General features: G+C 40.4%; 2 protein-coding genes and 1 pseudogene across 10 annotated transcripts; 1 reads left to right on the plus strand and 2 right to left on the minus strand.

Moving 5' to 3' along the window:
* Nucleotides 1–1,017: 1,017 nt before the first annotated feature.
* ZNF182 (zinc finger protein 182) lies at nt 1,018–32,282 on the minus strand. Of its 9 annotated transcripts, none has more exons than XM_058712577.1 (6): nt 32,077–32,282; nt 31,653–31,735; nt 30,715–30,773; nt 8,834–8,960; nt 8,427–8,522; nt 1,018–3,947 (listed from the first exon to the last, which is right to left on the minus strand). In XM_058712577.1, the coding sequence occupies exons 3-6, from the start codon at nt 30,727–30,729 to the stop codon at nt 2,317–2,319; spliced, it is 1,869 nt and encodes a 622-aa protein (XP_058568560.1). In that variant the 5' UTR covers nt 30,730–30,773; nt 31,653–31,735; nt 32,077–32,282; the 3' UTR covers nt 1,018–2,316. The 9 variants fall into 9 exon arrangements, with proteins under 9 accessions (XP_058568560.1, XP_058568565.1, XP_058568556.1 ...); XM_058712582.1 differs by having other exon boundaries at nt 8,427–8,519; nt 31,653–31,740; XM_058712573.1 differs by having other exon boundaries at nt 31,653–31,740.
* Nucleotides 32,283–37,896: 5,614 nt separating this feature from the next.
* On the plus strand, nt 37,897–40,516 carry LOC131502584 (sperm acrosome-associated protein 5-like). The gene is made up of 4 exons (XM_058713418.1): nt 37,897–38,078; nt 38,498–38,656; nt 40,126–40,204; nt 40,308–40,516. Exons 1-4 carry the CDS (start codon nt 37,934–37,936, stop codon nt 40,405–40,407), a joined length of 483 nt encoding a protein of 160 aa, XP_058569401.1. The 5' UTR covers nt 37,897–37,933; the 3' UTR covers nt 40,408–40,516.
* Nucleotides 40,517–51,313: 10,797 nt separating this feature from the next.
* LOC131502057 (putative ribosomal protein eL39-like 5) lies at nt 51,314–52,882 on the minus strand (annotated as a pseudogene).
* Nucleotides 52,883–72,089: the final 19,207 nt, after the last annotated feature.

The raw sequence follows: 72,089 nt of genomic DNA on the forward strand, positions 1-72,089 counted from the left end.
ACAAGGCCTGGAAGGGCACAGGCATGGTCCCAGAGGTCTGATTCATTCACCTGTTTTGTTAAATCCAAACACTGACCATGCCCAGTTTTACATAGCTTGGGTTACCCAGTTCCACCAGAGATAGCCCCAGTGAAAAGCCACAGAATCATGAGGGCCACAAATATGGTCACACAGTTGGACCTCTTCTTCTGGAGCAGACATACTGTTACCTGGTCTTTGGCTGTGTCCATTCAGACCATGGTTCTCAGTATGTCACCAGCGGCAGTCTGACCTAGGGGGCAAGCTACCCAATTTCCTTGTGTACTCATGATTTTATCACTTATAATACAAATATGCAAACACAAATGAAATCTATATCATTGTGGTAAGATATGGAAAGACAATGGTGGGCTTTGTTACAGAATATTTTCAGATGTCTCTGTGCACACTAAATAAGAACGTATTCCAGTCTTGGGGTGCCAGAGTGGCTCAGTCAGTTGCATGTCCGACAACTGACTTCGGCTCAGGTCATGATCTCATGGTTTATGAGTTCAAGCCCCACACCGGGCTCTGTGCTGACAGCACGGAGCCTGCTTAGGATTTCAGTCTCAATTATTTCAGGTTTACATGATGTGGTCCCAGCTGACCTAAGAATCACCTTATTGGACCCCCTCAGGAAAGTAATGCCTGTGTACCTTTGGAACTGGCTAGATATCGGTTTTTGTGGCAGATTATTCACTCAAAAAATGTAACTCCACATTGAACATATATGTATTAAATGCTATGAAATCCTGGGGTGCTTGGGTGGCTCAGCTAGTTGAATGTCCAACTTCGGCTCAGGTCATGATCTCATGGTTTGTGAGCTCGAGCCCCACATAGGGCTTGCTGCTGTCAGCACAGAACCCGCTTCAGATCTTCTGCCCACCCCCGGCCCCTTCCTCGTTGGTTCTCTCTCAAAATAAATAAACTTCTTTAAAAAATGTTATGAAATCCTATATTTAGAATATAACTTCATTATCACAGCTGTGGAACAAAATATGCATTTTAAAAAGTTTTATTTATTGAAAAGGTAGTACATCCACATAGCACGATTTTCAAAAATTATGAAAGGACATACACAGTTGTCTCCCTCCCAACTCCATTCCCCCAGCCACCCATTTCCCCTTCCCTTTCCCAGAGGTAATAGGGTTCCCAGCTTCTCATGTATCTTCCCAGAGATAGTTTATGCATATATGCTCAATTATGTACTTGCCATTTGTTCTTTTTATGTATGAATGGTAGCATATTATATTCACTGTCTTGCACCCTGCTTTTTGCACCTAATGATGTATGTTGGAGATCTTCCACATCACTGCCCAAATGATGCCCAGGTTCTCTTTCTACATTTATTCATTTTGTCTACCTGGGAGTTTGTTATATAAGCATGCTGAGATTCCAGGATCCAGACCCGTCATCTGGACAGCTTCCAACCTCTTGTTTTCACAAACAGTGCACCAGCGAGTATCTGTTGTGTTCATCATTTTGTACATGCATGAGTATATACATTCCTAGAAGTGGAACTGCTGGCTCAAAGCCATTGCATTTGTGGTTTTCATTACTTTGGAATCATTTTTGTTTGAATAAGAGTTTCTCCTGGACGTGCTGTGTGATAAGAAGCCAGGGCCACGTTCTAGGCAGGTAAGAGTTTTTCTTACAATTGGGATGATTTTTTTTTTCTCCATTTGCTATTTCTTTTAGAGTTGATTTCTCCAGTCAGTAAACAGGTGCAGCTGAAGGGTTCTTCACAAGGAACACTCCCTTCTCTTGCCCCAGCCCCTGCCAAGTGCTCCTCTCAGGAGTACAGACTACTTTCTACAAATATGGCTTGTCTGAGCGATTCCTTGTCGAGGCCTCTGTCTCTCCTCAGACCCCAAGTGGGTCTAGGAAACATCCTATCTCCCACCTGCCCATGCCCTCTGCTACTCTTGTGGATGTATGTGGTCTTACACTCAGAGTATATCCTAAACCTCAACTAAGAGTCCTTCCCAGTGCTGTCTCACATCTGCAGCCTTGAGTGTTCTCTCTAAAATCTGCTGCACCACCGCTTGCTTCCCTCTGCCTCTGGCAGCACTCCCATCAAGGTTTTAGCTATCTCCTCATTTTGTTAGATACAGAGATTATACTTCTGCTTTTTATCCTGGTAGTTTCTGGGTGAAGAATGAGATGAAAAAAAGAGAGGCTGGCTTTATTCCCCATATTTAAACCAGAAGTCCAAACATACTTTTAAAATGTTAACTAAATTGACAAAAACTTCCTTCAGTGAACATTAACATTTAACAGGCACCACTGATATACTCTCTAATGTGTAATGAGCTTTGACTTCCGGCTGTGGCCTTTTCCGTGGGCTTTCTTTCCCGTATGTGTTCTCTGATGTACGATAAGGTTTGATTTTTGGGTAAAGGCTTTCCCACATTCTGTACACTTGTAGGGTTTCTCTCCAGTATGAGTTCGCTGGTGTACAGTGAATGTGGATTTTTCTCTGAAGGCTTTGCCACACTCAGAACATGCATAGGGTTTCTCTCCTGTGTGTGTTCGCTGATGTATTATGAGCTGTGACTTTTGACTAAAAGCTTTCCAACATACGGGACATTCGTAAGGTTTCTCTCCTGTATGAATTCTCTGATGTATAATGAGCTTGGACTTTTCTCGGAAGGCTTTGCCACATTCATTACATTTATATGGTTTTTCTTCTGTATGAGTTCTTTGATGTATAATGAGGTATGATTTCTGGGAAAATGCTTTTTCACATTCACTGCATTCATAGGGCTTCTCTCCTGTGTGACCCCTCTGGTGTAGCATAAGATAGGATTTCTGAGAGAATGCTTTCTCACATTCATTACATTCAAAAGGTTTCTCTCCTGAATGGGTTCTCTGATGTACACCAAGGTTTGATTTTTGGGTGAAGGTTTTCCCACACACATCACACTCATAGGGTTTTTCTCCTGTATGAGTTCTCTGATGCACGATGAGGGTTGACTTCTCATTGAAAGACTTCCCACATTCAGTACATTTATGAGGTTTCTCTCCTGTATGAGTTCTTTGATGTATAATGAGAGTTGATTTATCACTGAAAGTTTTCTTACACTCATTACATTCATGTGGTTTCTTTCCTGTATGAGTACTATGATGTATAATTAGATCAAGCTTCTGTATGAAAGACTCCCCACATTTAGTGCATTCATAAGTTTTCTCTCCTGTATGGGTTTTCTGATGGACAATGAGGTTTGACTTCTGTGTGAAGGCTTTTCCACATTCGTTACATTCATAAGGCTTCTCTCCTGTATGAGTCCTGTAATGTATGATGACAGTTGACTTTTCTCTGAAGGCTTTTCCACATTCTGGACACTCAAAGGGTCGCTCTCCTGTATGACTTCTCAAATGTATAATGAGCTGAGATTTTTGGCTAAAGGCTTTTCCACATTCAGTACATCCAAAGGGTTTCTCTCCTGTATGAGTTCTCCAATGTACAATGAGGTGTGACTTCTTGCTGAATGTTTTCCTACATGCAGTGCATTCAAAGGGTTTCTCTCCATTTTTAATTCTCTCTTGTAGACTAAGACCTTTCTTTCGCCTCAGGGCCTTCCCACATTCTTTATATCCATGGGGTTTTACTCCAGGAGTTGTTTTCTCATACTCAGTGTGGAAGAATAATTTTGCACATCCATTATCATGTTTCTTTCCTACAGAACTTCTGGTAAATAGGTCTAAATTATCTACCATATTATTTCCAAATGACTCATGTTTATGGGATCTTTGTATTGAAGCCACAAAGTTTGTACTAAGATGAAGTACATTTCCAAATTCATTATAGTCAGGGCCAGTCCTGGTGATAATTGTTGTCTTGTCAGGGAATCCAATTTGCATCAACAAATACCTATCTTGGTCATCCTGGTGCTGTCTCTCAATCTGTTCATCAACTTGATAGGCTTCTAGAAGGAAGTACAATAAACCATTTTTGTAACTTAACATTATGTAATGGAACTTCTTTAAAAATCCCCTACCAGGGGCGCCTGGGTGGCGCAGTCGGTTAAGCGTCCGACTTCAGCCAGGTCACGATCTCGCGGTCTGTGAGTTCGAGCCCCGCGTCAGGCTCTGGGCTGATGGCTCAGAGCCTGGAGCCTGTTTCCGATTCTGTGTCTCCCTCTCTCTCTGCCCCTCCCCCGTTCATGCTCTGTCTCTCTCTGTCCCAAAAATAAATAAAAAACGTTGAAAAAAAAAATCCCCTACCATATAAAAGCCAATACTATTTTTGTTTGGGTGCAAAAACGGGATTTTATTAAAGCATGGGGAGAGCTGGTATAATTATCTCATTTTATGAGTTCCTAGAGAGAATTTTGATGGTCAAATCCTGTTCTTTTACTAAACTCCCACCTCCTAGTCTTTTTGTTACCAAAAACAATCTTACCTTGATATCTCAATCTTTCTTACCTCTACTTTTACATCATCTCTGATTTCCATCAATTCTGGGGACTTTATCACCCTTCATTTATCATATGAACTCTTAACTGTACCGACTTACACTATTTCTAACTAGGTAGAAATACAACAGTGTGATTAGTGGACTCAAATTTTACAATCCTGAATCCACATTCTTAGTGAATAGGATAAAGATCTAGAAAGATTAGCCTTACAAAAACAAAGATCACCTTAAAGATCTCTGCCCAATCTGGAGTCATCCAAGCTTGCAGTTTGTCAACACCACCTTCTGCTCCTATCTACATTCTTTTCACTAAAAACCCTTCCTCATGTTCTATCACTCACATAGCCCAGTCTTCCATATTTTGCTATGATCAGAATATCGATAACTTTCAAGGAGCAATTCAGTCTTTTCACAAAAGCTTACTCTGATCTTCCTATATAATTTTTGTTAATTTCTAAAGTAGTCATCTGTACCACTCATTTAGACAGTTAAAGTTGCAAAGCCTTGCCTTAAATATACCATGTTTCACCAATTGCAAGATGCATATTATTTCACATTTTAACATCTCTGAATCCAGATGTACCTTATAATCAATGACATCTCATAAATTAATTGGTGGCAATTTTTCTTAGTGGTATGTATTAAATTTAATTGGATCTTGGGGCACCTGGGTGGCTCAGTCAGTTGAGTGGCTGGCCAACCCTTGATGTGGGCTCAGGTCATGATCCCAGGGTTGTGGGATCAAGCCTCGTGTTGGGCTCTGCACTGAGCATGGAGCCCACTCAAGATTCTCTCCCTCCCTCTGCCCCTCTCCCTCACTCACACTCTCTAAAATTAAATTTAAAAAAATCAACTGGATCTTGAAGTCAATAAAATATGCTAAATACTTTTTGCATACATACTGAATTTTAATCATTTTTGTAGTTTAATTTTTTCCTACCTTCTCCTAAAATTCTGTATGAAAATTATCAAATGTACAAAAAAGATGAAAGAGTAAAAAAAGACTCATTACCATTTAGATTTAACAATGATAACACTTACAATAGTAATATTGAAGTTTAAAATGGATCATGTTCCTATGACATCCTTAATTATATTAGCAAAGCACTAGTTCTTAACCAGGCATGAACATCAGAATCACAGGAAAAGCTTTTACAAAATACATCTGATGGGACCCAAGCTCCACCAAGCATCTACTGAATCTGGACCTCATTAGGTGGTAAGAAGCAGCATAGTTAGGGTCTTAAGCTCTCTAGCCCAGGATCAAATCCTGGCTCAACCATTCACTTGCTCTGTGACCTGAGCAACTTACCTAATCTATTTGTATTTTATTTCCCATCTGGAAACAGGAGTTGTAATAGTGCTTACTCAAATGTTGATAGGATTAACCTGCTTATAACAGGGCATGCATGGCACATAGGAAGTACTTTCAACTGTTTGCTAGAACAACTGATGCTACTACTACAATAACAACTACTATTATGATTAAGAGCCACTATACTCCTATAAGAAGAAATAAGCAATATGTCAATATATTCAACATGTTCTTGACCATTAAGTGAAAAAAAGGTGAATAAAACTGTACATAATAGGCTACCATTTTTCTAAAGAAAGAAATATATAAATATATATTTATATGGGCTCATCATATAAACAATGGAAGACTATACCTTTAAATTTTAATAAATGATTACTTCTAGGAAAAAGGAAGGAAGAGAATGAGATGGAGGGAAAGCAGCTGAACTTCTTTAAATATACCTTGTTTTCTAGATTTGACTTTGGAACCAAGGCAATATTTTATATAATCATAAGCAAAACTGAATTTAAAAGGCTTCCATAATAGTAATTATACCCTCATCTGTATTTCCAAACAACCATGCTGAAAAGTCTTGATTCTTAATGGCACCAACATGATTACCTCAATTAATTGAAACCACTATAATAGACATTTAGCAGTTTCAGAATAATACTAACAATATTACCATCAGATGTTAAGATTAACAAAGTAAAAACCTTTAAGCAGAGAATTTGATTTGGAAATACCAATTTGAACAGATGATATACTTTCTCTTTAAAATCTTTTTTTTTAAAACATAGTTCCTAGCTTTGTCAATAAAAAGGCCTAGAAACAATTCCATAATGTCTAAATTGTGGTCTGAAAACACTATTTACCCCTAAAAAACCAGGGATCCTTAGAGAAATGGCTGATTCCAGGCCGGAGATGGAAAATATATAAAATGAGCTTGGAACATCTTGTAACAGAAAGCAAGGAAGCAAAGACTCAGGAGCCAACTTGAAAGGGTTTCCACTGGCCAGAGACAGGGCAGTTTGATTCACAGTAAGAATAAGGCAGTGGATTAAAAAATAAAATATGGATCCTCAAAAAGGACATATTAGTCACCTTTTGAATGATTCTACAAAACCAACTCCTTATTTTTTAAAACTGGTAAATATATGGAAAAACATATGCAACTCATATGGAACTCATGGAACTAACATGTAACCAAATAATAGATGAAGGGCAATCCTCTTTATAGAAATATTCCAGCTAATCAACAAAGAAGGAATGATAGAATATCACCACTTTGCAAACATTAATGAATTAATAGATCTGAGCAATAATCACCGATAACGCATCATTACAATAGACAACCATGCCTCCTGATGGAAGGATGTTATACCAGCTAGGAAGTAAACTTGCTAAAAGAAAACATAAAACCCTGAATCTGATCAAATTTCAAAATCTAACCACCAATTTACAAGAAAAACAAGGGACAGAGGAGTATGTTAAATACCACCATAGGGGACTTAGCAAAGTCCAGAATGTGGGAAACTAAAAGACAACCAGTTACTTTATAAAAATAAAAGAGGAGGGGCGCCTGAGGTGGCTCAATTGGTTAAGCATCCAACTCTTGGTTTTGGCTCAAGTCATGATCTCATGGTTCATGGGATCAAGCCTCACATCATGCTGTGCGCTGATAGCACAGAGCCTGCTCGGGATTCATTCATATTCTTTCTTTCTCAGTTCACACTGTACTTTCCCTGTTTCAGACCTAGAATCAGCAGCTTCTCCAAGGATGTTCGATTCCTTTTTAGTGGGGAATGGTACTGAGAAATCAGAATCTAGGTGCTGGGTGTGCTTATAGCTACTTGGATTCTTGTTTCTTATAACCTACAAATGATTCCTGTCCATCTTTTTTTCCCTTTTATTTCTTTAAAGTTTACTTATTTACTTTTGAGGTATAGAAGAGATAGTGCGCCACATTTTGTATGGTTCCATTTATATGAAATTTCCAGAATAGGAAAAACCATAGAGGCAGAAAGTAGATCAGTAAGTGCCAGGGGCTGGGGGAAGGAAGAAATGGAGACTGACTGATAAGGGGTAAGGGTTTCTTTTTGGGGTGATGATAATGTTCTAGAATTAGATAGTGGTGATAGTCTCATAACTGGGTGAATATCCTAAAAATCACTGAATCTGCAGACTTCAAAAGAGTGAATTTTATGGTCTGTGCATTATATCTCAATAAAGCTATTTTTTAAAAAAGATAATCAAGATTTTCTAGGAGAGCAAATGTGATAGGAATATCTAAAATGAATGGAATCAGGTAATCCAATATGGAATTAGAGCCTTTGTTCCTAGGCCTGTGACTAATGTGGGTCCGGCTTTAGATAAGGCAGCAAGGGAAATGAGAATGGGAGAAGTGGCAGGGCTTAGGGGCAGGGCCATGCAGCTAAGACACTTCCATGCCGGGAAAAGGAGCTGTGCAGAAATCTGTGGGTGAGCACCAACTTAAGGGGAGTGGTCTGATGAGTATGGGACAGGGGTGAGGATGTCAGTCTTATGTCTGAGATATTCATGTCCCTAACTAACAACATCAAATGGTCACAACCTTTCTCAAGACATTCCTGAAAGCCCTTTCAGAGGTCCTTACTCCTGGGTGACAAGGTGGCACTTAGTGTCACCATCGTCTGAGTCAATCCCGCTTACCTGGAAAGTCCCAAATTGAGATTTTTGTCTCTGCCAGGCATGGCTCTTCTACCTCCAATTTGAGGATGAGGTCTGGTTTGGTAACCTGCTGCCCTGCTAATGAGAAATGACAGTGACACCTCCTTGGTCTTCAGAGCCTCTGAGAAAGAAGAAGGTGGAGTGTGGGGCAGCACAAGAGACCTATCAATTGACATAATGGTCAAGTCAAACCACTTCACCTGGGTTTTGAGTTCACAAACACCCTGTCAGGAAAGCAAAGGGGGGAAAAGGAACTTTGATCCCCAGAATTCAATGTCAAACTTTTCAAGCAGTTCAGAGGTCTTACAAGATTTCAAAATTGAGAAAGGATACATCCTCTGTCAGAGACAATCACAAACAGCAAAGTTACCTGAGGAAGCCATTCTTACCCACAGAGACCAGGTTGCTATAGGTCTCTAGCATCACTTCTCTGTACAGAGACTTCTGTGAAGGGTTCAGGTACTGCCACTCCTCGTGGGTGAAATCCACAGCCACATCCTCAAATGTCACGAGTCCCTGTAATTGTACATTCCTTTTATTCTAAAATAGTGACCACCGGGTGAGGAGGATGAAAGGAACTTCTGATTGGGTTCCCAGTTCATGATGATGACTTAATACAAGAGGCCTACATTGTTGGAAAATCACAAATCATGGTAGAAAAACTACTCCATCAAATATATGGAATATTCTCTAAGTATATAGAATATACAAAAGAGAATGTGGTATTCGCACAAGGATAGACAAATAGTCCAGTAGAACTAAAAATAGAATCCAGGGGCACCTGGGTGGCTCAGTCGGTTAAGCGTCCAACTTTGGCTCAGGTCATGATCTCATGGTTCTTGAGTTCGAGCCCGATTCAAGTTCTATGCTGACAGCTCAGAGCCTGGAACCTGCTTCAGGTTCTTTGTCTCCTCTCTCTCTGTCCGCCCCCCTCCAAAATAAATAAACATTAAAGAATTTTTAAAGAATCCAAATGTGTATGGATACCTGAGTTATGAAAAAGTTGGCCCTACAGAGCAGTGGGGAGAGGATGAGCTTTTCAAATAAATGTGGATGGATTACTGGATTATCTACATGGGGGGAAAAAAACCACACTTAGCCACTAACTCACTATACACAAAAATCAACTACAGATAAATTGTAAATCTAATGTGAAAGATAATACAATAAGGTGGCTAGAAAACAATAAAGGAAAATGTTTTCATAGTCCTGGGGTAGGGAAAGAATTCTAAAACAAGATGTGAAAAGAGCTACTCATAAAGAAAAGCCTTTAAAATGTTACAAGATTAATAGCACCGCAGTCAGGGAAATACAAATCAAAACCACAATGAGATATCACCTCACGCCTGTCAGAATGGCTAAAATTAACAACACAAGAAACAACAGGTGTTGGCAAGGATATGGGGCAAGGGTGGTAGGAATGTAAACTGGTGCAGCCACTCTGGAAAACAGTAGGGAGGGTCCTCAAAAAGCTAAAAATAGAACTACTCTATGATCCAGCAATTGCACTACTAGGTATTTACCCAAACAATACAAAAATACTAACTGGAAAGGGATACATGCACCTCAATGTTTATACCAGGATTATTTACAATAGCCAAATTATGGAAAGAGCCCAAATGTCCACTGACTCATGAATGGATAAGGAAGAAGTGGTATATATATATGACAGAATATCACTCAGCCATAAAAAAGGATGAAATCTTGTCATTTACAACATGGATGGAACTAGAATTATGCTAAGTGAAATAAGTCAGAGAAAGATAAATACCATATGATTTTACTCATACATGGAATTTAGAAAACAAAATGAATGAGGAAAGGAGAAAACAAAAGAGGGAAAGAGGCAAGCCAAGAAAGACTTTTGACTATAGAGACCAAACTGACGGTTATCAGAGGGGAGGTGGGTGCAGGGATGGATGAAATGGGTGATGGGGATTTAAGGAGTGCACTTGTGATGAGCACTGGATGTTGTATCTAAGTGTTGAATCACTAAATTGTACACCTGAAACTAATATTACACTGTATGTTACCTAACTGGAATTTACATTTTAAAAAGGTACAGGGCACCTGGGTGGCTCAGTTGGTTAAGCATCCGACTTTGATTCAAGTCATGATCTCATGGTTTGTGGGTTCGAGCCCTGCATCGGGCTCTGTGCTGATATCTCAGAACCTGGAGCCTGTTTCAGATTCTGTCTCCCTCTCTCTCTGCCCCTCCCCTGCTTGCACTCTCTCTCTCAAAAATAAAGAAACATTAAAAAAAATGTTTTTTAAGTACAAAAGTAAAAAGGCAAGCTTTAAATGGGAAGACCATCTGCTACACTCAAAAGTGATAAAGGGGGCGCCTGGGTGGCTCAGTCAGTTAAGCATCCGACTTCAGCTTAGGTCATGATCTCACGGTTCATGAGTTTGAGCCCCACGTCGGGCTCTGTGCTGACAGCTCAGAGCCTGGAGCCCACTTGGATTCTATGTCTCCCCCTCCCTCTCTGTCCCTCCCACACTCTCTGTCTCTCACTCAAAAATAAATAAACATTAAAAAGTGATAAAGGGATCTTATCTGGAACATAACAAAAGTCCTACAAATCAATAAGAAACACACAACACAAAAAACCAGAGAAGAGATGTGAATATGTACTTCACTAAAAAGAAAACCTCAATGACCTATGAACATAAGAAAACGTACTCAACCCCATTAGCACTCAGGCAACCACTTAAATGTACTCAATGCAATTAGCATCCACATAAATGATGTTTTAAGCCATGCTGAGACACTACTATGCCCCCACTAGAAAGGTTATAATTAGGGGCACCTGGGTGGCTCAGTCAGTTAAGCGTCCGACTTCGGCTCAGGTCATGATCTCGCGGTTTGTGAGTTCAAGCCCTGTGTCGGGCTCTGTGCTGACCGCTCAGAGCCTGGAGCCTATTTCAGATTCTGTGTCTCCCTCTCTCTCTCTAGACCCTCCCCCATCCATGCTCTGTCTCTCTCTGTCTCAAAAATAAATAAACGTTAAAAAAAAAATTTTTTTTTAAAAAGAAAGGTTATAATTAAGCAGACTAAAATATTGTAAGATTGTGTTGAAATGAGAACTCTCACATACTTAGTAGGAATATAAACTGGCAGAGTTGCTTGGGGAAACAGTTTGACACTGTTTACTAAAGTTAACGATTTCCATATGTTATGACCCAGCAATAGAATTTACTTCTAGGTACACGGCTTAAAGAAATTCATGCACATATGCTCTAGAAAACAAGTACAGGGATGTTCACACAAGCACTACTTCTAAAACGAAAACTGTGGAAAAAAATCAAATGTCCCTCAATACACAACGGGTAAATTGTGGCACAGTCACTTAACGGGATCCTGGGTGGTAATGAAAATAAATGAACTACAACTACACATCCAACACAGATGAATCTTGCAGATGTACTGATGAACAAAAGAATCCAGACACAAGAGTACATGCTGCATGATTCTATTTAAAAATAGTAAGAGAACATGGGGCGCCTGGGTGGCGCAGTCGGTTAAGCGTCCGACTTCAGCCAGGTCACGATCTCGCGGTCCGTGAGTTCGAGCCCCGCGTCAGGCTCTGGGCTGATGGCTCGGAGCCTGGAGCCTGTTTCCGATTCTGTGTCTCCCTCTCTCTCTGCCCCTCCCCCGTTCATGCTCTGTCTCTCTCTGTCCCAAAAATAAATAAAAAACGTTGAAAAAAAAATTAAAAAAAAAAAATAAATAAAAATAAAAATAAAAATAGTAAGAGAACAGGCAGGGCCAATCCATGATGCTAAAAATCAGGAGTGACTGATTATCTTTGTGGGTGGTACTGATTGGGAGAAGGCATGAGTGTGGATTGAGGTCCTCGTTATGTTCTAATCTTGACCTGGAGGGTGACTACACGGTGTGTTCACTTTGTGTAATGCATCAAGTTGTTCACATATAAACTGCATTTCACATATAATTAAATGTACTTTATCTCTTTATACTTAAACATTATTTTTGACAAAAGTGCAAAGGTAGGGGCGTCTGGGTGGCTCAGTCAGTTGAGTGTCCAACTCCTGATTTCGGCTCAGGTCATGATCGCACAGTTTGAGGGTTTGAGCCCTTCCCTGGATTCCATGCTGACAGTGCAGAGCCTATTTAGGATCCTCTCTCTCCCTCTCTCCCTGCCCCTCCCCAGTTCCCGTTCTCCCTCTCTCTCAAAAATAAATAAATAAACTTTAGAAAAAGTGCAAAGGCAATTCAATGGAAAATGGGAGTTCCCATTTCAACAAATGGTGCTGGAACAATTGGATATAAATACGCAGAAAAAACCTCCAGTAAGTACCTCCAATTATATATAAAACTTAGACTCAAAATAGATCACAGACCTAATGCAAAATCTAAACCCATAAAATTTCGAGAAGAAAATATAGGAGAAAACCTTTTTAACATTAGGGTAGCCAAATATTTCTTAGGTGGGACAGTAAAATTCAAAGACACTGTTAAGAGAAGAAAAAGCCACAGAATGAAACAAAATATTTACAAATCACATTCTGGCCAAAAAAAAAAAAAAAAAAAAGTTATATTGAGAATACATAAAGAACTCTCAAAACTAAAAAAACGCAAAAGATATTAAGCCAAAACAGATATGCAAATTACAAATAAGTACATATAAAGATACTTAACATCAGGAAACTGCAAAATAAAACCACAATGAGAGAGGAGTTCAAGATGGCCCTGTGGGAAGACCATGAAATCACCTCCTCCCATGGACACAACAAACTTCCAGCTATATGTGGAATAATTTTCCTCTAAAAAGGACCTGAGAACTAGATGAACAGCACATCCATAACAAAAGACAAGGAGACACACTGAGAAGGGCAGGAGAGGCAATGACAGAGCCTTGCCTGGGAACCCACCCACCCCAGACGTGGTGACCCCACAATCAGAAGGGATCCCAAAAATATGGAACTCTACTCAAAGAGTAAAGGGATTGTGCCCCACTTCAGCAACCCCCAACCCTGGGGGCCAGCATCAGAAAAATAAGACCCCAACATGTCTAGTTTTGAAAAACAATGGGGATTAAGATCAGGCGAATCACAGAACTACAGGGAACATATAGATCCCACTCAAAGCAGCTGTCACAGAGGCAGGAACTTATAAGGACTTTATCTGGGGATGGAAGCACTGGACAATGGCATTTTAGCAATCTCATCCTAATCTGATGGTGATGAAACCAACAGGCATCATTTTTGGTGCTTACTAGCACCAGAGGCCATGCTCTGCCCACCCCATGCCATAACTGGGCTGGATTAGCACCCCACGCACCCTGCATAGTGCCCAACCCACAACAGGGCTGGGCTAGCACCCCAAGCACCATGCAACCTTCGCAGAGACCAAGCCACAGGAATGACAGGTGAAGCATCCCAAGCCCCATTCTCCCTGCTCAGTGGCCAAGATGCAAACAGGCCAGGTCAGTGACCCATCCCCACCTTCCCACATAGTGGCTAAGCTGTGAATGGATAGGGTGAGTGCCATGAGCCCTGCCCTCCCCATGCAGAGACCAAGCCACAATGGATGGGCTAACAGCTTGAATCCCACTCTCCCCATGAAGCAGTCCAGTCACAACAAAGCCAGGCAAGTGCCCTGAGTCCTGACCTCCCCACACAGCAGCTATGGCCGACCCTATCAGAGCCAGCATGCACATGCAGCCCACACAAGAGACACCCACAGAGTGCCAGACTCTGGTGGCCAAGGGAGAATTCTGGGCCACATGGAACATTTCCTACACAAGACTGCTCCTTCAAGACTGAGGGGAGTAGCTGTTTTACCTAGTATATACAGACAAACGCAGAGAGACATGCAAAACGAGGAGACAGAGGAATATGTTCCAAACCAAAGAAGAAGGCAAATCCTCAGAAAAAGACCTTAATGAAATAGAGATTAGCAACCTACCCAATAAAGAATTCTAAGTGATGGTCGTAAAGATACTCACTGATCTCAGGAGAAGAATGGATGAACACAGTAAGAACTTCAACAAAAAGAAAAAAATATATATAAGTACCAAACAGAAGTTATAACTAAACTGAAAAATACACTAGAGGGGTTCAAAAGTTGAATGAATGAAATGGAAGCACAAATCAGAGGACCATAAGACAAAGCAATGGAAAACAGTCAGAAAGAGCAGCAAGGTAAAAAAAGAACTAAAAGTAAGGATATCTTAAAGGACCACAGGCACAACATTAAGCAGAATAATATTTGCATTGTAAGAGTTCCAGAAGGAGAAGAGAAAAAGGATCGTAAAATTTCTTGAAGAAATACTGGCTGAAAACTTCCCTAACCTGGGGAAGGATACAGACATTCAAGTTCAAGAAGCCCAGAGAGTTCAAATTAAGATGAACCCAAAGAAAAACACACCAGGACACATTATAATTATAATGGTAGAAGCTAAGGATAGTGAGAAAATATTTTTTTTAGGTTTATTTATTTAGAGAGAGAGAGAGTGCATGCGTGTGCACGAGCCAGGAAGGGGCAGAGAGAGAAGGAGAAAGAGAGAATCCCAAGCAGGCTCTACACTGTCAGCACAGAGCCCGATGTGGGGCTCAAACCCACAAACCATGAGATCATGACCCAAGCCGAAACAAGAGTCAAAGACTCAACCGACTGAGCCACCCAGGCACCCCAAGGATAACAAGAAAATCTTAAAAGCAGTAAGAGAAAAGCAACAATACTATGTACAAAGGAGACCCCATAAGGTTTTTAGACTTTTCAGCAGAAACTTTGCAAACCAAAAAGGAGTAGGGTGACATATTTAAAGTACTAAAAGGGGAAAAAGTGCCAACCAGGAATTCTCTACCCATCAAGGTTATCATTCAGAATTGAAGGAGAGATTAAGAGTTTTCCAGATAAGCAAAATCTAAGAGTTCATCACCACTAAACTGGCCTTACAAGAAATGTTAAAGGGACTTCTCTAAGCTAAGAAGAAAAGGCACTAATTAATTTTAAAATACATACGAAAGTGAAAATAGAAAAGGTAGGTAAAAATGAAAGGTAGTAGATCAACCACTTATAAAGCAAGTATGAAGGGTAAAAGACAGAAGTAGTAAAATTAATTGAAAATAAAACAGTTAAGGGATACATAAAATAAAAAGTAAACTGTATCATCAAAAATCTAAAATGTAGGAGGGAGGAGTAAAAATTTAAAGCTTTGGAATGTGTTCAAAATTAATTTACTGTCAATTCAAAAATGAGTTACATACATGTTATATGTGAACCGAACAGTAACCACAAAGAAAAAAATTACAGTAAATACACAGAAAGGAATCTAAACATAACACTATAGAAGACAAACCAGAAGGGAAGAAAGAGAAGAAGAAACAGAGAGGAACTACAACAGCCAGAAAACAACAAAATGGCAATAAGTACGTATCTATCAATAATTAAATGTAAATGGACTAAATGCTCCAATCAAAAAACAAAGGGTGGATGGATGGGAAAAAAGCCCTTTTATAGGCTACGCACAAGAGACTCACTTCAAACCTAAGGACACACACAGACTAAAAGTAGAGGGGCACCTGGGTGGCTCAGTTGGTTAAGCTTCAGACTTCGGCCCAAGTCATGATCTCGCAGTTCATGAGTTCAAGCCCCGTGTGAGGCTCCGTACTGACAACTCAGAGCCTGGAGCCTGCTTCAGATTCTATGTATCCCCCTCTCTCTCTGCCCCTACCCTGTTCGTGCTCGCTTGCTCTCTCTCTCTCTCAAAAATAAACATTAAAATTAAAAAAAAAAGAAAGTAAAGGGATAGAAAAGGATATATCATGTAAGTGGAAATGAAAAGAGAGCTGGGATAGGAATACTTGTATCAGAAAAATTAGACTTTAAAACAAAGACCATAACAAAAGACAAAGAAGGGTACTACATAATGATAAAGGGGTTGATCTAACAAGATGATATGACATTTGTAAATATGTATGAACTGAATATAGGAGCACCTAAATATATAAAGCAAATATTAACAGCAATAAAGAAATAAATAGACAGCAATACAATAATAGTAGGGGATTTTAACACCTCACTTAAATCAATGGATAGATCATCCAGACAAAAAAATCAAAAAGAAAACATTGGCCTTAAACAACACACTAGACCAGAGGGACCTAATAGATATATACAGAACACCCCATCCAAAAACAGGAGATGGGACGCCTGGGTGGCTCAGTTGGTTACGCATCCTACTTCAGCTCAGGTCATAATCTCACAGTTCGTGGTTTCAAGCCCCACGTCAGGCTCTGTGCTGACAGTTCAGAGACTCAAGCCTGCTTCGGATCCATCCTGTGTTCATTCTCTTTCTCTCTCTCTCTCTCTTTCTGTCTCTCTCTCAAAAATAAATAAACATTAAAAAAACAGGAGAATACACATTTTTCTTGAGTGTACAGGGAACATTCTCCAGGATGGACTACGTGTTAGATCACAAAACAAGTCAATACATTTAACAAGACTGAAATCATATCAAGCATCTTTTCCACAACTGTATGAAACTAAAAATTACAAGAAACAACTGGAAAAACACAAACATGGAGACTAAACAACATGCTATTAACCAATGAATGACTCAAAAAGAAATAAAAAGAGGGGCGCCTGGGTGGCGCAGTCGGTTAAGCGTCCGACTTCAGCCAGGTCACGATCTCGCGGTCCGTGAGTTCGAGCCCCGCGTCAGGCTCTGGGCTGATGGCTCGGAGCCTGGAGCCTGTTTCCGATTCTGTGTCTCCCTCTCTCTCTGCCCCTCCCCCGTTCATGCTCTGTCTCTCTCTGTCCCAAAAATAAAAAAATAAAAAATGTTAAAAAAAAAAAAAAAGAAATAAAAAGATAACATGAGACAAATGAAAATGGAAACACAATGTTCCAAAATCTTTGGGACACAGCAAAAGCAGTTCTGAGAGAAGTTCATAGCAATACAGGTCTACCTCAGGAAACAAGAAAAACATCAAATAAACAATCTGTCTTAACACTTAAGGAAATAAAGAAAGAACAAAGCCCAAAGTTAGTATTAGAAAGGAAAGAATAAAGATCAGAATGGAAATAAATGAAATAGACACTAAAAAAAAAAAACAATAGAAAGGATGAATGAAAGTAAGAGATGGTTCTTTGAAAAGGTAAACAAAATGAACAAACTTTTAGCCAGACTCAAGAAAAGAGCGCCCAAATAATAAAATCAGAAACAAATGAGAAACTAAAACTGATACCACAGAAATACAAAGGAAAAGAGAACACAATAAACAGTTATATACTACCAATTAGACAACCTAGAAAAAATGGACAAATTCCTAGAAACATATAATCTTCTAAGACTAAATCATGAAGAAATAGAAAATCTCAATAGACCAATTATTAACAATGAAATTGAATCAGTAATCAAAAACTCCCAATAAACAAAAGTCCAGGTCAAGTTGGCTTCCTCAAATTATTCCAATTCTTGAAGAGGAAGGAACACTTTCAAACTCACTTTACAAGGCCAGCATTACCCTGATACCAAAACCAAAGACACTACAAAAAAATTACAGGCCAATATCCCTGCTGAACATAGATGCAAAAGTCCTCAACTAAATATTAGCAAACCGAATTCAATGTCAATAACATGTAAAGGATCACACCCCATGACCAAGTGGGATTCATTCCAGGCATACAAGAATGGTTCAACATCCAAAAATCAATGAGATACACCAAAAAAAGCATTTGACAAATTTCAACATCCATTTATGATAAAAACCCCCAACAAAGTGGATATGCAGAGAAGGTATCTCAACACAATAAAGGCCATATATGACAAGCCCACACCTAATTTCATACTCAACAGTGAAAAGCTGAAAGCCTTTACTCTAAGATCAGAAACAACCCAAGGATGTCTACTCACCACTTTTATTCAAAAGAATACTGGAAGGCCTAGCCACAGTAATTACACAGAAAAAAAAAAGAAATAAAAGGCATCTAAATAGGAAGAAGTAAAACTGTCACTATTTGTAAATGACATGCTATTACATTAAAAACCCTAAAGACACCACCAAATAACTACTCAAATAAATTCAGTAAAGTTGTAGGACACAAAATTAATAATCAGAAATCTGTTGTGTTTCTATACACTAAAAACAAACTATCAGAAAGCCATATTAAGAAAACCAGATTTACAAGTGCATCAAAAGGAACAAAATACCTAGGAATAAACAAGGTAAGGCCATGGCCAGAGATTTAAGCAAAACAGATATAAGCAACATGCCTGATGGATAATTTAAAGAACAATCAGATGGGGGCACCTGGGTGGCTTGGCTGGTTAGGCGTCTGACTTCAGCTCAGGTCATGATCTCACGGTCTGTGAGTTCGAGCCCCACGTCAGGCTCTGTGCTGACAGCTCAGAGCCTGGAGCCTGTTTCAGATTCTGTGTCTCCCTCTCTCTCTGCCCCTCTCCTGTTCATGCTCTGTCTCTCTCTGTCTCAAAAATAAATAAACGTTAAAAAAAAAAATAAAAAAAATAAAAAGAACAATCATATGGATACTCACTGGGCTTGAGAAAAAAATAGAAGACATCAGTGAGATGCTTACCAAAGAGATAAAAGAGTGAAAAACAAATCAATCAGAGATGAAGAATGCAATAAATGAGATCAGAAACACGCCTGGTGCAATGAACAGCAGGTTAGAAGAAACAGAAAAACAAATTAGTGACCTAGAGGACAAACTAATGGAAAATAAGAGAGCTGAAGAAAAGAAAGAGAAGAATTATGCAACACGAGAAATAGACTTAGGGATCTCGGTGACTCCATCAAACATAACATTCGTATTATAGGAGTCCCAGAAGAGGAAGAAAGAGAAAAGGGGGCAGAAAACTTATTTGAAGAAATAAGAGCCGAAAACTTCCCTAACCTGGGGAAGGAAACAGACATCCAGATCCACAATGAACAGAGATCTCCGATCAAAATCAATAAAGGTGGGCCAACAGCAAGACATATTGTAATTAAATGTGCAAAATATAGTGATGAAGAAAAAAATCTTAAAAGCGGCAAGACAAAGTCTTAAGGGGTGCCTGGCTGGCTCAGTCAGTACAGCATGTGACTCTTGATCTTGGGGTTGTGGGTTTGAGCCCCAGGTTGGGTGTAGAGATTAGTCAAGAAATAAAATCATAAAAAAATAGTCCTTAACTTATAAGGGAAGACCCATAAGGCTACCTGCAGATTTATCAACAGAAACTTGGCAAGCCAGGAGGGAGTGGCATAATATATTCAAATTGCTGAATGGAAAAATCTGTTGCCAAGAATACTCTATCCAGCAAGGCTATCCTTCAGAATAGAGAGAAAAAGAATTTCCTGAACAAACAAAAACTAAAGGAGCATGTGACCACTAAACCAGCCCTGCAAGAAATATTGAGGGGGAGTCTTTGAGTGGAAAGGAGAGACAAAAGTGACAGTACAGGGGTGCCTCGGTGGCTCAGTTAATCATTTGACTTTTTAATGTTTTTATTTATTTTTTAGAAAGACAAATCGTGAGCGGGGGAGGGGCAGAGACAGAGGGAGACACAGAATCCAAAGGAGGCTCCAGGCTCTGAGCTGTCAGCACAGAACCTGACATGGGGCTCAAACTCACGAACCATGAGATCATGACCTGAGCCGAAGTTGGCCGCCTAACTGACTGAGCCACCCAGGCGCCCCAATCATCTGACTCTTGATTTCAGCTCAGGTCATGCATGATCTTGCAGTTCCTGAGATTGAGCCCCATGTCAGGCTCTGCGCTGACAGCACAGAGCCTGCTTTAGATTCTCTCTCTCCCTCTCTGTCTCCCCCTTCCCGGTGCATGCGCTCACTTTCTCTCAAAATAAATTAAAAAAAAAAAAACTTAAAAGGGGTGCCTGGGTGGCTCAGTCAGTTAAGTGTCCAACTTCAGCTCAGGTCATGATCTCACTGTTCATGAGTTTAAGTGCCACGTCTGGCTCTGTGCTGATGGCTCAGAGCTTGGAGCCTGCATCAGATTCTGTGTCTTCCTCTCTCTTTGCCCCTTGCCCACTCACGCGTGGACTCTCTCTCAAAAATAAACAAACATTAACAAAATTAAATAAACAAAAAAATTCAAAAGTGACAGTATAAAGGCAGGAAATACAAAAGCAGTAAAAAATATTTCTGCATATTTCTGCAAAATCAGATCATTTCTGTAAAAATCAGTGAAGGAACTCAGACAAAAAAAGGATATAAAATATAATAACATACCTAAAATTTGGGGAGGAGAAAAGAATGGGTTCAAACTGGAATGACCATCAATATATATTGCTATTTACAGAAGATGTTATACACAAACCTAATGGTGACCATCTATCAAAAACCACTAATAACCATGAAAAGAATAAAAAGAAATCCAAATATATCACTAAAAGACAATGAGCAAAATGGGGGGCCTGGGTGCCTCAGTTGGTTAAGCATCCAACTTCAGCTCAGGTCATGATCTCACGGCTCGTGAGTTTGAGCCCTGCTTTGGGCTCTGTGCTGACAGCTCAGAGCCTGGAGCCCACTTCAGATTCTCTATCTCTCTCTCTGCCCCTCCCCTCCTCACACTCTGTCTCTCTCTCCTTCAAAATAAATAAACATTAAAAACAATTTTAAAGAAAATTAGCAAAACATGAGAGAAAGACAAGAAAGGACCAGAGAAAATCTCCAGAAACAACCACAAAACAAGTAATACAAATAAAATACATATCTACCAATAATTACTCTGAATGTAAATGGACCAGAAGGGAGTGGCATGATATATTCACAGTGCTGAATGGGAAAAATCTGCAGCCAAGAATATACTCTATCCAGCAAAGCTATCATTCAGAACAGAAGGAGAGATAAAGAGTTTTCCAGACAAACAAATATTAAAGAGTTTGTGACCAGTAAACATGCCCTGCAAGAAATACTAAAGGAGACACTTTGAGTGGAATGGAAAGGCCAAAAGTGACAAAGACCAGAAAGGACAGAGAAAATCTCCAGAAATGATGACAAAACAAGAAATAAAATGGCAACAAATACACATCTATTAATAATTGCTCTGAATGTAAATGGACTAAAAACTCCAATCACAAAAATAGGGTGTCAGAATGGATAAAAAAACAAGACCATCTATATGTTGCCTACAAGAGACTCATTTTATTTTTCACTTTTTGAAGATTTTATTTTCTCAGTAATCTCTACATCCAATGTGGGGCTTTAACTCACAACCCCAAGATCAAGAGTCACATGCTCTACCCACTGAGCCATCCAGGCACCCAATACAAGAGACTCATTTTATTTATTTTTTTAATCTTATTTTTGAGAGACAGAAAGACAGAGTGCAAGCAGGGGAGGAACAGAGGGAGAGGGAGACACAGAATCCGAAGCAGGCTCCAGGCTCTGAGCTGTCAGCACAAAGCCCAACATGGGGCTCAAACTCATGAACCGCGAGATCATGACCTGAGCCAAAGTCGGATGCTTAACCAACTGCTTACAGGAATTAATTGATAATACAAAATAGTAGGGAACTTTACCATCCCACTTACATCAAGGGACAGATCATCTAAATGGAAAATAAATAAGGAAACAATGGCTTTGAATGACACACTGGACCAGATGGACTTAATGGATATACTCAGAACATACTATTCTAAAACAGCAGAATACACATTACTTTCAAGGGCACATGGGACATTCTCCAGAATAGATCACATATTAGGTCACAACACAGACCTCAACAAATACAAAAAGACTGAAATCATACCATTCATACTATGTGGTTCTCTGAACCACAACACAATGAAACTTGAAGTTAACCACAAGAAAAAATCTGGAAAGACCATAAATATATGGAGGTTAAACAATATGCTACCAAACAATGAATGGGTCAACAAGAAAATCAAAGAAAAAATTAAAAAATACATAAAACAAATGAAAATTAAAACACACTTCTCCTGGGGCGCCTGGGTGGCGCAGTCGGTTAAGCGTCCGACTTCAGCCAGGTCACGATCTCGCGGTCCGTGAGTTTGAGCCCCGCGTCAGGCTCTGGGCTGATGGCTCAGAGCCTGGAGCCTGTTTCCGCTTCTGTGCCTCCCTCTCTCTCTGCCCCTCCCCCGTTCATGCTCTGTCTCTCTCTGTCCCAAAAATAAATAAAAAACGTTGAAAAAAAAAAATTTAAAAAAAAAAAAAAAAAAAAAAAAAACACACTTCTCCAAAGCCTTTGGGATGCAGCAAAAGCTGTCCTAAGAAGAAAGTATGCAGAAATACAGGCCTACCTCAAGAAGCAAGAAAACTCTCAAATAAACAACCTACCCTTATACATAAAGGAGCTAGAAAAAGAACAAATGAAGCCTATAACCAGCAGAGGGAAGGAAATAATAGAGATTAGAACAGAAATAAATGATACAGAAACTTAAAAAATAATAGAACAGGGGAACCTGGGCAACTCAGTCAGTTAAGCATCCAACATTGGCTCAGGTCGTGGTCTCAGTTTGTGAGTTCAAGCCCTGAGTTGGTCTCTGTGCTAACAGCTCAAAGCCTAGAGTCTGCTTCAGATTCTGTGTCTCCCTCTCTCTGCCCCTCCCCTGCTCACACTGTCTCTCTCTCCTTCAAAAATAAATAAACATTAAAAAAAATTTATCCATGGGATACAGGTATGCTGTTTTGAAGGGGCACATGCACCCCAATGTTTATAGCAGCACTATCAACAATAGCCAAAGTATGGAAAGAGCCCAAATGTCCACTGATGGATGAATGGATAAAGAAGATGTGGTGTATATATATACAATGGAGTATTACTCGGCAATCAAAAAGAATGAAATCTTGCCGTTTGCAACTACGTGGATGGAACTGAAGGGTATTATGCTGAGTGAAATTAGAGAAAGACAAAAATCATATGACTTCACTCATATGAGGACTTTAAGAGACAAAACAGATGAACACAAGGGAAGGGAAACAAAAATAATATAAAAACAGGGAGGGGGACAAAACAGAAGAGACTCATAAATATGAACAAACTGAGGGTTACTGGAGGGGTTGTGTGAGGGAGGATGGGCTAAATGGGTAAAGGGGAACTAAGGAATCTACAGCTGAAATCAGTGTTGTAGTATATGCTAACTAATTTGGATATAAATTTTAAAAAATAAATAATTAAATTAAAAAAAAAACAGAACAAATCACTGAAACCAGGAACTATTTCTTTGAAAAAAATTAATAAAATTGATAAACCTCTAGACAGACTTACCAAAAAGAAAACAGAAAGGACACAAATAAATAAAATCACAAATGAGAGACAACACAGAACAACCAACATCACAGAAATACAAGTAATTATAAGAGAGTACTATGAAAAACTATATGCCAACTAACTGGACATCCTGGAAGAAACAGATAAATTCCTACAAACATATAAGCTACCAAAACCAAAACAGGAAGAAATAGAAAACTTGAACAGACTGATAACCAGCAAACAAACTGAATCAGTAATCAAAAAACTCCCAACAAACAAAAGTCCAGGGCCAGACAGCTTCATAGGCTAATTCTACCAAATATTTAGAGGCTTTTTAAAAAATTAATTGCCTAATTAAAGTTTATTTATTTATTTACTTATTTGGAGAAATGGAGAGAGAGCGAGCGAGAGAAAGCACAAGTGGCGGAGGGACAGAGAGCAAGGGGGAGAGAGAGAATCCCAAGCAGGCTCCACACTATCAGTGTGCAGCCAGACACAGGGCTTGAACTCATGAACCATGAGATCATGACCTGAGCCAAAATCAAGAGTAAGATGCTTAAATGACTGAGCCACCCAGGCTCCCCTATTTCCACCAAACATTTAAAGAAGGGTTTATACCTATTCTTCTCAAACTATTCCAAAAAACAGAAAAGGAAGGAAACTTCCAAATTCATTCTATGAAGCCAGCATTACCCTGACACCAAAACCAGATAAGACACCACTAAAAAAGAACTACAGGCCAGGGGTACCTGGGTGGTTCAGTCGGTTAAGCATCTGACTGCGGCTCAGGTCATGATCTCACAGTTTGTGAGTTCAAGCCTTGCATCGGGTTCTGTGCTGACAGTTCAGGGCCTGGAGCCTGCTTCAGATTCTGTGTCTCCCTCTCTCTCCCCCTCCCCTGCTCATTCTCCCTCTCTCTCTCAAAAATAAATAAACATAAAGAAAAAAATGTAAAAATAAAATGAAATAAAAAATAAAAATAAATAAAAAAGAGTACAGGCCAACATTCCTGATGAACATGGAGGCAAAAATTATCAATAAAATCCTACCAAACCAAATCTAAAAATACATGAAAAATATCATTCACCACAATCAAGTGGAATTTATTCCTGAGTTGCAATATTTGCAAATCAATCTACATGTTACAGCACATTAAGAAAAGAAAGGTTAAGGGGCATCTGGGTGGCTCAGTTGGTTAAGTGTCTGACTTCATCTCAGGTCATGATCTTGCAGTTCGTGGGTTTGGGCCACACGTCTGGCTCTGTGATGACGGCTTGGAGTCTGGAGCCTGCTTTGGATTCTGTGTCTCCCTCTCTCTCTGCCCCTCCCCCAACTCATGCTCTCTCAAAAATAAATGTTAAACATTTTTTAAAGAAAAGAAAAGAAAGGTTAAGAACCATATGATCATTTCAATAGATGCAGAAAGAGCATTTGACAAAATACAACATCCATTCATGATGAAAACTCTCAGGAAAGTAGGTTTAGAGGGAACATACCTCAACATTATAAAGGTCATATATGAAAACCCCAAAGCTAACATCATACTCAATGGGGAAAAACTGAGACCTTTTCCTCTACAGTCAGGAACAAGACAGGGATGTCCACTCTCACCACTTTTATTCAACACAGTACTGGAAGTCCTAGCCACAGTAATCAGACAACAAAAAGAAATAAAAGGCATTCAGGGGCGCCTGGGTGGCTCAGTTAGTTGAGCGTCCAACTTCAGCTCAGGTCACGATCTCGCGGTCCGCGAGTTCGAGCCCCGCGTCGGGCTCTGGGCTGATGGCTCAGAGCCTGGAGCCTGCTTCCGATTCTGTGTCTCCCTCTCTCTCTGCCCCTCCCCCGTTCATGCTGTGTCTCTCTCTGGCTCAAAAATAAATAAATGTTAAAAAAAATTTTCTTTAAAAAAAGAAATAAAAGGCATCCAAATCAGCAAGGAAGAAGTAAAATGTTCACTGTTTGCAGATGACAATATACTATACATAGAAAACCCAAAAGACTCCACCAAAAAATTGCTGGAACTGATAAGCAAGTTTAGTAAAGTTGCAGGATATAAAATCAACATACAGAAATCTGTTGCATTTATATATTCCAATAATGAAGCAGAACAGAAATTGAGCAATCAGTCCCATGTACAACTGCACCGAAAACAATAAGATATTTAGGAATAAACCTAACCAAAGAGGTGAAATATCTGTACTCTGAAAACTATAAACACTGATAAACTAAAGATGACACAAAGAAATGGAAAGACAATCTGTACTCACAGATTGGAAGAACAAATATTGTTAAAATGTCTCTATTATCCAAAGGACAATCTACACGTTTAATGCAATCTGTATCAAAATACTAACGGCATTTTTCACAGAGCTAGAACAAACAATCCTAACATTTGTATGAAACCACAAAAGCCCCTAAACAGCCAAAGCAACCTTGAAAAAGAAAAGCAAAGCTGGAGGCGTCACAATTCCAGACTTCAAGTTATATTACAAAGTGATCAAAACTGTGTGGTACTGGCACAAAAACAGACACACAGATCAATAGAACAGAATAGAACCCACAACTATATGGTCAATTAATCCTGGAGAAAGCAGGAAAGAATATCCAATAGGAAAAATAGTATCTCTTCAACAAATGGTGTTGGGAAAACTGGACAGCAATATGCAGAGGAATGACACCGGACCATTTTCTTATACCATACACAAAAATAAATTCAAAATGGATAAAAGACCAACTATAAGACCTGAAACCATATAAATCCTAGAAGTGAACACAGGCAGTAACTTCTCTGACATCTGCCACAGCAACTTCTTGCTAGATATGTCTCTGTGCCCAGAGAACAAAAGCAAAAATAAGCCCCTGGGACTATACCAATATAAAAAGCTTCTGCACAGCAAAGAAAACAATCAACAAAACTAAGAGGCAACCTAGAGAATGGAAGAAGATATTTGCAAATGACATATCCAATAAAGGGTTATTGTCCAAAACATATAAAGAACTTATAAAACTCAACATCCAAAAACCAAATAATCCAATTAAAAATGGGCAGAAGAAATGAATAGACATTTTTCCAAAGAAGACATCCTGATGGCAAACAGACACATGAAAAGAGGCTCAACATCACTCCTCAAATCAAAACTACAATGAGGTTTCACCTCACACCTGCCATTATGGCTAAAATCAACAACACACGAAACAACAGGTGTTAGCCAGGAAGTGGAGAGAGGGGAACCCTCTTGCACTATTGGTGGGAATGCAAACAGGTGCAGCCACTTTGGAAAACAGCTATGGAGGCTCCTCAAAAGTTAAAAATAAAACTACCCTATGATCCAGCAATCGCACTATTAGGTATTTACGCAAAGAATGCAAAAATACTAATTTAAAAGGAAACATGCACCCTGATGTTTATAGCAGCATTACCTGCAAAAGCCAAATGATGGAAGCAGCTCAAGTGTCCATCAACTGATTAATAGAAAATGTGGTGTATACAATGGAGTACTACGTGGCAATGAGAAAGAATGAAATATGGCCCTTTGTAGCAACATGGATGGAACTGGAGAGTGTTATGCTAAGTGAAATAAGCCATACAGTGAAAGACAGATACCACATGGTTTTACTCTTATGTGGATCCTGAGAAACTTAACAGAAACCCATGGGGGAGGGGAAGGGAAAAAAAAAAAAGAGGTTAGAGTGGAAGAGAGCCAAAGCATAAGAGACTCTTAAAAACTGAGAACAAACTGAGGGTTGATGGGGGGTGGGAGGCAGGGGAGGGTGGGTGATGGGTATTGAGGAGGGCACCTTTTGGGATGAGCACTGGGTGTTATATGGAAACCAATTTGACAATAAACTTCATAAAAAATAAATAAATAAATAAATAAAAACTTAAAAAAAAAAAAAAAAGAAAATGGGGTGTATATATATACAATGGAATTTTACCCAGCCATTTAAAAGAATGAAATCTTGCCATTTGCAACGACATGGATGGAGCTAGAGAGTATTATGCTAAGTGAAGTAAGTCAGAGAAAGACAAATACCATATGATTTCACTTATGTGGAATTTAAAACACAAAACAAACCAGCAAAGGGGAAAAAGAGAGAGTCAAGTCAAGAAACAGACTCTGAACTATTGAGAACAAACTGATGGTTACCAGATGGGAGGTGGGTGGGGGGACGGGTTAAACAGGTGATGGAGATTAAGGAGGGTACTGGTTGGGATGAGCACAGGGTGTTGTATAGAAATGTTGAAATACTATATTGTATACATGAAACTAACATTACACTGTATGTTAACTAACTGGAATTTGAATAAAAACTTTAAAAAAGTGTGGTACTGGCAGAGGGTTAGATCTATAAATCAACAGAACAGAGTCCAGAAACAGATCCACAAACACAGCCAATTTATTTATGACAAAACTACAAACGCAATTCAAAAGAGAAAAATTATACTTTCAACAAATGGGGTTAGAACAAATGAATTCCATATGCAAAATAATGACCCTCAACTTAATCCTTACACCTTATATAAAATTTAACACAAAAGAGATCACAGATCTAAATGGAAAACCAATAACTATGAAACTTATAGAAGAAACAGGAAAAAATCTTCATGACTTAGGATCCAACAAAGAATTATTTTTTAATGTTTATTTATTTATTTTGAGACAGACAGAGCAAGCAGGGGAGGGGCAGAGAGAGAATCCCAAGCAGGCTCTGCACTGTCAGCGCAGAGCCCAATGCAGGGCTTGAACCCACAAACCCTGAGATCATGACCTGAGCCAAAATCAAGAGTCAGATGCTCAACCCAATGAGACACCCAGGCACCCCAGACCCAGCAAAGAATTCTTTTTTTTTTTTTAATTTTCTTTTTTTTCAACATTTTTTATTTATTTTTGGGACAGAGAGAGACAGAGCATGAACGGGGGAGGGGCAGAGAGAGAGGGAGACACAGAATCGGAAACAGGCTCCAGGCTCTGAGCCATCAGCCCAGAGCCTGACGCGGGGCTCGAACTCACGGACGGCGAGATCGTGACCTGGCTGAAGTCGGACGCTTAACCGACTGCGCCACCCAGGCGCCCCCCAGCAAAGAATTCTTAAACGTGATGTTGAAATAACCGTGAGTGAAGGAAATAATTCATATATTGGCCATTTTCAAAATTAAAAATTCTTGCTCTGTGAATAACACTAAGCGAATGAAAAGACGTGGCTTGAAGAAATATAGACAAAATATTTTACAAACGTATCTGACAAAGGACTTGTGTCTGACAAAGGACTTGTAAACAATATACATAAATAACTCTCCCCAATTTCAAGAGCGAGAAAACAATCCAATTTTAAAATGGGCAGATGACTTGATTGAACACTTCGCCAAAGAGGATATACAAAAAGTAAAGAAACATATAGAGGTCTTAAACATCATCAGCTATTAGTGAAACACAAATTAAAGGCATGATGAGACAATAACTATACTACTAGAATGACTAAAATTAAAAATACTAACAATACCAGGGTGCCTGGATGGCTCAGTTGGCTACGTGTCCAACCCTTGATTTCAGCTCAGGTCACGATCAGCCTGCTTGGGATTCTCTCTCTCCCTCTCTATGCCCCTCCCTCGCTCACGCTCGTGCTCTCTCAAAATAAATAAATAAACATTAAAAAATACTGACAATACCAAGTGCTGGCAAAAATGTGAAGCAATTGGAATTCTTATACATTGCTGGTGAAAATGAAAAATGATTCAACTATTCTGGAAAACAATTTGGCAGATTCTTAAAACGTTAAGCATAGTTACCATAAGACCCAGAAATCCAATATTTATTCTAGAGAAATGAAAACATATGTGCACACAAAAACCTGTGTATGAATATTAAAGTGGCTTTACTCATAATTGCCAAAACTGGAAATAATCCAAATGATTTTCAACAGGAGAATGGATAAATAAGCTACGGTACATCTATACCATGGAATACCACCCAGCAATAAAAAAGGAAAGAACTGACAACTTGTCTGAATCTCCAGAGAATTATGATGAGTAAAAATTTCCTCCGACTTAGGCTCAGGTCATGATCTCACAGTTTGTGGGTTCAAGCCCCGCATCAGACTTTGTGCTGACAGCTCGGAGCCTGGAGCCTGCTTCAGATTCTGTGTCTTCTCTCTCTGCCCCTCCACTACTCACTCTTACTCTCTCTCTCTCAAAAATAAACATTTAAAATTTTTTAAGTGAAAGAAAAACATTGGTTGGCTGTGAGCACCTGTAGGACTTTGTCTCTTGGCTAAATGAGAATCCAAAGTCTGACCGATAAAATTACTTCAGAAAAACGATCTCAAGAAAAGCAAGTTCCCTGACATATTTCATTCCCAAAGGATACTCTGACACCATGTCTCCAGCTCAGTGAGAAATGATGTAAGAAATATCTGCAGGAGGGGCGCCTGGGTGGCTCAGTCGGTTAAGCATCCAACTTCAGCTCAGGTCATGATCTCACTGCTTATGGGTTTGAGCCCTGTGTCAGGCTCTGTGCTGACAGCTCAGAGCCTGGTGCCTGCTTCAGATTCTGTCTCTGTCTCTCTGCCCCTCCCCTGCTCGCACTCTCTCTCTCTCTCTCTAATATAAATAAAAAATAAACATTAAAAAATTAAAAAAAAAAGAAATATCTGTAGGAAACCAGCGACTGCATTTATCACTAGGCTGTGGTTGAAGACAATTCCACCAACCACATGAAGACTCAGAAAAGAAATGCCTTGGAAGGCAAACACAGGAAACCTTTACTTCCCTGAGAACTCAGTGCACTCTCTCCTGAGGAGTAAGGTGAACCAGGTTCCTGGTTACATTTCCCTCTGGCTGCCAGAAGCTCAAAGAGAAATCTGTAAGTCAATGTTAGTATCTGTCACACCCTAATGTCTACATTCTAACTTGGCCTTGCTGTCTCTCATTTTCCCTGATCCTAATGCTTATTTACAAATAATTTCCTATTTTAGGTCAGAGATTCCTAAGTAGCTCATCACGTCCATGGTAAAAAAAAAAAAAAAAAAAAAAAAAAAAAAAGGGGGAAGAAACAGCATACTTACCTGGGGTTTGGCCATTTCCTGCTTTTCTTGGGAAAAGGCAGAGATGTGTGAAAGCTGAGCTGGAAGAATGGAAAAGTGTACAGCATATGAGAGAACCCATAAGGTTTATATGCCCAGAATTATCTGCCTAGAAATTCCCCTCACACTAGCGGGGCACGAGGCCATTCTGTGGAAGTTTGGGCAACCATGTAGTTTTCAACAACCACCTGTGTATTCTTGACTCTCTTCCTCACATGAGCATCTAACACAAAAGGGTTTTTTTTCCTATATTTACTTGCGTACTGACCCAGAAATTGTAATTCTAGGCATTCTACCTAATGAAATAATGTATTCTAATGCATCACAACTTCTCTGTAAGTACCTTCACCTCAGCACTGACTTTCTGAATGCCGAAGTTAATCCTGTGACTCATAATAAGCGATTAGTAAGGAAATACAAGGAGTGAAATGTTACAGACCTATTAAAAATGTTGTATGGAACTGTATGCTTTAGTATTTGTATATTTCTCTGTACGTATATCTAAATTAAGTTTTTTAAATGTTAGAGAATAAATTTTTAAGCTGAATCACAGTAAACTGCTAAATGAAAATAAGGTAGGTTATAAAATTGCAGGAACCCATTTCAAACTGTTAAAAGTTTAAAAACGCATACCCCGAATACCCACTAAAAACTTGCTAAGAATGGACCGGACATTTAAATGCAGGGGGATAAAAATCAATTCCTTTTGATTTTCTTTTCTTCTATTTTTAATTAATCTGTAATTCAAATGTGTTAGTATTTATCATACACCAAGTAAAATGAACTTTTAAAAACTATCATCCCCATGACGTTTTAAAGCCCCATGATCCCCCCAGACCCCGCGGCACCAGGCCTCGCCCACCCCAACCCCCATGCCCTGAAGTGAGTCCACTCAGGTACCTCTTCCTTCTCCTCCTCACCTCACTGGGGCCGGCTTGCCCAGGAGCCAGAAGGAAGCCTTCGGGTGCAGATTCACTTCGGCTGGAGCATTCACACCAGGCCCCTACGCTGGGGTGTGGGCGAGGGGAGAGGAGAGAGGAAAAGGTGGGGCGCGCCTAAGGAGGCGCCTGATGAGGAGTGCGTAAGAACCCTTAGCGCAAGTAACTGTGCCGGAAAACGTGTTAAAGTCAACGTTTAATAAGCCCCATTCAACCCTGACTAGTCCCGTAACTTTGTCCACCATCATGCCCCAGAGACCTTCATTCAGTCTCCCATCACCCCACAACTCCCCGCATCAATGATCCTCCCAAATCCCCCTTCCTTCGTTCCTCCAGAACTCCCCATCACTTGGCCCATCACCCCTAGCACTCGCCCTCTCAACCCATCCCCCCTCCTCTTTCTCACCCTCTCGACAATAGATTTTCTGCTCACTGCAGAGCAGACCATTAGAAGAACTGGCCCTGAGCAACACTTCCGCTTCGGGACCGACTCGGGCTCCGCAGCCTACAGGGCTGCAGCAGGCTGGTATGCGCACGCTCACCGGGGTCTTTGAGCCCGCGTCAGCCAATAGTCACCACCAGGCCCCCTCCCGCCGGCGGGACGCGAAAGAGATGGGGCTGGGGCGCGTGCGCCTGCGTCTGCGCCTGCGCCTGCGCCTGCGCCTGCGCCTGCGCCTGCGCCTGCGCCTGCGCGGAGAGAAGATGGCTGCGCCCGCGCGGCTGCTTTGAGGTGGCCGTGTCCACCGTGTCTCTTCACCTCGCTGGCTGCCATCACCTATGGAGCAGGTGTTTATTTTGTTCTGCAGAGGCCGTCATTCCTGAGATTTCAAAAAACCATTTTCCTTATGGCGAGGAGGGGAATTGCCCAATTAAGAAAAATTCTGGCAGGCAGGAATTTGGTGTCTTGAACCCGAAGGGCAGCATCAGGTTTACAGGTGTAATTGAACACGAAGACGGGATGCGTGGCAGCATTGCCCAGCGTGCACAAAGGCTGGGAGGTAAGGAAAGGTCACACTGACTCCATCCAGTGGCTAGAGCTGGGGGTTTGAAGGACAGTATACAAACAAACTAAAGATAAATAAACGGCCACCTAGAACACACCCACCCCGGGGTGTAAGGAATGTGTTAAGTAGTGACTGACGAAAGGATGCTTTCTTTGGATGGGCAGGATCGAACTCCTTTCGTTGGAGGTGACAGATACGCTGACCAAAAGGAGCCGGCCACACGAATAGCTGAAGCAAAGAGCTTTCTGGTGGAGGGCACGGCAGTTCCAAAAGCCCGGAAGTGAAACCTAAATTGGTGTGTTAGAGGAAGGGAAACCGTGGCAGCTTGTTGGGCGTGTAGGAGGTGTGAGGGTGGGAGAGGTGGGTGGGGCCAGATGCTGTAGGGCCTCCTCTGGCAGGAACAGAGCTCATGCTTCATTCTAGACATAATGGGAAGCCATAAGAAGGGAAAGATTTTTAAAAGACCCCTCAGAAGTAATCAAGAATTCTTGTTGATCGTGAGTCTTGCACCGCTAGAACATGAGCTTCACAGGGATGTGCTTAAGCACCTCCTGAATGACACATAGTATTCTAGACGTTGGGAATATAGCAAGGGAAGAAGACAGAACTAACCAAACAAACATTTATGGAGACAGTCTGGTTTCAAACACCCACCTACCAGCTTTGTAACCTAGGGCAGAACTCCTCTGTGCTGTTTCCTTATCTATAAAATGGGGACAATGACAAATGAATTGATACTTATCAAGGGTTTAGAACAAGACTTGGCACATAGTAAGTACTGCATGTTTTATTATTATTTAAATAAAAATAGAAATGTATATGCATAAAGGTTTTTTTAATAAGAAGGAAAAAATGGGGCACCTGGGTGGCTCAGTCGGTTAAGCCTCCGACTTCAGCTCAGGTCATGATCTCACAGTCCATGGGTTCGAGCCCCACCTCGGGCTCTGTGCTGACGGCTCGGAGCCTGGAGCTTGCTTCGGATTCTGTGTCTCCCTCTCTGCCCCTCCCCTGCTCATGCTCTGTCTCTGTCTCAAAAATAAATAAAAACATAAAAAAAATAAGAAGGAAAAAATTAAAAGATAATCTACAGGCTACTTTGGAGAACAGGCCACAGAGGGCAAGGGCAAAAGCAGGAAAAACACTGTGGCTCCTGCCAACAAGCCCAGCAAGTGATAATGGGATTCAGACCTAGCTCAGTATCTCCTGAGTGCCACACACTGTGTGAAGCATATGACATGACCTGCCTCAGATAGTCCCCACCATCTGTGAACAGTCCCATGGCCCCCACTTGTCAGATGAGGAAACTGAGTCCCAGAGAGACTCAGTAACTTGCCCAAGGTCACAGAGTTTCCGAGGGTTGGATTCTTAACTTCTACCCAATAATATTTTTTCTTTTGTTTATTCAATATCCCCCAGAACTTTTGGAAAGTATCTGAGGGTCCTCATCCCAGAACCATTAAAACTAACCAAGGAACATTTTTACCAGAAATATAGGTGGAGCAGAGTGCTTGGGTGGTTCAGTAAGTTAAGTATCTGACTCTTGATTTTGGCTCAAGTCATGATCTCACGGGTTTGTGAGTTTGAACCCTGCATCAGGCTCTATGCTGATGGTGCGGAGCCTGCTTGGGATATTCTCTCTCCCTCTCTCTCTCTCTCTCAAAATAAAATAAACTTAAAAAAATGTAGTGGGGGAGGGTGCCTGGGTGGCTCAGTCACTTGAGCATCTGACTCTTGATTTCGGCTCGGGTCATGATCTCTCAGTTCGTGAGATGGAGCCCCCAGTCGGGCTCTGCACTGACAGCGCAGAGCCTGCTTGAGATTCTCTCCCTCTCTGCTCCTCCCTCCATCTCAAAATAAATAAATAAGCACTAAAAAAAAAGGGAATATAGATGGAGCTCCCTAGCAGACAAAGAGAAAAAACAGAGGAGTAACTCCTATCTCTTGCTCCCTGAAGGATCAGCACTTATCAGGTACAAACATGTCAGCTCTCTAAATGCATTAGAAGGTGGGAAGTTGGAAAGGCTGGACCTGTAGGTCCCATCCCATCCCAACCTAGCCTCTTCCATCTTAGAAGCCCCATTCCCCACCACCTTGTACACACACACCCCTGTGTTTAGAGAGAATCCTTTGGGTTGGTGGGTATTGGGGTACAGTGATTGCCAGCTCCAGAAATGTCCCTAAGGCAGTGATACAGCCCCTCAAAACTGTTTCAGAGTTCATAGTGCACATCCATAAGCTATGTGAGACCAGCTTTTCTGCGCTGAAGAGCTCAGACTCCCACTCTTTCCTGAGCATCCTCTGCCATCAGTCCCTGCAGATGCAACCTCCTCATACAGTGGTCTAAGCAGCAGGTAGCAAGGTGAAAGGGTGTGGAAAGCTAATAGGAACTGGTCCCACCACAGAGTCTGTACAATGTGATGCTCCCACCCACAGGCCCCCCACCTCACCAGTTAGACATCATTACAATTGCTCTCAATACACATTTTATCAAGGGGTGCCTGGTTGGCTCAGTTGGTAGCAGGTGACTCTTGGTCCCAGGGTCATGAGTTCAAGCCCCACATTGGGTGTAGGGCTTACCTTTAAAAAAAACATTTCATCGGGGCGCCTGGGTGGCTCAGTCGGTTGAACATCCGACTTCAGCTCAGGTCATGATCTCACTGTTTGTGAGTTTGAGCCCCGCGTTGGGATCTGTGCTGACAGCGCGGAGCCTGGAGCCTGCTTCAGATTCTGTGTCTCCCTCTCTCTGCCCCTTCCCCGCTCATGCTCTGTCTCTCTTTGTCTCTCAAAAATGAATACACGTTTAAAAAAATAAAAAAAATTTCATCAAAACTATGGAAGTGTGGCTAATTGTGAGCAACCATTTTGGATCATAAGGTGGCAAATGAGTTTGTCAGAGAAACAGCACAGGAGCCAGTTTTCTGGTGATCTTGAAGCTGCCATGCTAGCTCTGAACTACCTGAGGGGAAGAGGAATCCCCTTCCATTCTTTTGAAGCCACTGGTATTTGTAGTATATACCATCACTGGTAATATGAATCCTGAACAATAGATCAGTCTTTTCTGTCTTGGCCAATCTGAGTGTCATTAAATGGGAGACCTATGGGACTGGTTGGGGGTGGGGGTGGATAATGGTGAATGAAGGACAAATTGGGAGTGAATGGTAGCAAGGAGAGACAAAGGGTGATGGGAGGGAAGTGAACGAGTAGAGTGGAGTGAAAAGTGGGCAGCGTGGAGCAGCATGAGGAAATGACTATGCATTAGATTTTGAATTAATTTGAGATTATGGATGAGACTGAGTAAATGATGGGAAAATGAGGCATGGTCTAAGGTGACAGAAAGTGAAAGTGGAAGCAGACTGAGTGACTGCAGCAATTCAAGGCAGTGAATGTGAATGGAGTTGATAAAGCAGTAGAGTGCAAGTTGTTTTGAGTACTAAGAATCAAAGTGTGAATAAATGATGGTTTATGGAGCACGTAAGAGTGAGAGAGGTGGATTCAGGAGGAGAGTGAGAGTGAATGGAGGTAACGTGAGGCATAGAAGGAAGAATGGAGAGCACGAGGGACAGAATAAGAGGGACTGAAGATGTATATGTGGTAGAATGTGAATATATGAATCAGGTAGATTTGAGTGGTGACACTATGAGGGAGAAGGAGAATGGCTAGAGGTGAATGAGGGGCAGACTGGGACTAGGTAGGGGTGATTTGGGGCTCCAGGAATGTCCAGGGATCCCAGTTTCAATCAGCCCAGGTGAATGAGCTGATGCATGTGCATGAATGGAGCTAATGTTGGGCAGAATGAGAGGGAATAGAAGCAAAAAACAGAAGGTGAGTAACTGTGGTTATTATAAGCCAAAGAGAAAGATGAAGGTCACATGGCCCCACGTGAATGAAGTCGGGGGGCGATGGATGAATGGGGCCCAGTATTAGCAAAAAGTGGTGAATTCAAAGGCAGAGTGTGACTGAATGAAGGTACTATGGGGCAGAATGGAAACAACTAGCCATGAAATCATGAGCCAAACAGGAGTGATAAGTGGGAATGGGGTTACATTGGAAATGAGTTTAAATGAATGAGAGGCAGAGTAAGAGTCAATGGAGTCAATGAAGAGAAAATGAGGAATGGGGGTGACCAAGCACAGAATGAGTATATATGGGTAATTTGAGCTAGTGTTTGGGAGTATTACAGGGCAGAGTTCCAGGAAACGGGGGTAACAAGGGAATAGTATTTGAGAGAATAGAGGTGAAGAAGGGGCAGAGAGTGAATGAGAGAAAGAATGAGGCCCAGAGTCAATTAACAAAGCTGAAGGATGGGCCATGTGAGAATGAATGGGTGTCATTTCATGCACTGTCAAGAAGTGGAGGAGAAAGTAGAAAATGAGAGCCTGAGAGTGAATTGAGGTGAAGGAATATGATGTGAGAGAACTGAGGTAATATAAGGAGAAGGTTAAGAAATTGTGATAATATGAGGCATAGTGTGAATGAATGTAAGTGGATGAGAGACAGTATAAGTGAATGGGGCAATAAAAGAACAAGAATGGAGGTGGAAAATTAGTAGAGTGTGCATATATATGTAATGTGTCATGTGTAATACATAATGCAGGGCAGAGTGTGATTGAATGGGGGTAATGTGGGACAGATTCCAGTGAATTAGGATGGAACAATGCATAAAAGTAAAGGAGGAGCCAAGAATGGGTAAATGGAGGTAATGAGGGTCAGAAGATGAGGGCATGGTGGCCATATTGCGCAGAGCATGAGAAATCGAGGTGGTAGTAGACACGATGTAGTGAACGGAGCTGACTGCTGAGCGGAGTAGGAGGAATGGAGGCGATGAGGGGCAGAGTGAGTGGATATGGAGGTAATCAAGTGGTACAGCATGATTAATGACAGCAGAGTGTAACAGTGTTAAGGAATGTGGGGGGATGTAGGCTGATAGTGAGTCCCAGTGCCTGAGTCCTATCTGTGCTTTGTGTCACCAGTTCCTCTCTTCCTGCGTCTCTTTGTGACATCTCAGGGTTTCTCCCTGTTTTCGTCTCCTCCCATCTTTATGCATATGTCAGTATCTTTCTCTTTTCTTGTGTGTATGTCTCTAACAGAAATGGCACTGGGAAAGGTGGTGAGGTGTCTAACCCTCTGGCTTCTCTGTTCCAGAATCTATTGCATAGCCATTTGCTCATACAGCCCAGAGTTCCAGAATGCCCTTATTTCTGGACATAGCAGGGTGAGTCTGGAGCAAAGAGTTGGCCAGGGGGGCCTGTGGGTGTTATAATGAAGGGTTTTGTTACTGTGAAGGTCACCTTAGCCATGCTTATGGCTGCTATTGTGGATGCCAAGATCTATGAACGCTGTGAACTGGCACTGAAGCTGGAGAGGGCAGGCCTCAACAGCTTCAAGGGCTACACCGTTGGAGACTGTGAGACCCCAGCTGCCCCAAGTCCCACCTACACCCCGAGCTGCCCACCACATTCAGACCCAGTCCCCCCTTTGTCATTTATCACCTCCCCAGCCCAGGGCATGATCCTCTCGGTCACCCCATGACTGACTGATGGCTGGTTTAACTTACTCTAATGTCATTACTATCATTGCCTTCACAACAATCATCCTCATCTCCACCATCAATACCATCACTACCATCAAAGTCATCACACATACTATCACCACTGCCATCACTGATATCTCACCAGAATCACCAACATCAAAACCACCACACCAAACCAAGATCCTCACTCCCACAACTGAGATGACAATGATCACTGTCCCCTCTCCCTCATTCTACCATCCCCTATTTCCAGGACCCATGCCTACCTGATACCTATTCCTTATTTGACCCAGGGATGTGCATGGCACACTATGAGAGTGGTTTTGACACTTCCTTCGTGGACCACAATCCTGACGGCAGCAGTGAATACGGCATTTTCCAGCTGAACTCTGCCTGGTGGTGTGACAATGGGATTACACCCACCCAGAACCTCTGTCACATGGATTGTCGTGGTAAGGCAGCACTGGGGACACCCTGAAGCCCTGCCTGCCCCACTGCCCAACACACCAGAATTCAAGGCTGTTAAACCATGATCTCTAGTAACAAGCAGAAAAATGACAGGGAAAGGAGCAGAGTTGCCTGGGCTGTTAAAAGACACCATCCTGTATCCTTACCAACTACATTTAGATGTTGTCCAGGTCAGGAGGGCTCAGAACTCCTATACCTCACCCAGAATGGAGGCTGCAGTTTTCTGTGACTCAGGATATAGGAAACGTAGCTCCATGCAGAATGGAGGGGGAGATGTTCCTGATTTGTGGATGAGGTTGTTCAGGCCCTGGGGGAAGAAGCAAATATCTGGCTGTAGGAACATAAATAAGTTACCTTCATGCAGAAAGGAGAGAACTTTCCAGACAAGAGTGTGGTGTTATTGAGGACAAAATTTAATAGCAATAGTTGTTCAGGGTTGGCCAAAATGGTGCTTGAGGTCATCCAAGACAGTCCAAAATGGAGACTGAGGTTACTGAGGGCCAGACCAAATGGAGGTTGAGGCAGCCCAAGTCCTGCTACAGTAACATGTGAGGTAACCCCAACAGGATTGGCCAGCTTGAAGGTTGAGGTTGTCTAACACTGGCCACCATAGAGGTTGACGTTATCTAGGACAGGGTAACATGAATAGTAAGGCTTTTCAAGACTAGCTAAAATAAAGGTTAAGGTTCACTTTGAGTCAACATGGAAGTTGAAGTAGTCCAGGATCATCTATAATGGAAGTTGAGGTCCTAGACTGGTTAACATGGAAGTTGGAATTATTTATAACCAGTCAAAATAGCAATTGAGGCTGTTCAGGACTGGTTAACACTGTGGTTGAGATCATTAACCTGTCAGAATGGCAGTAAAGGTCACCCTGGTTGAGCAGTTGAGAACATCTGGACCATGATGGCTGAGGTTGAATGGAACTAGTCAACATGGAGATTGAGGTCATTTGTAACTAGTCAAATGGGAGTTGAGGTTATCCAGAATCTGACAACATAGTGTTTGAAATCACCAAAACTGACCAACCTTGCAGTTTAGTAGCTTTCCAACCAGCCAAGATGGTGGTTAAGGTGATGTCAGACCAGCTGCCATTGCAGTTGAGATCATCCATAACCACACAAAATTACAGCTGAAGTCATCCAGACCTGGCCAACAAGGAGTTTGAGGTCATTAGGACCAGCCAGTATGGTGGCTGAGGATATTCATAACCAGTCAATATGACAGTCAAGTTCATCCAGGATCAGTCAGCATGAGTTAAGGTTCTACAGAAACAGCCAACATAGTAGTTGAGGTCATTCATAACCAGCTGACAAGTGAATCAAGGACAGTGAGAATCAGCCAATGTAGTGATTGAAGTTATTCAAGCTCCCTGGGCCCACCATACACTGTCACCCTGTCCCCAGTGCACCAGATCACTATATCCCTCTCTTCTTCCCCTCCTCCCTACCAGACCTGCTCAACCGCCATCTTCTAGATGATATCTTGTGTGCCAGGCAGGTGGTGTCCTCACAGAATGGTATGACTGCTTGGTAAGTTCATGGAGGTGTCTTGGACCCTGGGGAGCTGGGATAATGGCACTGCCACCGCACAAGCCTGTCCACTTCATCCTCCCTCCCTCTCTTCATTTCCCAGGGATTCTTGGATCCGGCACTGCTACGGGCATGATTTATCTGAATGGCTCAAGGGATGTAATATGCATGCAAAACATGACTCAAAGAAAATTAATTCATGACTCATTCCAAGAGATAGAAATTTTATTTTCTCCTTTCTTTTCTTTCTTCTGTGGATTTAATAGTGCTATCTAGATTTAATAGTGCTATCTATAAACAACATAAGAGGCCTCGGATGCCCAGCTCTTCATTTTCCCAATGGAGGTGTCCCCATTTAATCACTTCCTCCAGATCACTTGAGGTGAAGGTAATAGCATAGCTTCTCCTGGGTTCAAATACCATCTTTACCAGTTACTAGCTGTGTTGCCTTGCGCAAGGCATTTAATTTCTCTGTGCCTCAGTTTCCTCATGTGCAAAATGAGGATGATAATGGTAGTAACTATTTCATGGGATTATTGGGAGCATTAAGTGAATTAATGTTTGTAAAGCTCATAAAGTGCTTCGTACACAAGGCAGTTACAGGTCTGGAGATAGAAGGGTGGCATGAGGGGCTATGAAAAGTGGCTTCCCTTAAAAAAGCATCATCAGGTGCCTCGTTAGCGCAGTAGGTAGCACGTCAGTCTCATAAAAAAGCATCACCCGGGGGCGCCTGGGTGGCTCGGTCAGTTGAGCGTCCAACTTTGGCTCAGGTCATGATCTCACGGTCCATGAGTTCGAGCCCCTCGTCGGGCTCTGTGCTGACGGCTCAGAGCCTGGAGCCTGTTTCCGATTCTGTGTCTCCCTCTCTCTCTGCCCCTCCCCTGTTCATGCTCTGTCTCTCTCTGTCTCAAAAATAAATAAGCGTTAAAAAAAAAAAAAACAAAACAAAAAAAAACACATCACCCGGGGCACTTGGATGGCTCAGTCAGTTAAGTGTCCAACTCTTGATTTCAGCTCAGATCATGATCTCACAGTAGTGGGATTGAACTCCCACATCAGGCTCCGTGCTGGGTGTGGAGCCTGCTTAAGATTCTCTCTCTCTCTCTCTCTCTCTCTCTCTCTCTCTCTCTCTCTCTCTCCCCCTCCCTCTACTCCTCCCCCACTTGCTCTCGCTCACTCTCTCTCTCTCTCTCAAAAAAGCATCACTCTCACTCGAAGTCACTACAGGGTCTTCAATTAAGGTAGATACAACTTCTCCAGGGAAAATAAGATTGGTTCCATTTTACATGGGAAGATCAGTGGGAATCAGTTGAAAGTATTCATACTGTCCTGCATCTTCCCATTCTACACTCAGCCCCCTACTCCCTCTTTGACCATAAGTACCCTAAATTTCAAATGATAGACTGGGAATTTAGGCCAGGAATTCAATGGATGCCCAAAGTAATAATTTCTTTTGACAGAATACCTTGATTTTGGTCTGTGTCTTGGGCAGAGAATTTTAGGAATTTAAACTTGCCATTCTTTCTCTTTGTACCAGCCCCATAAGAAGCAGCCACTCCTGGTCAGGGAGCGGGGGGTGGGGGGAAGCAGTCCCTTATGTCTTTTGTACTCTTCGGTTGGGGGTGGATACTCAGCTACCCAAAGCCTTGTTTTCAGTGTTTACTTTATCCAAGGTAAGCAGATGATCATTAAAGCAGATATCCACCAATGTAAGAATGACCAAGCCCCCTTCCTTAATGCCAACTTGATTTCCCCTGCCTTTGGCCCCAATCAGATGACCAAATTTCGCATTTCCCTGGGGATCCATCCATAAAAGGTGCCGTCACGCTGGGTACCAATTTTTGTATTCATTAAAAGCAGCAGAAATAAACTCTGGTAGACTTAAGTAAAAAGCAGATCTCCTAAAAGCGTATTAGGTAGTTCCATAGTATTTCTGGAAAGACTGAATGCATGACCAAGCCCAGAATGGGGCAGGCGGGGAGGAGGTCCACACATAGAAATAAAGCCAGAATCTTGACTGTAGAACCGGCTGGAACAGAAATACTGGCATTATCAACTGTTACTACTTCTGGAACCTGGATTTGATGCCCTAGTGTTGTTTTCTTTACATTATTCTGATTATGCATCCTTTCTAATAACTTATAACATTTATAGTATATTTATAATCAGTGTTTCTTTAGTGGTTATCTTTAAATCTGTAACTTTGGTTACAGATATCACTTGGTAAACCCTTTTTTTCTTGTGGATGGCACTTATTCCCTATCATAGGAGTCGTCAAAAGAGCTATTCTTAATAGATTTTATAGGGGTGCCTGGGTGGCTCAGTCAGTTAAGACTCTGACTTCATCTCAGGTCATGATATCATGGTTCATGGGTTCAAGCCACGCATCGGGCTCTGTGCTGAGAGCTCAGAGCCTGGGTCCTGCTTCAGATTATGTATCTCCTTCTCTCTCTGTCCCTTCACCATTTTCACGCTCTCTCTCAAAAATAAACATTCAAAAAAATTTTTAAATAGATTTTATTATTTTTTTTCTATGAGAGTTTGGTATTAAATTTGGAATATTTCCCTCATATCAGTCTCAGGGCACTATGTTTATTGAAATTAACTAAATTGGGTTCCTCTTGATATCTGTGCCCAAATTTACAGTGAGGTTTGGCTTCCAGCTGAAGCCTCTCATATATTCAAGGCCCTGTAAACTTAAAAGACCTCTCTGATGTAAAGTAGTCATTCAACATACACCCATGATAGCAAGTACAGAGGGCAAATTTTTTGCATCAACATCTTGGCTCATGCTATTCCTTCCTCCTAGAATATTCTTACCCCTAGTATGGCTGGCACCTCATTTTCAGATCTAAACTCAAATATCACCTCCTCAGAAAGACCTTCCCTGACCATCTTAGCTAAATCAGGATCCCCTCCCAACCTGCCTTTTTCTTTCCATTTGACTTTATGAAGGATTTCCCATGTTCAGTTCTGTCCCAAAGTTTCTCTTCTTTCTGAGGTCTTTAATCCATGATGACCTTTAACCTCTAGAAGAAAGTTTTTCTCCTATTCAAGAGGAGTCAGAGGGTTTCTCTCCTCTGTGGGTTCTCTGGTGTACAGTGGGTTTTGACTTCTCTCTGAGGGCTCTCTGAAACTTATCACACGTATAGGGTTTCTCTCCTGTATGAATTCTTTGATGTATAATAAAATATGATTTCTGGGAGAAAGCTTTCTCACATACATTACACTCATAGGGCTTCTCTCCTATGTGAATAATGAGATGTGATTTCTGTAAGAATACTTTATCACATTCATTGAATTCATAGGATTTCTCAAATTTCTCTCCTATATGAGCTCTCTGATGCAATGTGAGATAGGACTTCCAGGAGAGGACTTTTCCACATATAGTACATCCATCAGTTTTTTTTCTCCTGCATGGATTCTTTGACGTACACTAAGAGTCATCTTAAGGGTGAAGGCTCTTCCACAGTCTGAACACACATAAAGTTTCTCTCCTGTATGAATTATTTGATGTCTACACAGTGTTGATTTGTCTCTGAAGGCTTTGCCACATTCACTACATTCATATGGTTTCTCTCCAGTGTGTGTTCTCTTATGTCCACTGAGGTGTGCCTTTTGATTGAAGGTTTTCCCACATTCAGAACATTCATAGGGTTTCTGTCCTGTGTGAGTTTTCTGATGTATGATGAGTTTTGCCTTTTCTAGGAAGGTTTTGCCACACTCCTTACATTCATAAGATTTCTCTCCAGCATGAATTCTTTGATGTCTATGCAGTGTTAATTTCTCTCTGAAGGACTTGCCACATTACCTTCAAAAGGTTTGTCTCCTGAATGCGTTCTCTGATGTACATGGAGAAGTGCCTTCCTTTTTAAAATTTTTTTTAATGTTTATTTATTTTTGAGAGATAGTGTGTGTGTGAGTGTGTGTGTGTGCGCGCACGCACGGGGAAAGAGAGAGAGAGGAGACAGAGAATCCCGAGCAGGCTTCACGCTGTCAGCACAAAGCCAAACACAGGACTCAAACCCACGAACTGTGAGATCATGACCTGAGCTGAAGTCGGACGCTCAACAGACTGAGCCACCTAGGTGCCCCACAGAGATGTGCATTCTTGGTGAAGGTTTTTATGCCTTCTTTACATTCATAGGGTATCTCTCCTGCATGAGTGATCTGATGAAGCAATAAAGAGTGAATTCTTGCTGAGAGTTTTTCTACATTCAGGAAATTCATAGGTTTTCTCACCAACTTGTGTTACATTATGCTGAACAAAGGCTGGGTTATGATTAGACCTTTCCCACCCACATTATAGTCAGGGGGTTTCATTCCATTATTTTTTCTCATGCCTGCCATGAATTAATAATTTCCCACATCCATTACATTCATAATATCTCTGTGTTGCAAAACCTCTATTGTGACTGATTAAGCCTAAATTATCTTTAAAACTTTTCCCATAGGAGATACATGTGCATATATATATATATATATATATAATTTCATGACCTCGCTCCTTAGTCAACTTTTTCTCTTTAATGGCTATAGCTTGCCTCAGGTGTCTGCTCCAGTTTTTCTGGTGCCTCTTCAGCTGGTCAACATGCCCGACTTCTAGAAAAAAGAATAATAAACCATACCCTGTAAATATACCTTTTGTTAGAAGGATAACTCTGATAAGGTTGACTTGTTTTCTTTTGGGTACAGATACCAGGCAGAAAGAAATTCCAAATACATGTCTCCTATACTCTGAGCTTGAGGGAAAGAAAGCACACATTGCTCTAACAGAAATTGGAACAAGAAAGGAACAATAAATATAAGTGACTCTGTTTAAGAAAAATGCCTTCAAATTGAGGAAAGACTGTGAAAATAGGTTTAGAGAGCCATAAATAAGAAAAGGGATTTTGAAAAGGAGCAGATCCAGGAGTTTGAGGGAGGGGACTCAAATAGAATGGGAAGAATCTTTCAGGAAGGCTGAAAGCAATGAATGTGACCAAGAGAATGAGCAGAAGTACAAGGCAGATTGTAGTCTGGTTCCTCACCACTTCATTCCAAGATTACCATGAAACAGCAACCCACAAGACTAACAATTTGGAGTTAACAGAAAAAGTTCATATGCTTAAGGAAGATATTTCCCAGCTTTTAAAGATGTCTATCCCTCACTGACCCACTGGGGTCTTACTCATCATCTCCATCTGTCCCTTTCTTATTTATCTGTATAACTCAAGCTTGGAATTTCTCTCTTTATGATCCAGAGTCCTCCCTTCTCCAAACAGGTAATCACATCTGGTTTGGTAACAGGATACCCTGCTATGGAAATTATATATGATTTGGGCACACCCATGTGGGCTTCAGGGCCTCAGAGTAATTAAGAAGTACCTGTTGATAAGCATAAATTTCACATGAGAGATGAAAATACACTCTGTTCAGTATAAGAGGGATTAGGAATCTTTAATCCCTGGAACTTGAGGTCAAAGTATTGAAACACTTCAGAGATGTAATGTTATCCTATTTGGTACACTGTAAATTACTCAGAGAAGCCATCCTCACACACAGTGACCACATGACTATAGTTCTATGGCATCACATCTCTGTAAAGTGTCCACTGAGAGGAGTCCAGATGATTCCACTCCTCCTGCGTGAAGTCCACAGCCACATCCTCAAATGACACCAATCCCTGGAGTTGCATACTTCTGTTCAGTAAGTTTGATAGAAACTTAAATGATAATATATTTTAAGATAAAAGGAATATTCTTCAGGGAGAGGCTACTGTTTAATAATTTCAAAAAAGAATTCTCTGAGATGTTTGCAATACCTATCGCTAGTGAAGGGCTTTTATATTCTAGAAACCATAAAGAACTCCTACAAATCAAGATGATAAATACAAGCAATCCAATAGAAAAACCAGAAAAATATGTGAACAAATACTTCACAAAAGATGATGTCCAATTGGCCAATAAATATATGAAAAGGTGCTCAACAGCTTTAGTCATCAGGGAAATGCAAATTTAAACCACAATGAAAAAGTTAGAGAGGGAGAGAGCCAAACCATAAGAGACTCTTAAAAACTGAGAATAAACTGAGGGTTGATGGGGGGTGGGAGGGAGGGAAGGGAGGGTGATGGGCATTGAGGAGGGCACCTGTTGGGATGAGCACTGGGTGTTGTATGGAAACCAATTTGACAATAAATTTCATATTAAAAAAAAAACACAATGAGATACAACTGTATGCCAAGAGAATGGCTAAAATTAAGACCAAAAACCCAAATGTTGGCAAGGGTGTGGAGCAGCCAGACTCTTATATATTGCTGGTGACAGTAAAATGTAAAGTAGTATAGCCACCTTGGAAAACATTTTAGCTGAATCTACTAATGCTGAACATACATCTAACCTGGGACCCAGCAATCCCACTCCTAGGTATATATCCAATGGAAATGAACACATATCAAGACATGTACCAGAATATCCATACAAGTATTATTTGAAATAGCCAAAATGGATAATCAGCTGTAGAATGGGTAAACTGTGATATATGTATACCATAGAACAGTACACAGTAATGGAAAGAACAAACTAATGGTACATAAAATAACAAGGATGAATCTCAAAAACATTATGATAAGTGAAAAAAGCCAGACACAAAAGAATAAATGTATGGTTCCATCTATATGACATTCAAGAACAGGCAAAAATAATCTATGATTATAGCAATCAGAAAGAGGTTACCCATGAGTCAGGGGTTAGTGATTGGAAGTGGCATGAAGGAGGCTTCTGAGCGGCTTCTCACTTTCTGTTTCCTTAACGTTTATTTATTTTTGAGACAGAGAAAGATAGAGCATGAATGGGGGAGGGTCAGAGAGAGAGGGAGACACAGAATCTGACATAGGCTCCAGGCTCTGAGCTGTCAGCACAAGCCCAACGCGGGGCTCGAACTCACGGACCGCGAGATCGTGACCTGAGCCGAAGTCAGCCGCTTAACCGACTGAGCCACCCAGGCGCCCCTCTGTTTTCTTGATTCAGGTACTGGTTACACAAGTATTTCCAATTTGCAGTTCATGAAACTATACACATTATACACTTTTCTCTGTATGCTATGCGTCAATAAAATGTCTACCAATGTCTACTTCCAAAATTTTTATCTAATATTTCCACAAAAGTTTTAAAAATAGTAAGACAAAGATTTAAGAAACATGCAACTCTTGGGGCGCCTGGGTGGCGCAGTCGGTTAAGCGTCCGACTTCAGCCAGGTCACGATCTCGCGGTCCGTGAGTTCGAGCCCCGCGTCGGGCTCTGGGCTGATGGCTCGGAGCCTGGAGCCTGTTTCCGATTCTGTGTCTCCCTCTCTCTCTGCCCCTCCCCCGTTCATGCTCTGTCTCTCTCTGTCCCAAAAATAAATAAAAAAACGTTGAAAAAAAATTAAAAAAAAAAAAAAAAGAAACATGCAACTCTTGATCTCGGGGTTGTGGGTTCAAGCCTCATCTTGGGGCTTAAATTTTTTTTAATTAAAAAAATAAACCACAGGAAAAAGACCAATGTATGTAAAAGAACAATTCACAAAAAAAGGAAAGAATATGAAAAGCTGTTCCACCTCACTGCTAACTAAATAAGCACAAACAAAAGAGATGAGATATCTTCAACTAGCAAATGGCAAGGATTAAAAACATGACAAAAGGATTAGAAAGAGTATTTTCATTCAGAGATAGAGCTAGAGTATTATAGTAAATGAAATAAGTCAGTGAGTCAAAGACAAATACCATATGATCTCACTCATATGGAGAATTTAAGAAACAAAACAAAAGAAAAAAAAGGGTAAAAAGAGAGCCAAACCAAAAAACAGACTCTTAACTATAGAGAACAAACTGATGATCACCACAGGGAGGTGGACAGGACAATGGGAGAAATAGGGGATGGGAATTAAAGAGTACACTTCTCGTGGTGAAAAAAAGAAAACAGAATAAAATAAAATAAAATAAAATAAAATAAAATAAAATAAAATAAAATAAAATAAAATGGAAAAAATAAAATGAAAAAAATTAAAAATAAATAAAAGTATTGAAAGCAAAATATAATGAAGAAAACAAAAAATAAATAAAAAATAAAATGTCTCTTTCCTCCAAAAATAAATAACATAGAATAAAATAAAAACATGACAATAGGATTAGAAAGGGTATTTTTATTCATTATTAGTGGGAGTATAAACTTGCACTAACTTTTCCAAAGGCAATTTGGCAATGTCTTTGAAAGTTCAAATATATGCCCACCTTTTGAACCAAAAATTCTAGAAATGCTCATCACAGTATAAAAAGACAGGACAAGAAAGGTTACTGCCATGCCATGCATCGTGGCACATACATACAAGGGAAAAACATGCAGCTGTCAAAAACATCTGTCTTGATAGTGAAATATCTTCTATCAACAAGTATTCATGGAGCAAGGACTATCCCAGCTAAGCAGGTAACCAGCTCTGCAACCCCATGCCACTTGCTTATCCACTCTGGGACTCAGTTTCCTCATCAGATGTGGATAATAAAGGTACCCACTTCTGGGGCGCCTGGGTGGCGCAGTCGGTTAAGCGTCCGACTTCAGCCAGGTCACGATCTCGCGGTCCGTGAGTTCGAGCCCCGCGTCGGGCTCTGGGCTGATGGCTCGGAGCCTGGAGCCTGTTTCCGATTCTGTGTCTCCCTCTCTCTCTGCCCCTCCCCTGTTCATGCTCTGTCTCTCTCTGTCCCAAAAATAAATAAAAAACGTTGAAAAAAAAATTAAAAAAAAAATAAAGGTACCCACTTCTTAGGGTGGCTGTGAGGATTAAGGTGGTCATGTGTATAAAGTACTTGGTAGAGTGCCAGTGCAATGCAGGTTCTTTACGTGTTAGCTCCTGTTACTACCACTAATATTATCATCCTCCTCCTCATCTGTAGTATCATGACCATTACTCCTACTACCTTCACCAATATTATTATGTAGAGGAAAGACAGGGAGTTGCAAACAGTTTGTATATCATGAGCAAATCTTAGCAAAGCAAGGTTTATATCAACTATATATTTTCATGTGTATGTAAATATAAAGAACAAGGGACAGAGAGAGGTGTATAGATGGAAATTAAATTCACCATAGAATTGGTTATCTGGAATGAGTGATGATAGGAAATCTTGAGATATTTTGCTTGTACATTTGTAAAAGAGTTTGAATTTTTGGTGCCACTTCTTTGGTAGCAAGAGGAAAAAAGACAAAACAATATAGACATTTGTTTAAAAGGGCAAAAGGTAAAGAACTGAATATAGTCAGGGACATCATGAATTCTCAGCCTGAAAAGGAAAAGGGCAGACCTTTGGATTGCTCAGGCTGTACTGAAATCCCAGATGAGGAAAAAATATATATTGGAGGGGAGGTGGGCTGGGGGGGGGGGGGTGGCGGATGGGTGAAATAGAGAAAGGGGATTAAGAGATACAAACACCCAGTTATAAAATAAAGAAGTCAAGGAGATGAAAAGTACACCATAGCTAATATAGTCAATAATATTGTAATAACGTTGTTTGGGGACAGATGGTGACCACACTCACTTTGGTGAGCGTTGCGTAATGTATAGAATTGTCAAATCACTAGGTTGTACATCTGAAACTAATATAACATTGTATGTTAAATTATACTTCAATTAAAAAAAAATGGAAAATAATTTGAAGGGCATGGGGTTTATTGGTTCTTTCCTGACCATCAAGGTTTTATCCCTGTATTGAGCCAGAACATAAGACAGCTGCTTGTGCTGACATGGCTTTGGTTTCCTGAAGAGTCGTATCCCCTTAGTTCTGCCCCGTCAGGACACCTTTGGCTGATATGAAGACATATTTTAAGTCACATTTATATTTTAAGTCGTATCCCTGCAGTTATCACAAGATTACTGATGAGGACATGGCTGACCCATTAGATAAATATCTTGAAACTTCAACATCAGAAATCTCTGCTGCTGAGGAAGTGGCTTACTTTTGTTCTATGGGTAACATAAATAAAACAAGTGAGTGTTTCTCCCCTTTATGTCATGGCTTCCAGGAAGCTCAGAAAAATAACTGTAGCTCCACATAATTATGTAGGATCCTATGACCTACATATACACATTTCAACCTTGCTTTGGTATTGCTCTTCTTCTCTAATCCTAACTTTCTATGTGTTTATACATGTACATTTTATGGTATAAATAATAGTGTCAAACCAATATATAAAGCTTATTCTGTGTGTACCAGGCATTGTTCTAAACACTTAATATTAACTCAATTGATCTTCACAACAACCATAAAGGCGTAGGTATCATCATCACCATCATCATCATCATCATCATCATCATCATCATTTTTACAGATGGGGAAACTGGGGCCTGGAGAAGTTAGAGAATGCCTAAGCTCACAAAGCTATTATGAGCATTTTGGCCCCAGAGCTGTTAACTGCTACACATTACTGCTTCTTTGCTTCTAAGTGTTTTAACATAGATCTGGAAGAGAGGAGCAAATAACAATCTACCTGGAAATTAGCCATGTCTGACTTGTGGAGACAGGGCAGTGACCTAAAAAAGCAAAGCTGTTGAGAGAGGGGCGAAGAAAAGAGAAGAGTTTGCAATGACATGGAAAACCCAAATGGACAGTTCACCAAATCATCAGGCTAGCAATCCATAAATGCCAACTGGTTAAATGACCATGTTGTAGCCAAGAAAAATAGGAAAGAACATTTGTTTACCCCCAACAGAGCCCCATCATTCAACAACAATGCTTTATCACTGACTTCACGGACTTCCCAACACTCACCCTCACCCATCCCTCACTCTAGACACCACCCTATCACCCCAAATACGACCATTATTCTCCCCACGGACCGCATCACTCACCCCTCAGATCCCACCATCACTGACTCCAGAGACCTCCCATCGCACCCTACAGACCTTATCTCTCACTCCACAGACCCAGTCCTTGACTTCCACAGACCCCATCACTCAGCTTAGAGTCCCCCCATCACATACCCCCAGGTACTGTCATTAACCATCTCAGAGCCCCCCTCCAAGTACTCACCCAGCAAATTTGCTTCTTTACAAAATCCACACTCGAACATGTCGCTCTGCCCACAGACCACCAGCTCTGTCTCACTTCTGCTCCAAGTGAACCCTCTGCCTTCCTTCATCCTCTACTCTCATGTTTCCACCAGGATGCTTATTCTGGCGAGGTCCACCTGGAGTTCCCAAATCAGTCACAACTTCCTCCGACAACCACTTTCTTGATCCTTTACCCCTACCGTCGGTACAGTTCGTCACCATTCCTCCTCACGCGCAGTTGCCCTCCCTGAAGCCAACCCAGTAACCAGTAGCATCGCTGTGCGTGTGGTTCTGTAACTGCCACGACCGTATTGGGGGGCCAGAGAAATGGCCGCGCCAATAAACCCGTTTGTACGGGAGGAGACATCTTTCAAAGGTTCCCATTCCGTACAGCGGAGAAATGTGCCTCTTAAAGTTTAGAAGAGATGGGACTTCGGGAGGATTTTGAAAACCTGCGATGAGTAGGGCCCTTTGCCAAAGGCTAGTAATGGGCGAGTTATGCGCGTGATTGGGGGTTTGATACGAACTGATATAAACAAACGTAGAGCTGAGGACAAGACCACCCCCTCTGTGGGAAGATACCACTGCGGAGTTGTGGATGGGGAGACCGGGAATAGAACAAATATCCCTGAGAACTATTAGTGGGAAGAAAGGAGGCAAACTAGGAATGATACCTTCCTCTACAGATCAGTAATACTGGTTAGATGGGGATAAAGTGTAGGGATCTTAGTCCTCCAAGAAGGTAACACTGGGGAGACGGGTGGGGCGATCCTGGGGAGTACAGTCCTTGTGATAGATACTATTGGGCTATCTGTCCTCTGTGGGAGACACCACTAGCGCAGATAGGGGAAAGTCGGGTTGGTACAATTCGGCCCTCAGAGAAACAGATGTGTGAAGAAAATGGCAAAGGTAAACATAAGTACAAGGAGAGCCAGAGACAAAAGCTTGGGGAGACTGGGGCGACATGGAGGCCCTAAACAGAAACTAGATAAGAAACCGAAACTGATGGTGATCCGCCAGGCCCACATTCCATCCACCTTCTTAGGAATCTGCCCCAGAAAGTTGTGGGACGGTTGGTCCTTCTAGTTGCCAGGGTCAGAGTCCTACACCACAAGGTTCCAGGCCAATAGGCCTCAGTAATATGGAGGAACAAATGGGATACAGTGGTCAGGTTCTGGACCTTAAGAACTCTACCCTATTAATCACACCCTACCACCTAGTCCTGTCAAAGGCAAAATGCACTAGATAATTAAGGAGACGATTTTTTTTTCCAGGCTATTGCAATAGGGAAAACTCATTAATGAGGAACATCTCAAAGGCAAGGAAAGGGACCTGGGGTTTTATAGAGTGTTAAATAACAAAATTTAACCAAGTGAATTTGAAAATCTGATTGGTTTTATTAAACGGTTCATGAATTTACATTCCCAATATGTAAGGAATTGCACCTGAGATTGCACACCTAGCTTGGTTCTTCCCCAATGTCTCCTCTTGAAGCTGTACCTGATTTTATTACCAGCTTTCATTCAAACCCAGTGAGGAATAAGATAATAAGATAATAAGCAGAAGCTTATGTTTCTTGGGCAGGAATTGCTTGATCCTGAAAGTCTTGTGAGAAGACATGGTGAAGAACAAACCCAATCACACACACCACAATGCCAGAGAAAGGGAGAGATAATTAGCAACTTTTTTATTGTGGTAAAACACATATAACATGAAATTTATTACTTTAACCATTTTAAAGTGTACAATTCAGTGGTAAAATACATATAACATGAAATTTATTGTTTTAACCATTTTAAAGTGTACAATTCAGTGTCATCTAGTACATTCACAATGGTGTGCAACCATTAACACTGTCTAGTTGCAGACTATCTTCATCACCCCAAAACAAAACTCTACTCATAAAGCAGTCATTCTCCATTCCCCCCTGCCCTCAGCCCCTGCTTAACACTAATCTGTTTTTTGTCTCTATGGATTTGCCTATTCGGGATATTCCATATAAATAGAATCAAACACTATGTGGCTTTTTGTGTCTGGCTTCCTTCACTGAGCATAATATCTTCAAGATACGTCCATGTGGTGGGGTGCCCAGGTTGCTCAGTTGGATAAGCATTCCACTCTTGATCTCCACTCAGGTCATGATCTCATAGTTCGTGAGATCAAGTCCTGCATTAGGCTCAATGCTGACAGCACAGAGCCTGCTTGGGTTTCTCTCTCTCCCTGCCTCTCTGTCCCTCTCCAGATGGCTCTCTCTCACACACACAATAAGTAAATAAATAAAAAGATACCTCCATGTGGTATCACGCATTGGTATTCATTTCTTTTTATGGCTAAGTACTTTATTGTAGGGATATACCACATTTGGTTTATCCATTCATCTGTTGGTAGACATTTAGGCTGCTTCCACCTTCTGACTATTGTGAATACTGCTGCTATGAACATTTGTGTACAAATTTTTACTTGAATACCTGTTTTCAACTTCATTGGGTATATACCTAGGAGTGGGATTGCTGGATCAGATGGTATATCTATGTTTATTTAAGGAACTACCAAACTGTTTTTCACTATGGCTGCACTATTTTACATTCCCACCAGCAGTAGAGGAGGGTTCCAATTGCTCCACATCCTGCCCAACACTTGTCGTTTTCTATGTCTTTTTATTACAACCATCTTTGTATGTATGAAGTGGTATCTCATTGTGGTTTTGATTTGCATTTCCCTTATGACTAATGATGGCCAGAATCTTTTCATGTGTTTATTGGCCATGTGTATATCTTCTTTGGAGAAATGTCCTTTCAAATCCTTTGCTCATTTTTTAAATGAATTTTTCTCTTTTTGTTGTTAAGTTGTAAGAGTTGTTTATATATTCTGGATACCAAACCCTTTTCAGATATATATTAGTAACACTTTCTCCCATTTTCTAAGTTGTCTTTTTACTCTCCTGATAATGTCCTTTGATGCATAAAAGTTTTCAGTTTTGATGAAGTCCCGTTTGTCTATTTTCCTTTGTTACTTATGCTTTTGATGTCATATCTCAGAAACCACTGCTAAATCCAAGGTCATGAAAATTTACCCATATATTTTCTTAGAAGAATTTTATACTTTTAGTTCTTATATTTAGGTCTTTGATACATTTTGAGTTAGTTTTTATATGTGGTGTGAGGTCAAGATCTAACTTCCTTCTTTTGTATGTGGATATCCAGTTGTCCTAGCACATTGTTGAAGAGACTGTTCTTTCCCACATTTACTTATTTTGACACTCTTGTCAAAATCAATTGACCATACATGTATGGCTTTGTTTCAGGACTTTGAGTTTTATTCCACTAATATATATGTCTATCCTTGTTCCAGTACCACACCATTTCAATTATTGTAGCTTTGTAATAAGATTTGAAATCAGGAAGTGGGAGTTCTCCAATTTTGTTCTTTTTCAAGAATGTTTTGGCCATTTGGTACCCCTTGAAGTTCCATATAAATTTTAGGATCTGCTTTTCCATTTGAGGAAAAAAGGCCATTGGAATTTTGATAGGGATTGCATTAAGTATGTACATTGCTTTGGGAAGTATTGCCATCTTAACGATGTTAAGTCTTCCAGTCCATGAACACTGGATGTCTTTCCAGTATGTAAGTCTCCTTTCATTTATTTTACTGATGTTTTGTACTTTTCAGCGCACAAGTCTTGCACCTCCTTGGTTAAATATATTCCCAAGTATTTTGTTATTTTTGATCCTGTTATAAATAGAACTGATTTCTTAATTTCCTTTTTGGTTTGCTAATTGCCAGTGTATAGAAATACAAGTGATTTTGTGTGCTGATCTTGTATTCTGCCACTTGGATGAATTTGGTGATGAACTCTAATAGGTTTTTGTGGATTCCCTAAGAATATATATATATATATATATATATATATATATATATATATATGATTCTATTATCTGGGAATAGAAATAGTTATATTTCTGTTCCAATTTGAGTACTTTTAAATTCTTTTTCTTGACTGAAAATTTCTCTGGCTAGAACTTTAGTACAATGTTTAATAGAAGTGGCAAAAATGGGCCTCCTTGTCTTGTTCCTGATGTTAGGGAAATGCTTTTGTTCATTCACTATTGAGTATGACGTTAATGGTGGGTTTCCCATAAATGCCCTTTATCAGGTTGAGGAAGTTCCCTTCTATTCCTAGTTTGTTGAGTGTTTTTATCAAGAAAGGATTTTGGATTTTTGTCAAATTTTTTTCTGCATCAATGAGGTGACATATTTTCATTAACATGTGGTCCAAGACATTTTCTAATTTCTACTGTGATTTCTTCCTGATCCATGAGTTATTTACAAGTGTATGACTTATTTTCAAACACTTGAGGATTTTCTAGGTATTTGCTATAGATATATAATTTAATTCCATTGTGGTCAGAGACTATACACTGTAAAACTTCATCCTTTGAAATTTGTTGAGACTTTCTTTATATATCAGCATTAGATCTATTTGGGCACATGATCTTTGTGTACCTGAAAAGAATGTGAATTCTTCGGTTTCTGGGTGTGGTGTTGTCTAGGTACCAATCATATGACATTTGTTAATTGTGTTGTTCAAATCTTTTATATCATTTCTGATGTTTTTTCTGCTTGTTCTATCACCAAGAGAGGTATGTTACCGTCCCTATGTTTTGGATTTGTCTATTTCTCCTTTTAATTCTATCAAATTTCACTTTTTATATTTTTAACTTATGTTATTAGGTGATATACTAGGCAGAATAATGGACACCCAAAGATATCCTGTCCTAATTCCCAGAAACTGAATATGATAAGTTGCCATATACATGAATATGTTTTGTCACATGACAAAAGGGATTTTGCAGATTTAGTTAAAATTATTGATCAGTTTATCTTAATTTATCTTAATCCAGGGATTATCCTGGATTACCCATATAAACCTAGTGTAATTACATGAGCCCTTTAAAGATAATGTTGGGGAGTGGAGGCAGGAAGATGGCCACAAAATAAAAGGACCATAGGCTTGCCTCATCCCACAAACACGACTAGATAACAATCAAGTCATCCTAACTACCCCAGAAGACTGACACAACAAACTCCACAACTAAAGCAAGAGAAGAGGCCACATGGAAGAAGGTGGGAATTGCAGAGACCTGGTTGAGCAGAGAAACAGATCAAGGGTGCAGCAGAGGGGAGGAAGTCATGGTTGCAGAGAGACTAACATACAGGGGAACACTAAAGGTTTCCCCAAAGCCATTGGCTCAGAAAATGAGAGGGGCTGAATGTCATGAGTTCTTGCAACCAGTGGGGTTTAAAGTCTGGAATATTAAAGATCAGTGGGCTTTGTTGGGATAGAGCCCAGGGGGCACTGTACTGCTCCTGGAGAGAAGGCAAGCAAACATCCAGAGGGCAGACGGTGTGGAAACAGTGATCAGAAGAGCTTCTGGGGGACACGGTGGGGAGATTATTCACTTTGCTCAGAGGGCATCCTTGAGAGGCAGCATTCACAAACGCTTATCTGGGAACAAAGAAGTTGGCTAGTGCTACTTCCCTTCCTCACCCCTCAACATAAACACAGAGCCACCTGTGGGAAGCAGCACAGTGCTGACACTGGCTGCCTAATTTGCTTTCACCAAGTCTCACCACCCTGTGGAACTGCCTTTCTGAGTCACACTTGCCTCAGTCCCAATGAGTGGGTCCTTCCAAGAGAATACCAGAATAAACCCCTGCTCACATCATGTCTCCAAAACAGAGTTTTGCAAGGCCTCAATTCTGCTGGAGATGATGACAGGTCTCATTTCACAAGCAGACCAGAGCACACCTAGTTCAAACTCACTACATTCAGGCCAGGGACCAAACACTGCCTACAGCAGGCAAGGAGAACCTCTGCAAGTGACTGGCTGAAGGATACAGCAGCCAGAATACAACAGCAGAGCAAATGCAGCACACACAGGAGACTCCCTGAAGCACCAGGCCCTGGGCACTATATGACCTCTTCTTCATATGGCCATTACTTTCAGGAGCAGGAGATGTAACTGGCTTCTCTAACACACAGAAAAAGGCAGAGACTTAGACAAAATGGGAAGACAGAGAAATTTATCACAAATGAAAAAATAAGATAAGGCAATGGCCAGAGATCTAAATGAAATAGATATAAGTAGCATGCCTGGTGGACAACTTAAAGTAACAGTCATAAAGATACTCACTGAACTTGAGAAAAGAGTGAAAAACATCAGTGAGACCCTTACCACAGAGATAAAAGAGTTAAAAAAAAAAGAATCAATGAGAGATGAAGAGTGCAATTAAACAAGATTAGAAACACGCTTGATGCAATGAATGACAGAGGAATGAATTAATGACCTAGAAGACATAATAATGGAAAGCAATGAAGCTGAACTAAAGAGAGAAAGAAGAAGTATGCAAAATGAGAATAGACTTAAGGAAGTCAGTGACTCCACCAAATGTAATAACATTTGTATTATGGAGTCCCAGAAGAAGAGAGAGAAAGGGGTGCAGAAAATTTGAAGAAATAATACCCGAAAACTTCCTTAATCTGGAGAAGGAAACAGACCTCCAGATCCAGGAAGCACAGAGAACTCCCATCAAAATCCAAAAAAATAAAGGCCCAAAACAAGACATTTTATAATCAAATTGATCAAATTGGCAAAATATAGTTGCAAAGAAAAAAAATCTTAAAAGCAGCAAGACAAAAGAGGTCCTTAACTTACAAGGGAAAACCCATAACACTAGCTGGAGTTTATCAACAGAAACTTGGCAAGTCAGAAGGGAGTGGCAGGATATATTCAAAATGCTTAATGGGAAAAATCTGTTGTCAAGAATACTCTATCCAGCAAGGCTATCATTCAGGATGGAAGGAGAGATAGTTTCCCAGACAAACAAAAACTAAAGTACTTTGTGACCACTAAACCAATAAATGCAAGAAAAATTAAACCACTAGTGTGACCACTAAATGCAAGAAATATTAAAGGGGACTTTTTGAGTGGAAAGGAGAAACAAACAGTGACAGTAAAAAGGCAGGAAACACAAAAGCAGTAAAAATAAATATTTCTGTAAAAATCAATTAAGGAACTCACATTTACAAAGGACATAAAACATAATGAGGTGCCTGCCTGGCCCAGTAGACCCTGTGACTCTTGATCTCAGGGTTGTGAGTTCAAACCCCAAGTTGGGCATAGATCTTACTTAAAAATTTTAAAAAGGGGCACTTAAAAAAATAAATAAAAAAAGGGGGGGCACTTGGGTGGCTCAGTAAGTCAAGCGTATGGCTCTTGATTTCAGCTCAGGCTGTGACCTTGCAGTTCATGGGAACAACTCCCAAGTCTGGCTCTATGCTGGGAACACAGAGCCTGCTTGGGATTCTCTCTCCCTCTCTCTCTGTCCTTCCCCCACTTGCACTTGCTCTCTCTCAAAGTAAATGAATAAACTTTAAATTTAAAAAAATTTTTAAGTTATAAAAAACTTTTAAAAATGGTATAAAATATAATGAAATATACCTAAATCTAAACTATGGGGAAGAGAGGAGAAAAAAATGGGTTCAAACTTCAATGACCATCAATGTAATATAGACGGCCATTTGCAGAAGAGGTTATATACTAACCTAATGGTAACTACATATCAAAAACCACTAATAAACATGCAAAGAATAAAGAGACAGAAATACAAATTTATCACTAAAGAAAATCAGCAAAACATGAAAGAGAGAAAGACAAATAAGGATCAGAGAAATTGTCCAGAAACAATCAAAAAACAAGTAATAAAATGGCAATAAATACATATCTATCAATAATTACTTTAAATGTAATTGGACTATTTGCTCCAATCAAAAGACATAGAGTGTCAAAATGTATAAAAAACAAGACCATCTACATGCTGCCTACAAGACACTCATTTTAGACCTGAAGATTGAAAGATACCTGAAGATTGAAAATGAGATGGAGAAACATCTATCATGCAAGTGGATGTCAAAAGAAAGCTGGAGTAGCAATACTTAAATTGGAAAAAACAGATTTTATTTTTTTAATGTTTTAATGTTTAGTTTATTTTTGAGACAGAGAGAGACAGACCATGAGCAGGGGAGGGGCAGAGAGAGAGGGAGACAGAATCTGAAGCAGGATCCAGGCTCTGAGCTGTTAGCACAAGATGCAGGGCTCGAACTCATCAACCACGAGATCATGACCTGAGGCAAAGTCAGAAGCTCAACCGACTGAGCCACCCAGGCACCCCAGAAAAAAATAGACTTTAAACCAAAGACTGTAACAAGGGATAAAGAAGGGTACTACATAATCATAAAGGGGACAATGCACCAAGAATATCTAACAATTGTAAATATTTATGTACCCAACATGAGAACATTCAAATATATAAAGCAGTTAATAACAAACATAAAGGAACTAATTGGTAATAATACAATAATAGTAGGGGGCTTTAACATCCCACTTACATCAATGGACAGATCATCTAAACAGAAAACAAACAAGGAAACAATGGTTCTGAATGACACACTGGACCAGGTGGACTTATAGATATATTAAGAACATTCCATCCCAAAAGAGAAAAGTACACATTCTTTTCAAATGCACATGGAATATTCTCCAGAATAGATCATATAGTAGTTCACAAAACAGGCTTCAACAAATACAAGAAGATTGAAGTCATACCATGCACCTTTTCTGACCACAATGCTATGACACTTGAAGTCAACCACAAGAAAAAATCTGGAAAGACCACAAATACATGGAGGCCAAACAACATGCTCCTTAGCAATGAATAGGTCAACCAGGAAATCAAAGAAGATATTTTAAAAATAAGTTGAAACAAATGAAAATGAAAGCACATGGTCCAAAACCTTTAGGGTATAGTAAAAGCAATCCTGGGAGGAAAGAATGTAGTAATACAGGCCTACCTCAAGAATCAAGAAAAATCTCAAATCAGAACAGAATAGAGAACCCAGAAATGGACACACAAATCTTTGACAACTAATCTTTGACAAAGCAGGAATGAATATTCAGTGGAATAAAGCCAGTCTCTTCAGCAAGTGGTGCTGGGAAAACTGGATAGAGACATGCAGAAAAATGAACCTGGACCACTTTCTTACACCATACACAAAAATAAACTCAAAATGGATGAAAGACCTCAATGTAAGACAGGAAGCCATCAAAATCCTCCAGGAGAAAGCAGGCAAAAACCTCCTTGATCTTAGCTGCAGCAACTTCTTACTCAACACATCTCCAGAGGCAAGGGAAACAAAAGCAAAAATAAACTATTGGAACCTCATCAAAATAAAAAGCTTCTGCACAGTGAAGAAAACAATCAGCAAAACTAAAAGGCAACCGATGGAATGGGAGAAGATATTTGCAAATGACATATCAGATAAAGGGTTAGTATCCAAAACCTATAAAGAACTTATCAAACTCAACACCCAAAAAACAAATAATCCAGTGAAGAAATGGGCAAAAGACATGAATAGACATTTCTTCAAAGAAGACATCCAGATGGCCAACTGACACATGAAAAAATGCTCAACATCACTCGCCATCAGGGAAATACAAATCAAAACCACAATGCGATACCACCTTACACCTGTCAGAATGGCTAACATTAACAACTCAGGCAACAACAGATGTTGGTGAGGGTACAGAGAAAGAGGATCTCTTTTGCGCTGTTGGTGGGAATGCAAGCTGGTGCGGCCACTCTGGAAAACAGTATAGAGGTTCCTCAAAAAATTAAAAATAGAACTACCCTATGACCCAATTGCACTACTAGGTATTTATCCAAGGGATACAGGTATGCTGTTTTGAAGGGGTACATGCACCCCAATGTTTAGAGCAGCACTATCAACAATAGCCAAAGTATGGAAAGAGCCCAAATGTCCATTGATGGATGGATGAATGGATAAGGAAGATATGGTATATATGGTATATATGGTATATATATATATATATATATATATATATATATATATATATACACACACACACACACACACACACACACACACACACACAATGGAGTATTCCTCGGCAATCAAAAAGAATGAAATCTTGCCATTTGCAACTACGTGGATGGAACTAGAGGGTATTAGGCTAAGCGAAATTAGTCAAAAAAAGACAAATATCATATGACTTCACTCATATGAGGACTTTAAGACACAGAACAGATTAACACAAGGGAAGAGAAGCAAAAATAAGATAAAAACAGGGAGGGGGACAAAACATATGAGCCTCTTAAATACGGAGAACAGAGAGTTACTGGAGGGGTTGTGGGAGGAGGGATGGGCTAAATGGGTAAGGGGCATTAAGGAATCTACCCCTGAAATGGTTGTTGCAGTATATGCTAACTAACTTGGATGTAAATTAAAAAATAAAACAGAGAGACTGGAGAAAGATGGCGGCGTAGGAGGACGCTGGGCTCACTGCATCCTGATGATCACTTAGATTCCACCCACATCTGCCTAAATAACCCAGAAAACCACCAGAAGACTAGCAGAACGGAGTCTCTGGAGCCAAGCGTAGACAAGAGGCCCAGGAAAGAGGGTAGGAAGGGCGGAGAGGCAGTGAACTCTACACGGACTGGCGGGAGGGAGCTGGGGCGGTGGAGGGGCAGCCCGCCCCGCAAAGTGGAATCCCCAAGTCTCTCTGGCTTACAGAAGTAGAGGGGCCGGACGGAGTGAGTTCTGACAGCCAGTGGGACTTAACATCTGGAATGTTATAAGTCAACAGCTCTGCTCGGAGAGCGGGAGGGCTAGAGGACAACAGGAGGGAGAGCTGTTGAGCCCCGGAAGACAGAGCTCAGCTCTGTGGAGAACAAAGGTGCTGGCCAGTGCCATCTCCCTCGCCCATCCCCCAGCCAAAATCCCAAAGGGAACCAGTTCTCCTCACGGAACTTGTTTGCACCGTGCAAACACCCAACGCTGTGCTTCTGTGGATCCATCCCTCCGACGGGTCTGCCTCCCTCCCGGTGCCACAGGGCCCCTCCCGCAGCCGACCACCAAAGGCAAAGTGAGCTGAGCCTGCCCCTCCCGCCCCTGTGTACCTTGCAGATCCACCCTGGCTAATATGCCAGATCCCATAGAAGCAGCACCACAAGCCTGGCAGTGTGCAAGTAGCCCAGACAGGGGCCACACCACTCCACAGTGAGTCCTGCCCCTGGGAGAGGGGAAGATAAGGTACACACCAGTCTGACTGTGGCCCCAGCAGTGGGCTGGGGACAGACATTGGGTCTGACTGCGGCCCCGCCCACCAACACAAGTTACTCCAGACAGCACAGGGGAAGAGCCCTGCAGTTCCACACCACTCCAGGGACTATCCAAAGTGACGAAATGGAAGAATTCTCCTCAAAAGAAACTCCAGGAAGTAGCGACAGCTAACGAATTGAACAAAAATGATTTAAGCAATATAATGGAACATGAATTTAAAATAAGAGTCATAAAATTAATCGCTGGGTTTGAAAAAAGTATAGAGGACAGCAAAGAATCTATTGTTACAGAGATCAAGGGACTAAGAAACAGTCAGGAGGAGCTAAAAAATGCTATAAATGAGGTGCAAAATAAAATGGAGGCAACCACAGCTCAGAATGAAGAGGCAGAGGAGAGAATAGGTGAATTAGAAGATAAAATTATGGAAAAAGAGGAAGCTGAGAAAAAGAGAGATCAAAAAAAACCCCAGGAATATAAGGGGAGAATTAGAGAACTAAGTGATGCGATGAAACATAATAATATCCATATAATAAGGATTCCAGAGGAGGAAGAGAGAGAGAAAGGGGCTGAAGGAATACTTGAACAAATATTGGCTGAGAACTTCCCTCATCTGGGGAAGGAAAAAGGTATTGAAATTCAAAAGGCACAGAGAACTCCCTTCAGACGTAACTTGAATCAATGTTCTGCATGACATATCATAGTGAAACTGGCAAAATACAAGAATAAAGAGAAAATTCTGAAAGCAGCTAGGGATAAACACGCTCTAACATATAAAGGGAGACCGATAAGACTAGTGACGGATCTATCTACTGAGATTTGGCAGGCCAGAAAGGAATGGCAGGAAATCTTCAAGGTGATGAACAGAAAAAAATATGCAGCCAAGAATCCTTTATCCAGCAAGTCTGTCATTTACAATAGAAAGAGAGATAAAGGTCTTCCCAAACAAACAAAAACTGAAGGAATTCATCACCACTAAACCAGCCCTACAAGAGATCCTAAGGGGATCCTGTGAGACAAAGTACCAGAGACATCAGTACAAGCATGAAACCTACAAACATCACAATGACTCTAAACCTATATCTTTCTATAACACTGAATGTAAATGGACTAAATGCTCCAACCAAAAGACATAGGGTATCAGAATGGATAAAAAACAAGACCCATCTATTTGCTGTCTACAAGAGACTCATTTTAGACCTGAGGACACCTTCAGATTGAAAGTGAGGAGATGGAGAACTATCTATCATGCTACTGGAAGTCAAAAGAAAGCTGGAGTAGCCATACTTATATCAGACAAACTAGACTCTAAATTAAAGGCTGTAACAAGAGATGAAGAATGGCATTATATAATAATTACAGGGTCTATCCATCAAGAAGAGCTAACAATTATAAATGTCTATGCGCCAAATACGGGAGCCCCCAAATATATAAAACAATTAATCACAAACATAAGCAACCTTATTGATAAGAATGTGGTAATTGCAGGGGACTTTAATACTCCACTTACAACAATGAATAGATCATCTAGACACAGGATCAATAAAGAAACAAGGGCCCTGAATGATACACTCAATCAGATGGACTTGACAGATATATTTAGAACTCTGCATCCCAAAGCAACAGAATATACTTTCTTCTCAAGTGCACATGGAACATTCTCCAAGATAGAGCACATATTGGGTCACAAAACAGACCTTCATAAGTATAAAATAATTGAGATCATACCATGCATACTTTCAGACCACAATGCTATGAAGCTTGAAATCAACCACAGTAAAAAGTCTGGAAAACCTCCAAAAGAATGGAGGTTAAAGAACACTCTACTGAAGAATGAATGGGTCAACTAGGCAATTTGAGAAGGAATTTCAAAATATATGGAAACAAATTAAAATGAAAATACAATAATCCAAATGCTTTGGGATACAGTGAAGGCAGTCCTGAGAGGAAAATACATTGCAATCCAGGCCTATCTGAAGAAACAAGAAAAATCCCAAATACAAAATCTAACAGCGCACCTAAAGGAACTAGAAGAAGAACAGCAAAGACACACCAAACCCAGCAGAAGAAGAAAAATAATAAAGATCAGAGCAGAAATAAACAATATAGAATCTAAAAAAAACTGTAGAGCAGATCAACGAAACCAAGAATTGGTTTTTTGAAAAAATAAACAAAATTGATAAACCTCTAGCCAGGCTTCTCAAAAAGAAAAGGGAGATGACCCAAATAGATAAAATCATGAATGAAAATGGAATTATTACAACCAATCCCTCAGAAATACAATCAATTATCAGGGAATACTATGAAAAATTATATGCCAACAAACTGGAAAACCTGGAAAAAATGGACAAATTCCTAAGCACCCACACACTTCCAAAACTCAAACAAGAAGAAATAGAAAACTTGAACAGACCCATAACCAGCAAAGAAATTGAATCAGTTATCAAAAATCTCCTAACAAATAAGAGTCCCGGACCAGATGGCTTCCCAGGAGAATTCTATCAGACATTTAAAGCAGAGATAATACCTATCCTTCTCAAGCTATTCCAAAAAATAGAAAGGGAAGGAAAACTTCCAGACTCATTCTATGAAGCCAGCATTACTTTGATTCCTATACCAGACAGAGACCCAGTAAAAAAAAGAGAACTACAGGCCGATATCCTTGATGAATAAGGATGCAAAACTTCTCAATAAGATACTAGCAAATCGAATTCAACAGCATATAAAAAGAATTATACACCATGATCAAGTGGGATTCATTCCTGGGCTTCAGGGGTGGTTCAACATTTTCAAATCAATCAATGTGATACATGACATTAATAAAAGAAAATATAAGAACGATATGATCCTGTCAATCAATGCAGAAAAAGCATTTGACAGAATTCAGCATCCTTTCTTAATAAAAACCCTCGAGGGGCGCCTGGGTGGCGCAGTCGGTTAAGCGTCCGACTTCAGCCAGGTCACGATCTCGCGGTCTGTGAGTTCGAGCCCCGCGTCAGGCTCTGGGCCGATGGCTCGGAGCCTGGAGCCTGTTTCCGATTCTGTGTCTCCCTCTCTCTCTGCCCCTCCCCCGTTCATGCTCTGTCTCTCTCTGTCCCAAAAATAAATTAAAAAAACGTTGAAAAAAAAAAATTAAAAAAAAAAAACCCTCGAGAAAGTTGTGATAGAAGGAACATACTTAAACATCATAAAAGCCATTTATTAAAAGCCCACAGCTAACATCATCCTCAATGGGGAAAAACTGAGAGCTTTCTTCCTGAGATCAGGAACACGACAGGGATGTCCACTCTCACCACTGTTGTTTAACATAGTGTTGGAAGTTCTAGCATCAGCAATCAGACAACAAAAGGAAATCAAAGGCATCAAAATTGGCAAAGATGAAGTCAAGCTTTCACTCTTTGCAAATGACATGATATTATACATGGAAAATCCAATAGACTCCACCAAAAGTCTGCTAGAACTGATACATGAATTCAGCAAAGTCGCAGGATACAAAATCAATGTACAGAAATCAGTTGCATTCTTATACACTAATAATGAAACAACAGAAAAACAAATAAAGAAACTTATCCCATTCATAATTGCACGAAGAAGCATAAAATACCTAGGAATAAACCTAACCAAAGATGTAAAAGATCTGTATGCTGATAACTATAGAAAGCTTATTAAGGAAATTGAAGAAGATATAAAGAAATGGAAAAACATTCCGTGCTCATGGATTGGAAGAATAAATATTGTTAAAATGTCAATACTACCCAAAGCTATCTACACATTCAGTGTAATCCCAATCAAAATTGCAGCATTCTTCTCGAAGCTAGAACAAGCAATGCTAAAATTTGTATGGAACCACAAAAGGCCCCGAATAGCCAAAGTAATTTTGAAGAAGACCAAAGCAGGAGGCATCACAATCCCAGACTTTAGCCTCTACTACAGAGCTGTAATCATCCAGACAGCATGGTATTGGCACAAAAACAGACACATAGACCAATGGAATAGAATAGAAACCCCAGAACTAGACCCACAAAAGTATGGCCAACTAATCTTTGACAAAGCAGGAAAGAACATCCAATGGAAAAAAGACAGTCTCTTTAACAAATGGTGCTGGGAGAACTGGACAGCAACATGCAGAAGGATGAAACTAAACCACTTTCTTACACCATTCACAAAAACAAACTCAAAATGGATAAAGGACCTGAATGTGAGACAGGAAACCATCAAAACCCTAGAGGAGAAAGCAGGAAAAAAACCTCTCTGACCTCATCTGCAGCAATTTCTTACCTGACACATCCCCAAAGGCAAGGGAATTAAAAGCAAAAATGAACTTTGGGACCTCATGAAGATAAAAAGCTTCTGCACAGCAAAGGAAACAATCCACAAAACTAAAAGGCAACTGACAGAATGGGAAAAGATATTTGCAAATGACATATCAGACAAAGGGCTAGTATCCAAAATCTATAAAGAGCTCACCAAACTCCACACCCAAAAAACAAATAATCCAGTGAAGAAATGGGCAGAAAACATGAATAGACACTTCTCTAAAGAAGACATCCGGATGGCCAACAGTCACATGAAAAGATGCTCAACGTTGCTCCTCATCAGGGAAATACAAATCAAAACCACACTCAGATATCACCTCATGCCAGTCAGAGTGCCTAAAGTGAACAAATCAGGAGACTATAGATGCTGGAGAGGATGTGGAGAAACAGGAACCCTCTTGGACTGTTGGTGGGAATGCAAACTAGTGCACTGCTAGGAATTTACCCAAGGGATACAGGAGTGCTGATGCATAGGAGCACTTGTACCCCAATGTTTATAGCAGCACTTTCAGCAATAGCCAAATTATGGAAAGAGCCTAAATGTCCATCAACTGATGAATGGATAAAGAAATTGTGGTTTATATACACAATGGAATACTACTTGGCAATGAGAAAGAATGAAATATGGCCTTTTGTAGCAACGTGGATGGAACTGGAGAGTGTGATGCTAAGTGAAATAAGCCATACAGAGAAAGACAGATACCATATGGTTTCACTCTTATGTGGATCCTGAGAAACTTAACAGAAACCCATGGGGGGGGTGGGGGGAGGAAAAAAAAAAGAGGTTAGAGTGGGAGAGAGCCAAAGCATAAGAGACTGTTAAAAACTGAGAACAAACTGAGGGTTGATGGGGGGTGGGAGGGAGGGGAGAGTGGGTGATGGGTATTGAGGAGGGCACCTTTTGGGATGAGCACTGGGTGTTGTATGGAAACCAATATGACAATAAATTTCATATTTTAAAAAAATAAAAGAAAAAAGAAAAAGAAAAGAAAAATCTCAAATAAACAACCTCATCTTACACCAATAGGAGCTAGATAAAGAACAACAAATGAAGCTTAAAGGCAGCAGAAGGAAGTAAATAATAAAGATTAGAGCAGAAATATATGATACAGAAATTTAAAAAACAATAGAACAAATCAATGAAACCAAGACTTAGTTATTTGAAAAAAATTTTAAAAATTGATAAACCTCTAGCCAGACTTATCAAAAAGAAAAGAAAAAGGTCCCAACTAAATAAAATCACCAGTAAGATAGGAGAAAGAACAACCAACACCCCAGAAATACAACAATTAGAATGTTATGAAAAACTATATGCCAACTAATTGGACATCCTGGAAGAAATGTATAAGTTCTTACCAACATATAACTTACCAAAACTGAAATAGGAAGAAATAGAAAACTTGAACAGACTGATAACCAGCAAAGAAACTGAATCAATAATCAAAAAACTCCCAACAAACAAAAGTCCAGGGCCAGAGAGCTTCACAGGCTAATTCTACCAAACATTTAAAGAAGGGTTAATACCTATTCTTCTCAAACTATTCCAAAAAACAGAAAAGGAAGGAAAACTTCCAAATTCATTCTATGAAGCCAGAATTACCTTGATATCAAAACCAGATAAAGACACCACTGAAAAAGAGAACTACAGGCCAACATTCCTGATGAATATGGAGGCAAAAATTATCAGTAAAATATTACCAAACCAAATCCAAAAATACATGAAAAATATCATTCACCACGATCAGGTTGGATTTATTCCCGGGTTGCAATATTTGCAAACCAATCAACATGATACATCACATTAAGAAAAGAAAGGTTAAGAACCATATGATCATTTCAATAGATGCAGAAAAAGCATTTGACAAAGTACAGCATCCATTCATGATAAAAACTCTCAGGAAAGTAGATTTAGAGGGAACATACCTCACCATTACAAAGGCCATATATGAAAACCCCACAGCTAACATCATACTCACTGGGGAAAACCTGAGAGCTTCTCCTCTACTGTCAGGAGCAAGACAGGGATGTCCACTCTCACCACTTTTATTTAACATAGTACTGGAAGTCCTAGCCATAGCAGTCATACATACATACATACATACATACATACATACATACATACATACATACATAGGAAGGAAGGAAGGAAAGAAGGAAAGAAGGAAGTAAATGGTTTCCAAATTAACAAGGAAGAAGTAAAACTGTCACTATTTGCAGATGACATGACTATACATAGAAAACCCAAAAGACTCCACCAAAAAACTGCTAGAACTGATAAACAATTTTGATAATGTTGCAGGACACAAAACTGACATACAGAAATCTGTTGCATTTCTATATTCCAATAATGAAGCAGAAGAGAAATTGAGGAATCAATCCCATTTACAATTGCACCAAGAAACAATAAGATAACTAGGAATAAGCCTAACCAAAAAGGTGAAAGACCTGTACTCTTAAAATGCTTAAAACGATAAAACACTGACAAAAGAAATTGAAGATAACACAAAGAAGTGGAAAGATATTCTGTGCTCAGGGATTGGAAGAACAAATATTGTTAAAACGTCTATACTACACAAAGCACAGTCTACACATTTAATGCAACCCCTATCAAAATACCAACAGCATTTTTCACAGAGCTAGAACAAACAATACTAACATTTGTATGGAACCACAAAAGACCCCAAATAGCCAAAGCAGCCTTGGAAAAGAAAAGCAAAGCGGAGGCACCACAATTCCAGATTTCAAGTATATTACAAAGCTGTAGTGATCAAAACCGTGTGGTACTGACACAAAAATAGACACATAGATCAACTGAACAGAATAGAAACCCCAGAAATGAAACCACAACTATATGGTCAATTAATCCTGGGCAAAGCAGGAAAGAATATCCAATGGGAAAAATAATGTCTCTTCAACAAATGGTGTTGGGAAAACTGGATAGCAATATGCAAAAGAATGAAACTGGACCACTTTCTTACACCATACACAAAAGATAAATTCAAAATGGATAAAAGACCTAAATATGAGAGATGAAACCATAAAAATCCTAGAAAATAACAGAGGCAATAACTTATTTGACATCTGCCATAGCAACTCCCTTCGTGATATGTCTCCTGAGGCCAGGGAAGAAAAGAAAAAATTAACTCTTGGGACTATATAAATATAAAAAGCTTCTGCACAGGAAAGGAAACAATCAACAAAACTAAAAGGCAACCTACAGAATGGGAGAAGATATTTGCAAATGGCATATCTGATAAAGGGTTAGTATCCAAAATATATAAAGAACTTATAAAACTCAACATGAATGAATAACGCAATTTAAAAATGGGCAGAAGACATAAATAGACATGTTTCCAAAGAAGACATCCAGATGGCCAACAGACACATGCAAAGATGCTCAATATAACCGATCATCAGGGAAATGCAGGTCAAAACTACAATTAGTTATGACTTCATACCTGTCAGAATGGCTAAAATCAACGATACAAGAAACAACAGGTGTTGGTGAAGATGTGGAGAAAGAGGAACCCTTTTCCGCTATTGGTGGAAATTCAAACTGGTGTATCCACTTTGAAAATCAGTATGGAGGTGCCTCAAAAAGTTAAAAATAGAACTACCCTATGACCCAGAAATTGCACTACTAGGTATATACCCGAAGAATAGAAGAACACTAAATCAAAGGGATATATGCATCCCAATGTTTATAACAGCTTAATCTACAACAGCCAAATTATGGAAGCAGCCCAAGCATCCACTGATTGATGAATACATAAAGAAAAAGTGGTATTTATATACAATGGAATATTATTCATAAAAAAGGAATGAAATCTTGCCATTTGCAATGACTTGGATGGATCTGGAGAGTATTATGCTAAGTGAAATAAGTCAGTCAGAGAAAGACAAATATGGGATTTAACTCATATGTGGAATTTAAGGAAAAAAAAAAACAGGGGCTCCTGGATAGCTCAGTTGGTTAAGCATCTGACTCTTGATTTCAGCTTAGGTCATGATCTCACAGATTGTGAGATTGAGCCCCACTCGGCTGTGCCATGACAGCACAGAGCCTGCTTGGGAATATCTTTCTCTCCTCTTTCTCTCTCTCTCTGTCCTTTCTCTCTCTGTCTCTCTGTCTCTCTGTCTCTCTCTGTCTCTCTTTCTGTCTCAAAATAAATAAAAAACATTTTTTTTAAAAAAAGAAACAAAACAAACGAGCAAAGGGGAAAAAAGAGAGAGGGAAGCAAACCAAGAAACAGATTATTAACTATAGAGAACAAACTGATGGTTGCCAGAGGAGGAGTGGGTGGGAGGATGGGTGAAGTAGGCGATGGGGTTTAAGGAGTGCACTTGTGATGAGCACCGGGTGATGTATGGAAGTGTTGAATCACTATATTTTATACCTGAAACTAATATTACTCTGTATCTTAACTAACTCGAGTTTAAAAAAAAACTGTATTTAAAAAAGTAGATGCTTGGGCACCTGGGTGGCTCAGTTGAGCATCCGACTTCAGCTCAGGTCATGATCTCACAGTTCATCAGTTCGAGCCCTGCAACGGACTCTGTGCTGACAGCTCAGAGCCTGAACCTGCTTCAGATTCTGTCTCCCTCTCTCTCTGTCCCGCCCCCACCCCTGCTCATGCTCTCTCTCTCTCTCTCTCTCAAAAATAAACATTAAAAAAAAAGCAGATGCTGGGGAATGGAAAAGGAAGGCAGAGGGAAAGTCAGAGATTTAAAGCACATAAAGAAGTTGCCGTGCTATTGTCAGCTTAAAGATAGAGGGGGGCATGTTAAAAAGAACTGAATTATCCCAACAAACTGAATGACTTTGGTAGTGGAGTCTTCCCCAGAACCTCCAGAAATGAACACAGCCTTGCCAGCACCATAATTTCAACCTTATGAGACCCTAAGAAGAGAACCCGGTTGAGCGGCATGTTGCTTGGACTTCTGCCCTATGGAAACTGTGAAGTAATAAATGAGTGTTGTTTTAAACTGCTAAAGTCGTGGTGATTTGTTAACAATAGCAACAAAAAATGAATAATACAGGTAGGTTAAAAATTTAGAATTGTTATATATTCCCTTAAATTTACCCTTTCATTATTACAAAATTTCCCTCATCTCTAGCAACACTTTTACTTTACAGCATACTTTTGTATAGCTACAACAGCTTTCTATTAGTGCTTTCATGGCATATCTTTTTCCATCCTTTTATGTTCAATCTTTCTATACCTCTTCATTCCTTTCTATAATTCTTGCTTCCATTTGGGGTCAGATTAAATAACTCCCTTTAGTATTTCTAGCAGTACAAGTCTACTGG

The sequence above is a fragment of the Neofelis nebulosa genome, chromosome X (genome assembly GCF_028018385.1).
Source record: "Neofelis nebulosa isolate mNeoNeb1 chromosome X, mNeoNeb1.pri, whole genome shotgun sequence".
NCBI lineage: Eukaryota > Metazoa > Chordata > Mammalia > Carnivora > Felidae > Neofelis > Neofelis nebulosa.

Bases quoted from the DNA above. Each gene is read 5' to 3' on its own strand.
- ZNF182 (XM_058712581.1), bottom strand. The intron at 8,523-8,833 runs GTAAGAATGGCT...ATTTCTCATTAG, and splicing joins TAGCAACCTGGTCTCTGTGG to CAGGGCAGCAGGTTACCAAA. The intron at 3,948-8,426 runs GTAAGCGGGATT...ACTTCCTTCTAG, and splicing joins CTCAATTTGGGACTTTCCAG to AAGCCTATCAAGTTGATGAA.
- LOC131502584 (XM_058713418.1), top strand. From the start codon at position 37,934: ATGAAGGGTTTTGTTACTGTGAAGGTCACCTTAGCCATGCTTATGGCT. The intron at 38,079-38,497 runs GTGAGACCCCAG...TATTTGACCCAG, and splicing joins GGGCTACACCGTTGGAGACT to GGATGTGCATGGCACACTAT. The intron at 40,205-40,307 runs GTAAGTTCATGG...TTCATTTCCCAG, and splicing joins CAGAATGGTATGACTGCTTG to GGATTCTTGGATCCGGCACT.